The 66,631-nt window shown below is 58.2% G+C and overlaps 1 protein-coding gene across 1 annotated transcript; it reads left to right on the forward strand.

Moving 5' to 3' along the window:
- Window positions 1-13,729: 13,729 nt before the first annotated feature.
- COL6A1 (collagen type VI alpha 1 chain) lies at window positions 13,730-27,973 on the forward strand. Its single transcript, XM_040986754.1, has 35 exons — window positions 13,730-13,826; window positions 14,417-14,546; window positions 15,416-15,616; window positions 16,007-16,166; window positions 16,405-16,533; window positions 16,689-16,709; window positions 16,854-16,874; window positions 16,973-17,017; window positions 17,355-17,408; window positions 17,686-17,730; window positions 17,812-17,838; window positions 18,107-18,133; window positions 18,216-18,260; window positions 18,629-18,682; window positions 18,799-18,861; window positions 20,695-20,757; window positions 20,855-20,908; window positions 20,994-21,029; window positions 21,207-21,269; window positions 21,970-22,032; window positions 22,281-22,343; window positions 22,504-22,566; window positions 22,765-22,815; window positions 22,979-23,014; window positions 23,264-23,326; window positions 23,723-23,788; window positions 24,148-24,183; window positions 24,596-24,632; window positions 24,811-24,819; window positions 25,102-25,235; window positions 25,459-25,568; window positions 25,732-25,915; window positions 25,993-26,173; window positions 26,693-26,722; window positions 26,847-27,973. Exons 1-35 carry the CDS (start codon window positions 13,730-13,732, stop codon window positions 27,467-27,469), a joined length of 3,084 nt encoding a protein of 1,027 aa, XP_040842688.1. The 3' UTR covers window positions 27,470-27,973.
- Window positions 27,974-66,631: the final 38,658 nt, after the last annotated feature.

Here is a 66,631-nt window from a genome sequence, read left to right on the forward strand (position 1 = left end):
AGTATTGGCTGCTGGGCACCGTGAAGGAGGGTAAGGAGGCTGCCCACACCTTTGCTATACAGTCCTGGCCCCAGGGCACCACTCACCCCAATCTTGGGGGTCACAGGGCCCTGGAAGGCAGGCGGAGCCTGGCAGATGCAAAGAGCGGCCCCACAGCTAGCCATCCTCAGGAAGATGAGTCAGGACCCACCTCCAGGCACCCATGGGCAAGAGGCTGCTGGAACGGCCCCACCTCCGATGTAGCCTCCTGCAGTGCACTGAGGGTGCAGTGGATTCCTGTCATCCACAGGAGACTCAGATGGTGTCCTGGGCTTCTGGTTCACCCAGCCCTGGCTACTCTGTCCCTTTGGGAAGTGAGCCGGCAGATGCAAATGCGGTACATAGACACACTGCAGCCATCAGGATCAGATGGAGCCTGTCGTGTCCAGGAACATGGCATGTTAGCTGAAGTGAGTGAGGCGGAAGACAGGGCCACGTGCTCCTGGCGTGGGGCGAGGTGAGAGCTCAGAGGTGAGGCTGGAAGCCGAGAGAGCCTCTCGTCTCTGCAGCACAGTGAGGGGACCACGGAGAGTGGCAGTGTATATCCAGCCTGGCTGGCTCCAGCACCAAGAGGTACCCTTCATGGACACAGATGGAGAATTGGCAAGACCTAGACCCCACAAACGTGCAGTTATTGAGTCCCAGGTAAGCACCTGGCCTGAACACACCTGCTCTCCCAGGTGTGCGACTGTCCCCCATCCCTCAACCAACCAGGCAAGGTGCCCACAGTCCCCCCAGCCAGCACTAGCCAGGACTCTTTGCTGGTCCTCCGTGGAGCACCTGGGGGGCTCCTGGGGGCATCTACTGGAGGTGGGACTGGCCCTTCTGCACCGACCAGGGCTTCGCAGTCAGCGCTCACAGCCCGAGGCAGTTGTTTGACTTTTCAATTTGAGGGCCAGCAATCTTTACACAAAACCAAGATTCCTTAATAACTGACTTATTCCTTAATAAATCACTCAAACTGTTAGAGAAACGTGCAAAGGAAGAACACCCAGACGGTATACCAACACCCCATCGAATCATGTCTCCCCGGGACGTTGGCCGGAAGGTTCCTTGAGGAGCTTCTGCGGCCTGATTTCAGGACTGGTTTTGTGTCCAGGGCTGCCTAAGTAAAGGTGTGGTGCGTCCGTGGGGATTTCCACAGAGCTGAGGGCACAACAGCCAGGCTGGCTAGTGAATAGCTTTGATTACACCTATCTGATTGGCCTGTCAAAGTGGCCCCACTTCTGTTCCCTGCGATGGCAGATACGTTGCCTTCTGCTGCCCAGACTATGCAGCTGCCGAGTGATCCAGGTTTCACACGGCAGACCTTGGGCAAGCCCTGGCCTATCCAGGTGAACCCCTTTCACCCCAAGAGCCCACCTACACAGGAGATGACTCAGGGATGGCGACAGGAGAGGGAACTGGCCCAGGAGTCTGCTGACCAGGCTCCTGTGACCCCCACCCCAGCCCCAAACCTTGTGCTCCTTCGGCCTGGGCTAGGGGGGCAGGCAGAACATAGGCTGCAGAGCTCCCTGGAGGCAGGCAGCCCGAGAGCCCAGCCTGTGTCCCTATCCCTGCCCACACTCTGGCTCCTGCAGAGACCAGCATTCCCACCCTGTCCCCTCCCCGTCCTCCTGGGGTCCTGCAGAGACCAGCATCCCCTCCCTGTCCCCCTGGGGTCCTGCAGAGACCAGCATTCCCACCCTGTCCCCTCCCCGTCCTCCTGGGGTCCTGCAGAGACCAACATCCCCTCCCTGTCCTCCTGGGGTCCTGCATGGTGTTGGCATTCTCCACTTGTTTCAGCTTTTCTCTTCCAGCAGCTGGGGAGGTGTCAGTGGGTCTTAGTTGTCACGCCCTGTCTTTAAAGGTTGAAGATGCTTGGTGTAATGAGGATGCTAGCATCTGTCACATCACACGTCCCTGTCTCACTGGGCTAGCCGCGGAAGATGGCGCATCACGAATGGGACGCACCGTCTTTCCCGCAGACTATAAACGTGCAGACGTCTGTCCCTGCCAGGCAGCTGAGAGGCACCACGCAACCCCACGATTATTATCATGCGTGGAATCTTATTTTCAGATCATGATGAATATGGGCCTTTTTTTTTTTCAATTACATTCTGGAAAATTCTGTCTGGGGGCAGGCACTGTGGCACAATGGCTTGTGACGTCAATGGCCGCACCAACCTGGGAGGGCAGCACAGAATGACACCAACATGCAAGATCAGATGGAGCCCCTGGCTGCGGCCGGCCCAGCGCTGGCCCCCCGGGCCATCTGAGGAGTGAACAAGCAAGTAGAAAATTTGTCTCCACTCCTGCTGCATCATGTCTGCAGCACTGTCCTCACACACAGCAAAGGAAAAGCTGGTAATCCAGCTCACATGATGTGTTGAGACTGCATTGCAGTCACCACAGGCACCTGGGTCATTGTCTCCATGTGTGTCACCGTGAGTGCCGTGGCAAACCTAGCACACACTGACCTAGGCGGGCAACTTTCCAGCTCTTAGTACTGAAGGGGAAGCAGCTGGTGTGAGGCCACATAAGACAGCAGGGTCGAAGTGCAGCATCCTAGGAGTGCAAAGTAAGAGGCGCAGTGAGCACTGTGCACACCCAGCACAGGAGGGTCACGAGGACGGTGCACACTCAGCAGGGGAGAGTCAGGAGAGGATGGTGCACACCCGGCAGCGGAGGGCCAGTTAAGGACTGTGCACACCCATGAGCTCCTGTACCTGCTCATGCACGTGGGTCCCTCACTCCCATGCAGTGTTGTGATGGGCCTCCAGGCTCCTGGTCCAACTTGGCCAACCCTGGCTCTGGCAGGCAGTAGAACTGATAGCCAGTGGCTGGGAAGACTGTTTTCTGTTCAAATACTTGAACCTTATTATACTTTCCTTCATTTTATTGGCAAATTAGACCATATTTATGGAGAGAAGATGTGACAAGAGAAAAAGCTTCTGTCTGCTAAACCGATCCTCAGTGGTCCCAACAGCTTGGCACTCCAAAGCCAGGATCCAGGAGCCTCTTCTGGGTCTCCCACATGGGTGCAGGGTCCCAAGGCTGTGGGCCGTCCTTGACTGCTTTCCCAGGCCACAGGCAGGGAGCTGGATGAAAAGTGGAGCAGCCGGGACAGGAACCGACCCCATGTGGGATCCTGTGCTTTCAAAGTGAAGATTTAACAATTGAGCCATTGCACTGGACCCAAAACATGGAAACTTAATATAAAAATTATATGTACTTAGAAATATTGAAACTATTTAAATGGATTCCATAGCAACTTTCTGCTGCTGGTGCTGCTGGTGCTGCTGGTGCTGAGCCGGCCAGACTCCACCTTGGAACTGCCAGCGCCTGCTCAGGAAGCTTCTGGAATGTTCTCTCCTCCTGGGCTCCACACGTGCTGCCCATGTGTCTCGGGCAGAGCAAACAATGACCCAGTGCCCTCATCAGTGCCTTTCCCTCTTGGCTTTTTCTCTCGCTCCGAAGTGTCTCTTTTTCTGGAAACGTGTTCTGCCCTTGGTTCGGTGGTTTTCTCCGTCTCTTCTTCCAGTGCAGGCCCGCACCAGGGCAAGCCTGATGGGATTTCCAGCCAGCCCGGGGCCACTGAGGCAGTGGGTGGGGTCTTCCTGTCCCCCCTCAAGCCGACAGGAGCACCTGCACAGTCAGGAGTGCACCGAGAACGAGGCCGGTCTGCCCCAGCGGCTGGAACTTGGGGCAGGAAGCAGCCCTGATCTACAGGATGTAACCAGGGAGCAGGCAGGGATGGTCACCCAGCATCCAAGCCAGCAGCCCTGCCCTGCCCGTGGCCCGCAGTGCGTCCCCGGCTGCCCTGTGAGGCGGTGTCCAGGGCCAGCCCCAGGCTGTTACAGTTTGTCCGTGGACAGGCCTGCTCTGTAGGCGGCTGGGATGGGTACAGAGTGCTCTCTGCGCCCGTTGGTGTCCAGGACTTTCCAGGTGGGGGCCGGGCCACCAGCCAGGGGAGCAGACACGTGGCTGCAGGGTGTGGCTGGAAATGCTGTGGGTGCTTGGCTGAAGGACCTGGAGGCCAGCTGCCGTCCCACGTGTTGCCCCACACGTCCACGCGTGTCTGCCCCATGGCGACTTTTAAAACACCCAAGACGGGAATTGTGGAAAGTGAAGCGCTGGCGGCTCAGGGGCCTCCACACAGCGCACACCTCTGCTCGGCCAGCCCCACGCTCCCCTCCCTTCCCATGCTCTCCCCTCCGCCTCCACGAGGCTGAGTTCAAGGCCATGGGCCACACGCGCCTGCTGAGAGGAGCTGGGGCCACTGAATGACAGCGAGCGAGTGCGGTGCTCCTGTGGGACCCACAGTGTCCATCAGGGGCCATGTTCAGCCAGGCCTCACCCCCAGTCATGTGAACCCCGAACCCACAGAGACCTGCCACAGGTCGGGTTGGGGAGGGTTTAGCAGCAAGCAGGCCAAGGGCCAGGGTCAGCCCGCAGGCCCCACCTTGCCTGAGTAGTACAGATTGTTGCAGACAAGTGCCCACTGCTCGGGGAGACGTTAGAACCCCGAGTCTACGCCCATCAGAGTGACCTGGTCCCATGGGCCCCCAGGAAGCCGTGGCCTGTGCGTAGATCCCAGCATGCCCTGCCCTGGGCCCTGCCTCTGGCCGCAGCCGCCACGACAGCTGGTTCCCAAGGACAGGGGAGTGGGAGCAGGATATGTGGGCCCCAGGTCACTGGGCCATCTCAGGAGAAGGCTGCCTGGCTGCTCCACAGAGGAGGAACCATAGTATGTGGATTCTGAGTACCACTCAGGATCACGGATGCTCTCAGCTCACCAAGTTGGAACCTGTGCTTGCTTTTTAGCCTTTCAAATGCAGAAGCTGCACCGGTGGCTCCTGCTCACGCCTGCAGCCCCAAGCCTTCCCCCAGGCTCACAGGATTCTCCCAGTGAAACCAGCCATGGGGGCCTGAGCCCTGCGTGCAGAGCTTGCACCACAAACCAGACACTCCTGGGGAGAGCCAGTGAGAAGGGGCTGCAACCCCCGGGCCCACGACCCTGACCCGTCTGGGTTCAGGTCTGTCACCAGGACTCGCCTTCCCAGCACCTGTCCTACATGACTTGGGAGCAGGAACTCCAGGTCCCTTGGTGCGGTGTGTGCCGTGAGCAGCTGGCATCCCAAGGCAGCACTAGGTTTTGAGCGTGGCCAAACACAGCTCTCTGCTTTTGCACCAGGTTGGCTGAAGATACAAGTTGATTGATTTGTAATGCACACCACTTGAGTTGATTGGGCATCCCTGGCTGCTGGGTGTCAAAAATGAGCTCTTAAAAATTCTGGCTTCAGCCATGTGGCCGGTGGCGGGTCCCAGAGTGCAGCAGGTTTCGGAGTGTGGCAGGAGCTGCCGCCAAGCCCAGCAAATACAAACTCGTCCTAAGATGCTACGCAGTGTCCAATGACAGGATTACAGGTCTGTCCATCTTGGGGTTTATTGGACAACACTGCACTGCTGTCCACATGGGGACAAGCACCGTCTGCTGGACAGAGGACCTGAGAACCCCAGAGGCCACTGGCAAGGACAGTGCCCGGCCACGGGCCACAGGTGGCAGCACTCCCTCCCCGCCACGCTGGCACCCCCACGGCAGTGCCCACTTCTCCAGTAGGGGCCACAGGTTCATACTCGGGATGGAAGCGAGTCTTGAGAGTTCAGATGAGCCGGGGGGAGGGTGTGTACTGAGGCCACAGCGGCCGATGGACCCAGGGACTCGGAGAGCACCGCCTGGCAGCTGGGAGTCACCTGACCCAGGCCAGACCCTGGGCGGCGGGGAGCCATGGCCACTGATGACTGTGTGTGGTGGGACACCCCAGGGACAAGGTCAGGGAGCCGTGAGGTGGTCAGGGAAGCTGCAGGGCCTTCGACCTGACTGCAAACCCCATGCAGGGACCTCCCATCCCAGGACATAAGGGAAGGGCCCAGTATGTGCTGTGCCCGGAGCCCTGCCGCCAGGATGAGCCAAGTCCTAGGTCAGCAGAGTGTTCTGAAAACTTCCTTACAGGGAGAAGGGAAGATGGGCGAGCTGGGGGAGGGAGGTGGCGGGTGTGCGAGCAGAGAATGGCCCAGAAGCCCAGGAGTATAAGAGGAAGGCAGCACAGCACTGACCCCCGGGGACAGCAGGTGGCCACTCACCACGAGGGTCTGCAGGCCCCAGAACTAGAGGGCGGCGATGGGCAGGGGTACAGGATGTGGGCCAGGATGGTCACTCCAGGAAGCCCAGCTCCGGGGCCATGTGAGGACAGCTGGCATCCTACTGCCCGGCGCCACCGACCTGGGACCCCGGAGCTGACACGCCACGGACACGGTGCAGTCACAGCAGAGAACAGCGATATCACTCGCAACAACTGGGTGGCATCCCAGAGAAGCAAGTGGAGCGGGGACAGAGGAGGACAAATGGAGGCCGGCACCCTCAGGGTGCAGGTTATAACACATTCTGGGAGAACCACAGCCCACACGGTGCCAGTTCAAGTCCCAGCTGCTCCACTTCCCATCCAGCTCCCTGCTCTTGGCCTGGGGAAGCAGCTGAGGACGGCCCAAAGCCTTGGGACCCTGCACCTGTGTGGGAGACCCGGAAGAAGTTCCCAGCTTCAGCCTGGTCCCACTCTGGCTGTTGCTGCCCCAACTCTGACTTTCAAATGAGTAAATGAATCTTAAAGTACATAAATAAATAGAGCCGTTAGTAGCGGGGAGTTGGCTGCGAGGCATGTGGCGATGGCCTTTTGTACTGCTTTAGTCTTTATTCTGTGATTTAAAGCTCTTGAAATTAAAAGTTGCAACCTGTCTCAGCCTGTGTTCAAACTGCAGTGGGGGCCAGCCTCTCCCCTCCCTGTGAGAACTTGTCCACGGAGTCGTCCCTCCCCGGGCACCCTGTGACTGCAGCCCTGTTCACTGCCCCGAGGCCTCTGACCATCCTGAGGCCTGACCTTCCTCAGCCGGGGGAGGAAGGGAGGGCCTGCCCCAGCCCCGCTTGCGACCTCAGTGGGCTCTGGCACCCTGCAGCAGGCCGAGACCCGCTCCCAGCTGGAAGCCCGCAGAGGCTCCCCTAATGGCCCAGCTTGCTCTTCCACTCCCACCACTCCCCAGCACTCCTGCATCCCGGTCCAGGGGAGGCAGTGTAAGGGCCCGGAGCTCCAACTGGCCAAGGCGTCCACTCTGCCCCTGTTCAGGGGCCCTGACAGCAGGTTGGACAGGCCTGGGCCACCTGGCTGGGGGTCTGGGTCCTGGGCACGAGGGGCCATGAGCAGGGACTGGGGAGCATTGGGGACCGTCCAATGGGACGTGTCCCGTGTACTCTGGTGTCAAGTCCAGGCCTAGCCCTCCCAGATGCACCTGCTGGCCACCGGCCTGAAGCCTCAGGTGACAGGAACCCAGGCTGCGGCATCTGAGGGTGGCATGGCTGCGCCACCTGAACTGACCAAGGATCCCAGGGGAGCCCTTGTCTGTACTTGGTATCCAGCATGGGTGGGTCTGGACACCGGACATGGCGGGAAAGGCTCGCGTTGGCCTTCGAGATCTTTTCCTGAACCAAGCCCCCAACCAAATAGCACGGGGCCCTGTGGATACCGCACCTGGGGCTGGGCTGGGCGAGACACGGCAGGAGACTCTGGCAAAGTCAGGGACACAGAAGCCCCACCCTCGTCACAGCCCAGCCCCCACCTCTGCTCCACGAGCCCCCGGCAGGGACATGGGCGTGTCCTGGCCCAGCTGTGCCATGAGGCCCTCACCACCACCTCGAGGCCCCAGCAGAGCCACCAGTGCCCCAAGCACAGATGCAGGGACCACAGCCTAGAGTCCGGGGCTCCCTGGAGCCGCCCTTCACCAAAGCCCTTAGCACTCGCAGCCTCTTCCATCCAAAAGGCCAACTGAGTCCAAGGAGAGGCCCCAGCATCTGGGGAGGAGACCCCAGGCCCGCACGGAGACCATCACACCTGCTCCTGGCTGACACCACGTGGCTGGGACACAGTTCCTCACATGAGGGCAAGAGCAAGGGTGCCATGGGGCTGTAGGGGTCTGCCGGGTGGCAGATCCCTGGACTGCAATGTGAGGAGGGCGTTGGGGATGCATGTGCTGACCAGAGAGGGGCCTGACCCCAACCCCTCTTGGTCAAGCTCTGACCACAATGCGCCACCTGTCAATTTAGCTTGTGTACACCAGGGGGCGCTCGGCGAGGCCGCCGGCCCTTGCATGGACGTCCTCCGTGGTGGTCACTGACTGGAAGCCTTACGTGTCGGGTCCTGGGTGGGTGAGGCCCCGCAGGCGGGCAGGCCCACGGTGACTGAAGGGACAGTGCCTGCCCCAAGGCCCTGGGCCTCGCAGGGAGCAGGACACCCCACCCCACACAGGCTCGTGAGATCAGAGTTCCGCCTGAGTCTCTGCCCTGGATGAAGACGCTCCCGGTGTTGGAGGCCTGGGGCACCTCCTTGGAGGTCACCCCCTTATCAGGCCCAGAGTGAGGGTGGGGCCCAGGAAGGGGAAAGCTTTCGAAGGTGGCCAGACAGACCAGCAGGGGGTGACTGCCCTGGGAAGGGGGTGCATGGGCTGCCGGGAGGGCCAGCCCCCAGGCCCATACCCCACTCCCACACCTACTGAGAACCGGGGTCCCCCAGCCAAGATCGGCAGGACGGAAATGACTCCTGCTCTCGGCATGTGCTGGCCAGCCCGGCAGCTGGCCCGAGCTGTCTTCCCAGGAAAGCCCTCCCTGCAGCCGGGCAGGCCGCCCTCCAGCCCCCTCCCCTCTGCATCTGGCCGTTGCAGAAATATCATTGCCAGATGTTTAGAGCAGAGGCCAGCACGGGCAGGAGGTTAACCCCTTCAGGCCCACACCGCTCGGGACTGGGGCTGGTGTGGGCAGCCAGGAGCCTGTGCTGCAGGGCGCAGGGCTGCCGAGGCTGGAGACTCCACGTCTGAGCCCCTCACTCCCCCACTGCCCTGACATCCCCTTGCGCTCAGTCCCAGATCCACCACCCAGACTCACTCAGGGCAGACACAGCTCTGTCCACAGCTGAGCAGGGCCTTGGGGCCAGCAGTGGAAGGAGGCTCTGCCCATACCCCACTGGCTGGGTGGGCCACGCCTACCTGTGCTTCAGGCCACACCAGGACCACCCCATCTCCGCAGGGTCCCCTACTTGTCCCTCAGATACCTGGCCTTATCACCCTCCCATGTCCGGGTACACCAGTGATGCACTCGCTGCTGGCCCTGCCCCACCGCGGGCCCGGGGAGGGGTGGGGTAGTTGGAGCTGCGTTCCAGGATGAAGCAACCCCGGCGGGGCTCCAGGAGGAAAACACTCTTCCCCGGGGTCCCCAAGCCCATCTGGGGGTCTCAAGTTGATCCCGTCGGCAGGGATGGGCTCGGGGGAAGCCAAGCTCGCTGGCCCCAGGGTTCAGAGCAACAGGTAGGTCTGAGGCCTGGTAGGGGACGTGGGCAGGATGCCCCATGTGTGCGTGTGCCCTCAGCCCCACGCTAGCCCTGCAGGGCCTGGGGGCCACCACACCGCAGCCTGGGCAGAAGAACCTGACACCACCACACACTGCCCTTATTACTGAGATCTGAAGATGAGAAAGACCTCTTCATTAACGTGAAGAGCAGAGTGAGATTTTCCATCCACTGGTTCACACCCCAAATGGCCGCAACAGCCGAAACTGAGCTGATCAGAACCCAAAGCCGGGAGCCCCATGCAGGTGCCCCATGTCAGTGCAGGAGCCCAGCCCTTGGGCCGCCCCCTACTACCCCCTCAGGCATACCGACAGGGGCAGGACCAGGCTCAGCCCCTCCCCAGCCAGCATCCCCCCAGAACCTCTGAGACAGTCCCAGCATCCGGTCACATGACACAAACAGGTGGGCCGGGTTGGAGGGGCAACAGGACACACAGGCCCCACACTGCAAGAGGCTGCCCGCCCCTCTGGGCCCCCCGCTCAGCTGCCCACACAGCTGCAGAGAGCAGCGCCCAGTGCAGCTTTGGGAAGGCAGGGGGCTGTCGGTGACCCTGTGAGGGGTGGGGGGCTGCCCTCATGACCCCACACCTCAGTGGGATGCCCCAGCAACCCCATTGGATTCTGGCCCCAGGGAGGGAGGTGAAAGAGCAGCTGGCACAATGTGTGAGCTGTCCGTGTGAGCAGGGGCCTCCCTTGGGCAGCTGCTCTCACACCGCAGTCCTGGCCTGGCCTGGCCCAGTTGTGCCCCGTGCCAGCCCAGCAATGGGTCCCACCCGGCTTCTTCCTGTCCAGGTGACTCATGGCATGGTGGGCAGACAGGGGCCGTGCCCAGTGCAGTGTGGCCAGACCTGGCCCTCACCGATTATGCCAGGGGTGGGAAGGGCAGAGGCCCAGCGAGGCGCGTGCCTACGAGCAGGGCAGGGGCCCAGGGACAGACTGGGAGTCGCCACCCTGGGGGCTACTGGCCTGGCGTGGGAAACATCTTTCCTGACGGATCCTGTGCCAGGTCGGGAGCCAAGGGCCCAGGCGCCCCTTTCTCCACAGGAGTGGGTGGACAGAGCAGAGTGGGCTTTTGTGTGACTGCTATTGCCAGCGTCCATGCCCGGGGGGTGCACGCACCCCAGACCCTTAGGCCACAACTGCTCCCCACTGCCCACCAGGGCTATGCGGCCCGGGTTCCACTCACCTCAGGGCCCTGGGCCATGTTCCCCGGCCCTGGCGCTGGGACCCTTGCTTGGCCTGGTGCCCAAGAGCCAGGCACAATGTGCAGTGAGCTGCTGTCCCAGTGTCCCCTACCTCTGAGAGGACAAGATGCAGGAAACCTGGGCTGGGCTGGCGGCGGGGAAATGGCGACCCCAGGAGTCTTCACCCCTCACGGGCTCCATCCTGGGTGTGTCCTTGGTGACACATGGCACAAGAAACACTACCGTGGGGTGCCCTGGCTGAGGATGGGAGACTGAAGCTCACCCAGGGCCGCGTTCCAGTGCTGACCTTGACCTCACCCTGCCGCTGAACCCCCCCACCACATTCCCCTCAAGAAGCCCTGCCAGGGCCCTGCCACTTCCTGGCAGCGCCCATGTTGGGGGTCTTCCAGCCGAGCGGCTCCCGGGCCGCAGAGGGTGAGGGCGCTGTTGCTCCGTACAGGGCGGGGTGGGCCACCGGCAGCCCCTGCTCCCCAGCCAGCTGCTGCTCCGGGGTTGAGCCCTTGCCCAGCCGGCCTCTTCCAGGCCCTCGGGAACAAGAGGAGGAACCCACCCCGCCGGGAAGTCCAGCCCCAGCCCTGGTGTGTCCCCCGCCGTCTGACCTTGGACAAGCCCAGCCCCCCAGCCTTGCCCCTCGCAGTCCTGCCACCGCTTCACCCCTCCCCGCCAGGAGAGAGCAGGCCAAGCCGGTGCAGGGCTGTGGGTGCTGCGGGCCAACCTGACCCACATGGGGCACACCCCGAGAGAAGGCCCCAGTCCAGGTCGGGAGTGGGGCACAGCTCACAGCAGAAACCCGTAGAACATCTGGACTTCCTGTGTCCACAGAGACCTGTGTGAAAAACTGCCGGTTCCCGAAGCCTGCACGTGCAGTCACACCAGGGGAGACTCGCTGTCCAGGGGCACCTTGCTGTGCACGTGGCTCAGACATCCACACACTGCAGGAGTGTGCGCGTGGCTCACACATCCACACACTGCAGGAGTGTGCACGTGGCTCACACATCCACACACTGCAGGAGTGTGCGCGTGGCTTGGACATCCACATGCTGCAGGAGTGTGCACGTGGCTCACACATCCACACACTGCAGGAGTGTGCACGTGGCTCACACATCCACACACTGCAGGAGTGTGCACGTGGCTCACACATCCACACACTGCAGGAGTGTGCGCGTGGCTCACACATCCACACACTGCAGGAGTGTGCGCGTGGCTCAGACATCCACACACTGCAGGAGTGTGCGCGTGGCTCACACATCCACACACTGCAGGAGTGTGCGCGTGGCTCACACATCCACACACTGCAGGAGTGTGCGCGTGGCTCACACATCCACACACTGCAGGAGTGTGCACGTGGCTCACACATCCACACACTGCAGGAGTGTGCACGTGGCTTGGACATCCACATGCTGCAGGAGTGTGCATCAGTTTCAAAAACCTTCATCAGAGTAAGTTGATCTTCAGATTTCACATGAGCATTGACATGGTTGTGGATGGCAACATTGCACTCAAACATGCATGTACTCACATGCTCACGTGGCTGCACATGGCGGTGTGTGGCTGCACATGGCGGTGTGTGGCTGCACATGGCGGTGTGCAGCTGCACATGGCGGTGTGTGGCTGCCTGTGTGAGGACTGTACAGGATCTGGACATAAAAGCAGGGTGCCTGATATTCCCTGTACAGATGCTGGGAGCAAAGCTGTGCCAAGAGTCTCGCTCATGGTTCACATGCATTCCATTGGGGCTCACACCTTCCCAGAATCCTTATGGGGCTCACTCCCCCAGCACTCCCTGTGGAGCTCACTCTCGCACCATTTTTGTGGGGTTCACTCTCCCAGCATTCCACTTGGGGTTCATCCTCCCAGCATTCCACTTGGGGTTCACCCTCCCAGCATTCCACTTGGGGTTCACTCTCCCAGCATTCCATGTGGGGTTCACCCTCCCAGCATTCCATGTGGGGTTCACTCTCCCAGCATTCCATGTGGGGTTCACTCTCCCAGCATTCCATGTGGGGTTCACTCTCCCAGCATTCCACTTGGGGTTCACTCTCCCAGCATTCCACTTGGGGTTCACTCTCTCAGCATTCCATGTGGGGTTCACTCTCCCAGCATTCTACTTGGGGTTCACTCTCTCAGCATTCCACTTGGGGTTCACTCTCTCAGCATTCCACTTGGGGTTCACTCTCTCAGCATTCCACTTGGGGTTCACTCTCTCAGCATTCCACTTGGGGTTCACTCTCCCAGCATTCCACTTGGGGTTCACCCTCCCAGCATTCCACTTGGGGTTCACCCTCCCAGCATTCCACTTGGGGTTCACTCTCCCAGCATTCCATGTGGGGTTCACTCTCCCAGCATTCCATGTGGGGCTCACTCTCCCAGCATTCCACTTGGGATTCACTCCCCCAGCATTCCATGTGGGGTTCACCCTCCCAGCATTCCACTTGAGTGATGTGAGGTTCACCCTCCCAGCATTCCACGTGGGGTTCACCCTCCCAGCATTCCACTTGAGTGATGTGGGGTTCACCCTCCCAGCATTCCATGTAGGGTTCACTCTCCCAGCATTTGATGGGGGTTCACCCTCCCAGCATTCCACTTGGGGTTCACTCTCCCAGCATTCCACTTGGGGTTCACTCTCTCAGCGTTCCACTTGGGGTTCACTCTCTCAGCGTTCCACTTGGGGTTCACTCTCTCAGCGTTCCACTTGGGGTTCACTCTCTCAGCATTCCACGTGAGGTTCACTCTCCCAGCAGTGTATGTCCCAGGCCAACTGCAGCCCTGTGGAACTTGACCTGAGCCCCCTTCCCCTGTGAGCTGAGCCCCCGGCACTGGCGGGAAGGGTGGGCTCCTCTAAACCCCGCACTCAGCTGCTCTGCAGATGTTTCTGGGGGACAAGCAGCCAGGAAGGAGGGGAGGGGCGCTGCTGTGACTCACCCAGCCAGCCCCTCCCCTGCCCCTCCCCACCCCATCCCTCCCTCCCTCTCTCCCGGCTGGGCTGGGCCAGGCTGCAGACTCCCGCTTGCCAGCCTCAGCGTCCCACAGGCGTCCGCGGTGACTGCAGGCCGCCGACATGAGGCTGGCCCATGCCCTGGTGGTCCTGCTGCTGCAGGCTGGCTGGGGGGCCGCACAGGACCTCCCGGAGGTTCCAAAGGCCATCGCCTTCCAAGGTGAGTGGACGGCTGCCTAACTGAGCTGTTTCTCACAGCCAGGACACAGCGCCTGGGCTCAGGACCCCCGCCCAGGGGCCCTGTCCACTCCGACTCAGCCCTCTCTTCCAGAGCCCGTGTTCAGTTGCCCCAGCATCCCTGCTGGAGTGTGGGCATTTTCCAGGGAGTTGGGCCAGGGAGTCTGGGAAGGATCCACTGGTGGGTCAGTTTCCTGGCCCTGTGTTAACTGTCTGGCCACGCCAGACAGTCAGCCTAGGAGCTCGGCTTCATGCAGGTTCCAAACCCAACAGGAAGAGCACAGACAGCAAGGTGTCCCTGGGACCCTGTGGGAGGGGGACCCTGAGTGGGACCTGCCAAGGGGATGCTTCCCGGGGAGGAGGCCGACACCACACAGGGCACCCTGCAGGAGGCTCTCTGGGAGGACTCCGCCTGGGGAAGGCTGGTGCAGATGCCTTCCCAGTGCTCTAGGGCTCGGGTCCTTGCTGGCTGTGGGCAGACACTGCCCCTCGGCCCCTGGGTGGTTGGGTGGCCCTCATCTGGTAGGAACAAGCGTGGCTAAGAGGCTCACGGCTCTGTCCTGCTTGGTACAGACTGCCCTGTGGACCTGTTCTTTGTGCTGGACACCTCTGAGAGTGTGGCCTTGAGGCTGAAGCCCTATGGGGCCCTGGTGGACAAGGTCAAGGCCTTCACGAAGCGCTTCATCGACAACCTAAGAGACAGGTGGGTCATGCGGGCTGGGGGATGTCGGAAGGAGGCATCCCTGCTGTCGGGTCCCGCGGCCCCTCCCTGTTTCCTGCAGAGCGAGCAGGGTTTGAGGCAGTCCAGTCAGCAAGCAGTGGCCAGCAAGCCAAGAGGCCAGTGCCGGCACACGTGGGCCCAGGGTCTGTGTGTTGCAACCCAACACACGGCTCCCGGCCTACTCCTACACTGGACAGAGGGAGCGGGCTTGGGGAGCCGGTCCCACCCCCCACTGCCCATGCAGACCCCAGAGCTGCTACCTAGGGGACACGGTGTTCTTGCAGCCCCCCACACCCCACAGCCAGGAGCCCCAGCAGTGAGTCTGGGCTTGCGGCATGGCCTCCTCCACTCACTCACTCATTCCTTCTCTCCATCTTTGGGGGCCCCTCCACGGATGTGGCCAATGACCAGACAGACACGGGGACACTGTAGGGCAGAGGCAGCTGCCTGCCTCGTCTGCAGTCTGCTCGATGGGGCAGGTGTCAGGGGCCTCGGAATGCCACCTGGCAAGTGGGCAGGCAGCCCCCGGCCCCCAGCAGAGGGACCCTAAGTGGGGAGGAGGAGGGACCCCAACATCCCTCAGCACTGGCCTTCCCCTCACTGCTTGGCCTCGGCCCCACTGAGGAGCCTCATCCAGGTCAGGGTCTCAGGCAGCTCCTGCCCCCACTCCACATGGCTCCTGCCCCCACTCCACATGGCTCCTGGTGCTCCCCACTCTGTGTGGTTCCTGCTGTCTCCCCACTCCACGTGGCTCCTCCTGTCCTCCCACTCCACATGACTCCTTGGTGCGCCCCATCCCATGGTTCCTGCTGTCCCCCCACTTCACACGGCTCACAGCCCTCGGCTCACAGGTACTACCGGTGTGACCGCAACCTGGTGTGGAACGCAGGCGCACTGCACTACAGCGACGAGGTGGAAGTCATCAGCGGGCTCACGCGCATGCCCGCCGGCCGCGACGCGCTCAAGGCCAGCGTGGATGCTGTCAAGTACTTCGGCAAGGGCACCTACACTGACTGTGCCATCAAGAAGGGGCTGGAGGAGCTGCTGGTCGGGTGAGTGGCCAGGTCACCTCCTGGCCAAAGGACACTGTCCTCCCCTGTCTGGCCACCGTCTCCTCACAACCATGGGCTGGCCAGGAAGGCTGAGGGGGCAGCTGGGCCCTCAGTGATAGCCCACAGGGAGGCACTGTGTCCCAGCAAGGCCAGGGCCGGGAGTGCCGGCCTGTTGCCCCCTGTGCCCAGCATGTCCACGGGAGTCTGCTTTGACCCCTGCCAACAGGTGGCCACGCCATGTCTGCCGTAGTTGGCAGCCGTGGAGCCATGGGTCCTGGCCCTGCCCTGGGAGTCCCCAGGTTACCCTCCACATGGGGCCTGGCTGTCCACAACTCCCAGGGCTCCTGGGTGGGTGAGTGGCTGGGGTCTCACTCTGCCTCCCTCCCCCAGGGGCTCCCACCTGAAGGAGAACAAGTATTTGATCGTGGTGACCGACGGGCACCCCCTGGAGGGCTACAAGGAGCCGTGCGGGGGCCTGGAGGATGCCGTGAATGAGGCCAAGCATCTGGGCATCAAAGTCTTCTCCGTGGCCATCACGCCTGACCACCTGGTAGGGTGCTGCCCACCTCCTGCCTCTCGCCTGCCTGAGGGACCCCACTGTCCAGCTCACCTCCCGCCTACACACAGGGCCCCCGCACCCCACCTTCCACCAGCATGGGGCCTCTCAGCCGCCTGCCCGCCCTACCCCGGGGGCCTTTGGGGCCACTGTGCTAACTTCTGGGCCATGGTCCCTGGTGGGTCAGGCCTGAGGGCTCAGGGTTAGGCCTCACACCTGGTTGGGCCCTCAGGAGCCGCGTCTGAGCATCATCGCGTCCGACCACACCTACCGACGCAACTTCACCGCGGCAGACTGGGGGCAGAACCGCGATGCCGAGGAAGCCATCAGCCAGACCATAACCACCATTGCTGACATGATCGTGAGCGCGGCTGGGCCGGGCAGAGCAGGGGAGAGGGGCAGGGCTGGCGGAGGGTGGAAGTGGGGTGGGGCAGGGCAGGGTGAGGTGGACCTAGAGCAGGGTAGGGCATTGCCAGGCGGGACCCAGTGACAAGGCTTTTCTCTTGTGTTTTTCAGAAAAACAATGTGGAGCAGGTGGTAAGAGCCCCAAGCCCTCAACCCCGTGCCTGGGTCCAGAGGACGGGGAGTGCCAGAAGCTGCACCTGTGGGGGCTGAGGGTACCAGGGGCTGGGTGCAGGGTGCAGCCTACTGGACGCTGACCACTCTCTTTGCCTTCCCCAGTGCTGCTCCTTTGAGTGTCAGGTGAGTGGCCCACAGCCCCGTCCCTAGGCGCCGTGGCCCCTGTCTGGGGTCTGGGGTCTGGGGTCTGGGGCTGACTGTTCCACCCCTCCGCTTTACAGCCAGCCAGAGGGCCCCCAGGACCCAGAGGAGACCCCGGGTACGAGGTGAGTGGACACCCCTGCCATGCCCCCGGAGGGTGGAGGCAGGTTCACCATCGTGGCCGTCCATGTACACTGACCAGGAAGACCCTGAGCCTCCACGGACGCAGCCGTGTCCAGGGAGCGGCTGAGGGAGGCCCACGCTCAGGAGTGGCCGCCCAGCCCCTTTCTGGTTATTGGAGGGGAGTGTTGGGAGGGGTGGCCTGGGGCAGGTGTGACTCCACAGAGCTGATCCCCACGTGGCTGAGAACCACGCACCCCAAGACCAGGAGACCCCATGAACTCGGTGAGACAGTGCTTGGGACAGCCTGGAGTGGCCACAACCTTGAACTGTATGTTGCAGGGAGAACGCGGGAAGCCAGGGCTCCCAGGAGAGAAGGGAGAAGCTGGAGACCCCGTGAGTGCTTGGCTAATGGGGTGGGGAGAACCTGGATCTGCAGAAGCTTCCAGAACAGCTATCTGCTGAGCCAAGGTCACAGGGCTGTCCTCTGTGGGCAGGGGCATTGGCATGGCCACTCTGCCACTACCCTGCCTCACCCCTGCTGACTCCCCATCGATTCCCACTACCCCTCCCCAGCTCCTCCCATCCCTTGGCGGGGCAGGGGGTGGGGGGTTGTGGGCTCCTCCCAGCAGGCCCCTCCCTGTATGGACCTCTAACCCCCTCTGTGTTCCAGGGAAGACCAGGGGACCTCGGACCTGTGGGCTACCAGGGCATGAAGGTGCGTCTCGTCCCGGGGTAAGGGAGCGGGGAGGGTCAGGGTCCCTGCCTGGCGCTCACGGAGCCCCCTCCTCTTGTACAGGGAGAGAAGGGCAGCCGAGGGGAGAAGGTAAGTAGGGCACGGCGTGGACACGCAGCGGTGCGGCCTTTCCTGTCCACTGTGTCCACGATGGGGAAGCTGCGTCCGCCCCTCACCACGCGTCAACGCAGGCCCGGTGGCCCACCATCACTACCCCCCACTGCCCTTGTCCCCATGGCCACTGGCAGTGGATGCTATAGAGCGTGCCCCTCCTCTCACTGACTGGACAGAACAGACGGGGGCGGGGGAGGGGTCTGGGGGCCTGGGTCCACCCTGACCCTCCCCTCTGTCCCCACAGGGCTCCAGGGGACCCAAAGGCTACAAGGTGAGTGTGGGGTCAGAACTGGGGGGAACTTCTGGGTGGTACTGGCTGATCTCCCTCTGAGCCTGTCTTCAACTCTGAGCAGGGCGAGAAGGGCAGAAGAGGCATCGACGGTGTGGACGGCATGAAGGTGACATGGGGGGGTGTGGCAGGCAGCAGGGCAGGGCTCCTGGTGGGGACTGCTAGGGGTGGGGACCCTGGGGCAGGGCTCCTGGGGCACCTGGGGCAAGGCATCCTGGGGTGGAGCCTCCTGGGGTGGGTCTCCTGGGGTGGGTCTCCTGGAGGCAGGGCTCCTGGGGTGGACCCTCCTGGGGTGGACCCTCCTGGGGCGGACCCTCCTGGGGCGGACCCTCCTGGGGCGGACCCTCCTGGGGCTGGACCCTCCTGGAGCTGGACTCCTCGGGCGAGGCATCCTTTGGGCAGGAGCCAGAGGTCCGGCCAGGTTCTCTCCTTGAGGTTGTTCTCTGTCTCATTCCTGCCATGCCTTCCTCCTTCCAGGGAGACGCAGGGTTTCCTGGCTTGCCTGGCTGCAAGGGTTCCCCTGGTTTTGATGTAAGTCCCCGCAGCCCAGCACCGTGAGTCTCCGGTGGAGCTCAACCCTGCCCCCTCCATTGTTGTCATGCGGCATCCAGGCCCACTGTGACTGCCTTGTGTACCACCCCTCACAGGGAGTTCAAGGACCCCCCGGCCCCAAGGGCGATGCTGGCGCCTTCGGACTAAAAGGAGCGAAGGTCAGTGGCTCATGGCCCCCGAGGGCCCGGCCAGGGGTCTCCTCGGCACCACCCAGCCCTGGGCAGCTTTTCCCGCTGTGGCTGTGCTGATGCCACGGCCTCTGAGCTCACCACCATGCTCTCTCCCTGTGGCCAGACCTCACTGCCTGGCTCCCCACTCCCCCTGCACAGCGCCCTGACCACCCCACCCACTCCAGGCAGCAGGCTGGCTGCTTTACCCTGTGCTATGACATCTCTCCAACTCTCCAATGCCCACCACCCCGCCACAGGCCAGGGCCGCGGCAGACAGGCCAGGACCATGGCAGACAGGCCAGGGCCACAGCCCCGCCACAGGCCAGGGCCACAGCAGACAGGCCAGGGCCGCGGCAGACAGGCCAGGGCCGCGGCAGACAGGCCAGGGCCACAGCAGACAGGCCAGGGCCGCGGCAGACAGGCCAGGGCCACGGCAGAAAGGCCAGGGCCACAGCAGACAGGCCAGGGCCGCGGCAGACAGGCCAGGGCCACGGCAGACAGGCCAGGGCCACAGCAGACAGGCCAGGGCCACGGCAGACAGGCCAGGGCCACGGCAGACAGGCCAGGGCCGCGGCAGACAGGCCAGGGCCACGGCAGAAAGGCCAGGGCCACGGCAGACAGGCCAGGGCCACAGCAGACAGGCCAGGGCCGCGGCAGACAGGCCAGGGCCACGGCAGAAAGGCCAGGGCCACGGCAGACAGGCATGGGCTCTCGTCCAGCTCCCAGCAGAGTTCTTGCTTCCTGTGAGCCTGTGGCTCTGCTCAGTGTCCACAGGCCATCAAGACACGATGAACCACACTCATTCCTCCACGAACACCCACTCACAAACACCCACACTGCTGCACAAACACCCACTCCACAAACACCCACACTAATGCACAAACACGCACTCCACAAACACCCACACTAATGCACAAACACCCACTCCACAAACATCTACACTGCTCCACGAAACACTCACTCCACAAACACCCACTCCACAAACATCTACACTGCCCCAGGAACACCCTCACTTCACAAATCACCCTCACTGCCTCACAAACATCCTCAATGCTCCACGGACACCCATTACATGAACATTCTCACTCCTCCGTTAACACCCACACTGCTCCATGAACACCCACTCCATGAACACCCACACTGCTCCACGAGCACCCACACTGCCCCCACGAACGCCCACACTCGTTCACAAGCCCTAGCAGAAGAGATTGGAGGCCAAGCCTGTAACGTGGCTCCTAGGTGGCTATCCCAGCTGTGGCCCATGCCGTCACAGCATCTGGAAGCAGCAATTTCATGCTGCAGACAAAGAATAAGCTGCCATATGACCTCAGGGGATGTCCTTGACCACGTGCGCAGGCAGGCTGTGGAGAATTCTAGAAGCTTGGATCAACACAGAGGGCAGAGTCTGGGACCCCTCTCCCATTCTGGGAGGCCCCATGCCCATGGACCTCACTTTGAGGCACCTTGAGACTGAGCCTGCTCCAAGCTGGCCTTCTGCTTGGGACCCTTTCTGGATTTTCCTCAGAGGCAGGATGTGCCAGGGACGGCAGCGGAATCTTCTGGAAGCCAGCTAAGGGCTTTGCCGCCTCATCCTCAAGTTGGCCGATGACACTGCTGGCCACAGACTTGAGTTTCCCAATTCAGCTGCCTGGCAATTGGCTGGGCTTCATGGCATTTGGCGACAGGTTAAGGTGTCGCACAGCGCTGGTCAGCATGGCCTCAGGTCTGGGTGGGAAGGGTGGGCCTGGCCCCAGAGGGCCCCGACAGCCGGCACCCAGGCTGCACCCAGAGTGCCAGCCTCTGACCCTTGACCTTTGCCAGGGTGAGCCTGGAGCCGATGGGGAGCCTGGGAGACCTGGAAACACTGGGCCGCCCGGAGATGAGGTGAGGGCAGCTGGGCAGGACGCCTCGGGGGTGCCCAGGCCGTGGGTCACCAGATGAGGCCCAGGAGCTGACCACCATTCTGCCGTGTCCCTCCCAGGGTGATCCGGGAGAGCCTGGTCCCCCTGGAGAGAAGGGAGAGGCTGGTGACGAGGTGAGTCCCCCAGCCCGGCCTCTGCCCCTCGCTGAGCTGAACCCGCTCCCCTGGACTAACCGGCCTCTGCTCCTCCCACTGCCAGGGCAATGCAGGACCTGATGGGCCTCCCGGAGACAGGGTGAGTCCAGCCACCCAGCCCCTCCGTCCCCTGGAGCAGGACATTGAGCCCCAGTCCTGCCTCAGCTGAGGACAGCCTGTGACAATGGACGGTGTTTGAGGGTCATGGCTGGAGAGTAGCCTGGGAGCAAGCCCCCAGCTGCTCTGGAGTGGCCTCACCCCACTTCTCTGTACACAGGGCGGCCCTGGAGAGCGAGGACCCCGGGGAACCCCAGGTGTGCGTGGCCCGAGAGGAGACCTGGTGAGTGACACTGAGGAAGGAGTGATTGGCAGAGACACAGGTGTCAGATCCAGAGGCCCCGGCCGGTCCTCCTCTGCCCAGGCCGGTCCTCCTCTGCCCAGGCCGGTCCTCCCCTGCTGCTCCAGCCAGTCCTCCCCTGCTGCCCCAGTTGGTCCTCCCCTGCCCCGGCCGGTCCTCCCCTGCCCCAGCTGGTCCTCCCCTGCCCCAGCCAGTCCTCCCCTGCCACGGCCAGTCCTCTCAGCCACTGCCCAGAGTGGAGGCAGCCTCCCAGCCCAGCCTGGCCAGCTCCTGCCCCAGAGACCCCATGGTCCTTGTCTCAATGGACCAATTGTCACAGCGTCCACAACGACCTTCCCCCATTCCTGTGGGGGGAAGAGCCATGACCCCAGCACAAGTCAGTGTCAGGGCTCAGGTTCAGGGCTTTCCAGGCCCTCTCTCCTTGGGGTCCCCATGCAGGCCCCTGTGCAGGCAGCAGACACTCAGACCTGACCCCTCCTCAGCCCACTCCCCCAAAGGGCTGAGGGCTGCACAGAGCATTCAGGTTGCATACGGGGGTGGAGGAGCCGTGACCTCTTGGGGAACCAGCTGTCACACGAGGGTCTCAGAGATAAGGTGGAGGGAAAGGGTGTGGCCGCCAGCCGCAGTGTGAAGCCGTGGCTGCCAGCTTGACCTGCACCCTCATGGGCGCATGTCTCTCCAGGGTGAAGCTGGACCTCAAGGTGACCAAGGGCGAGAGGGCCCCGTCGGCATCCCAGGAGACCCGGTAGGGAACATGGCTGTGCAGTGAGGATTCAGCCACGGGGTCCCTTGTTCTGGCTCTGGGTCCTTCGTGCAGTTCCACCACCCTGGATGGAGGGGCCGTTGGAGCCAGCCTGGGAGCCCAGGGTGGCTGCCTCAGGAGGGGGGTGGCTGCCTCGGGACGGGAGTGGCCGGCTTGGGAGGGGGGCGGCCAGGCTGGATGGGCAGGGTAGGGTGGATGCTGGCCAGCTCCTACAGCTGTGGTCCCCACAGGGTGAGGCCGGCCCCATGGGACCTAAAGGCTATCGAGGCGACGAGGGCCCCCCAGGGCTGGAGGTGAGCATCATTTCATTGCCCCCACTCCCAGCCCCTGCCTGCCTGGTGCTGGCCCCACATGATCCCAGCCCGACCCCACCTCCAGGTACCTCAGCCCCAAAGGTATTGTGCCCCTGATACTGCACCCACTGTGACACAGCTGTCCCCTCCCCCTTCTTAGGGTCCCCGAGGAGCCCCAGGACCTGCTGGACCCCCTGGAGACCCAGGGCTGATGGGCGAGCGGGTGAGTCGCCACACTGGCCTGGGGAGCAGGACCCAGCCTGTTGGGAGGCAGCGCAGCGGGTCCCTTCTGGCCCCTGTCCAGTGCAGAGAGGGCTGCGGGGACTGGCTGCAGGAACTGCCTCCCAGGTTGCCTGGACCTGGGCTGCCCGAGCTGCAGCGGCATAGCCCTCCAGTGACAGGGACCCTGCTTTCTCCCCAGGGCGAGGATGGCCCCCCTGGAAATGGCACCGAGGGCTTCCCTGGTTTCCCTGTAAGTCATCCCCAGGCTCTCGAGACCCCTGGAGACCTGTGCCCCCATTCAGGGCTCCCCTGGGCACTCAGGGCTGGAGGGTGGACCTGAGCCAGGAACCTGGGGAGCCCCGACCTCTGACCTTGTGCCAGTGCCTGGTGTAACTTCCCCTCTGCACCCACAGGGCTACCCAGGCAACAGGGGCCCCCCTGGGATAAACGTAAGTACCCCTCCCTCTGCACTCAGCCCCAGCCGTGTGAAAACAATTCACCCACGAGCATACCCACCGCGCCCCTGCAGACACGTGTGCACACATGCTCACACATGGAGACACGGCTCCTGCACACATGTGTATGCACATATGTGCACACATGAAGATGGGTGCCTGCACACATGGTGGCCCCAGGTCAACCACTCCCACGCCTTCCTCTGTGGACCCTGCCACTGCTGACCTTCCCGCCACCCGCAGGGCACTAAAGGCTACCCGGGCCTCAAGGGAGACGAGGGTGAACCTGGAGACCCAGGAGAGGACGTGAGTCAGGGGCAGGCAGAGCCATGGCACGGTGTGTGGGGTACGGGCTGTGGGGTCTCGGGAGGCTGTGATATCCATTGTGAGTGAGTGGACACCGTCCCCCATGCTGGGCACTGACCCACAGCTAGATGAAATGGGCAGAGCCACGGACACAGTGGATGTGTGGGCTGTGAGTGGACTCTGGTCCCCATGCTGGGCACTGACCCACAGCTAGTTGAGATGGGCAGAGCCACGGGCGCAGTGGGTGTGTGGGCTGTGAGTGGACTCTGGTCCCCATGCTGGGCACTGACCCACAGCTAGTTGAGATGGGCAGAGCCTCGGGCACAGTGGATGTGTGGGCTGTGAGTGGACACTGGTCCCCATGCTGGGCACTGACCCACAGCTACCTCCTTGCAGAACAATGACATCTCACCCCGTGGTGCCAAAGGGGCGAAGGGTTACCGTGGCCCCGAGGGCCCCCAGGTAGGTTGGCATAGCCAAGGGCAAGGCAGGCACCCCCACATGGGGGATGGGCTGGTCACCAGGGTAGGATGACTGCTGTGGGCAACACTGCCCAGTGCAGTCTGAAGGCCCCAGCTTGGAGGCCCTGCCCATGCAGCCGCTGCAGGTCTGTAGGCCCTTGAGGGGGAGTTGACAGGGTGGGGGGCTGACAGAGGGGGAGCTGACGGGGGGGGGAGCCGACGGGTGGGAGAGCTGACCGGGTGGGGAGCCGACGGGGTGGGGGAGCTGACGGGTGTTGAGTTTGGAGACTTGCTGAGGACCAGGGGTACTGGGGAGCCACGGACACCTGTTCATAGCCCTTCTTGTTCCTTCTCTGGCAGGGACCCCCAGGACACACAGGACCTCCTGGACCAGACGTAAGTGGACATCAGTGAACACTCCCAGGGACTGAGCTCAATTGCCCACACCCTGCACACAAATGGGGCAGCTGCAGACGGAGTGCTGGGCCTCCCACGGGAACATGTGATGGTCAGGGGACACATGATGGCCACAGGGGACACATGAAGGCCGCAGGGGATGTGTGATGGCCACAGGGATGTGTGATGGCCACAGGGACATTCGATAATGATGGGAAATGCGTCGTGAAGGACAGGTGACTGCCATGTGCTGATGAGCAGCTCAGGTGCCCAAGCTTATGGCCAGGCCAGGCCAGGCAGGGCCCAACAGGCACTGGGAAGGGCTCCCAGTGCAGACCCAGGCCTGTGGGGACCTCGGAGGGACAGCTGCAGGCCAGGCCAGGCAGGGCCAACATGCTTGTTCTCTCTGCAGGAGTGTGAGATCCTAGACATTATCATGAAGATGTGCTGTGAGTGGCGAGGCCTGCACCGGCTCTGGGTGGGACTGGCCGGGGCTTGGGGTGGAGTCAGGAAGTGGGACCAGCCCAGGGAGGAGTGTGCCCCCCCTTACCAGCAGGAGGCTGATTTGGGCCGTGGGCGGGGAGGGGAAGAATGCCCCGGGCACTGACCACCTCTCTCTCTCCTTAGCGTGTTGTGGTGAGTGCTGTGCTGCAGATGGTGGACACAAGCAGCCCCTCGGTGCCCACCACTCCACTCTGGCCAGTCTACACCCCCTCGCGCCATCCTGAGCCTGGGGGGGTTGCTGTCCATGCCACTGTTCTTTCCCCAGAACCCACCTATCAGCAGGTGCCGACCCCCGCTAACTCCTCCCCTCTCCCGTCAAAGCTCTCCAGGCTGCCCAGGAGTGGGTGGCAGACAGCGGGAGGGGGCGGTGAACGGGGTTGAGGCTGAGGCTGCCTGGTCCCACCCCACCCCCAGAGTGCAGGTGTGGCCCCATTGACATCCTCTTCGTGCTGGACAGCTCTGAGAGCATAGGCCTGCAGAACTTTGAGATTGCCAAGGACTTTGTTATCAAAGTCATCGACCGGCTGAGCAAGGACGAGCTGGTCAAGGTGGGTTGTAGAGCCTCCTGCACCCCGGCCAATACAGTACAATCTGCAGCCCCCAGCAGGTCCCTGCCTCTCGGGCCATGGCAAAGCTCCGGCCTGACCACGTGTGGACAGTGTCGGGGAGGGGTCAGGTTGCAGAGGGCGGGTGGGGAGGGAGCCAGGGCCCATAGAGACCCTGGGAGACATATGTGCAGGAGCCCAAGCCGGGCGGCATCCACCCTTGCAGTTTGAGCCAGGGCAGTCGCACGTGGGCGTGGTGCAGTACAGCCACAACCAGATGCAGGAGCATGTGGACCTGAGGAGCCCCAACATCAGAAGCATGCAGGAGCTCAAAGAGTGAGTATGGGCCACGCCCCTCCTGACCAGGCCTCGCCCCTGTGTGACCACGCCTCTCCTCAGCCCTCCCACTCGGACCCCACCCTGCCCACCCTTGCCACCCAGACCCTGCCCTGCATGCTCTACCCACCTGAGTGTGCCCATCACCCCATTGCTGCTACAGGGCCATCAAGAAGCTGCAGTGGATGGCAGGTGGCACGTTCACGGGCGAGGCTCTGCAGTACACCCGGGACCGACTGCTGCCGCCCACACAGAACACACGCATCGCCCTGGTCATCACCGACGGTCGCTCAGACACGCAGCGGGACACCACGCCACTTAGCGTGCTCTGCGGCCCCAACATCCAGGTGGGCACCCCAGGGCCTCCTCCGCCTGAGGAGAGGAGGGGTGTGGCTGGCTGGCGCTGATCGCTCCGGTTCCTCAGGTGGTCTCGGTGGGCATCAAGGATGTGTTCAACACTGGCCCTAGCTCCGACCAGCTCAACGTCATTTCCTGCCAGGGGCTCTCGCCCCAAGACCGGCCAGGCATCTCACTGGTCAAGGACAACTTTGCAGAGCTGTTGGACGACAACTTCCTCAAAAACGTCACTGCCCAGATCTGCATCGGTGGGTGTGGACCAGGGAGACAGAGCCCTCAGCGGTGGCCTCCAGGCCTCAGGACAGAACCCCGCCCTGCTCCAGGGACAGCACCCTGTGGTGGGCATGTGGCCAGTGGGGTAACCCCATGTGGTGGGCACATGGCCAGCAAAGCGGCCCCATATGGTGGGTGCATGGCCAGCAGGGTGGCTCCATGTAGTGGGCGGGCATGTGGCTGGCAGGGTGACCCCACGCAGTGGGCACATGGTTAGCAGGGTGGCCCAATGTGGTGGGCATGAGGCCGGCAGCGTGGCCCAGTGTGTCTGTCACTCCAGGGTCATGGTTTCCCAGTCCCCTGAGAGGCCATGGTGCTGGGTCGGTGTAAGGACGAGATGGTGGGAGCGAGGGGTAGGCCAGGACCCGTGGGTCTCCGTGGGAGGGTCTCCTGGGAATCAGGCGTCTGCAGTGTGCCTGGGCAGCTCTGGTCCCTCTGGTGGGGGATCGTGGCGCAGCGGCCGGCTCACGTGCAAGGGACGTTTCTCTTTACAGACAAGAAGTGTCCGGATTACACCTGCCCAAGTGAGTACCTGTGGGCACAGGGGCTGGGGCTCCGGGAGGGGGAGGCCACTGCTGGCCGGGGCTGGCATCCCCATGAGTGCCCTGTAGGCAAGTCCCTGCTGACCGCCACCCCTCCCACCGGCAGTCACCTTCTCGTCCGCGGCTGACATCACCATACTGCTGGACGGCTCGGCCAGCGTGGGCAGCCACAACTTCGACACCACCAAGCTCTTCACCAAGCGCCTGGCTGAGCGCTTCCTGTCCGCGGGCCGGGAGGACCCGGCACACGACGTGCGTGTGGCTGTGGTGCAGTACAGCGGCCCTGGCCAGCAGCGGCCGGAGCGCGCGGCCCTGCAGTTCCAGCGCAACTACACGGTGCTGGCCGAGGCCGTGGACAGCATGGCCTTCTTTAACGACGCCACCGACGTCAACGACGCCCTCAGCTATGTGACGCGTTTCTACCGCGAGGCCTCGTCGCCCACGGCCACCAAGAAGGTACTGCTCTTCTCTGATGGCAACTCACAGGGCGCCACAGCGGAGGCCATTGAGAGGGCCGTGCAGGAGGCCCAGCGCGCCGGCCTGGAGATCTTCGTGGTGGTGGTGGGCCGCCAGGTCAACGAGCCCCACATCCGCGTGCTGGTTACCGGCAAGACAGCCGAGTACGACGTGGCCTTCGGTGAGCGCCACCTCTTCCGCGTCCCCAGCTACCAGGCACTGCTCCGTGGTGTCTTCTACCAGACCGTGTCCAGGAAGGTGGCTCTGGGCTAGCGGAGCCTGGCTACCGCAGAGGGACAGCAGGGCTGACGCCCCTGGCCACCTCAGCCACCTCAACCCTTCTGAAAGCCGAGTCCACAATGGCAGCGCGTGGGTGGACCTGGCACCTGGTCCCCACGCTCCGGGTGCTTCCTGACCCCCAACCTGGGCCCTCATCTCCTTCATGGTTTAAAACGTCCTCTGATGACCCCATTTCATGTCCCCACTCCCAACCCCAAAGTGGACAACATGCTCAGGCCACAAGATGCAGGCTGCGTGGTTCCCATGGGGGTGGTGGGGGGGCCACCCGCAGCCTGCCTGGGATCACCTTCCTGGAAGGTTCTCGGCACGGGCTCCGGCCGGACCTCAGCGGACTGGGCGGCCTGGACCTGACCCCCGTCTTCAGGCTCTGGAGCCTACGAGTGAAGGTGCTGCCGCAGGAAGGCCCAGTCCCCCGGCAAGCTGGGCTGGGGGCGCCCTCGGCCCGTGTGGGCTCTGGTTCTGCACCCCCCTGTGGCCTCCCCAATGATCACCCATGGGTTCTAATAAAGGTGTTCACTCCCTCCATGACTCCTTCCATGACGGGGACTGCTGTGCCCTTGGGACTCAGGAGGGCATGAGCCCCAGCCCACACCCACAGTGAGACAGCTGCTGCCCACGCATCAGCCATGTCACGCAGGCTCAGGCAGTGTGTCTGAGGTAGAGGCTGGCTGGGCCTGAGCTGCTCACATCCGACATGCATGTGACTCAGCTGCTGAATGAGAGCGGGGAGGGTCCCAGGCGATAGCCCCTCCTGCCGGCCCCAGGGGTCCTGGCCCAGAATGGGGAGAGTGACCAGAACCTTCCTGTGAACTGATGGCTGTAGGCTCAGACACATCCTGAGTGCTTCTGTCTGCCCCCAGGCGGGGACCTTGCTATGGCAGTGGGGGGTTAGGGAGGAGAGGGGTGAACAGCAGAAGGCCCCCTGGGGCGGCAGGGGGACCCCACATAAGGGCCTGCAGCAAAGCCAGCATGGTCCAAGCAGAAGCCAGGAGCCTGCACCATCTGCGTCCACTGCGCGTGGCTGGTGGCCACACCCCGGTCATCCTGCGCTGTGTTCCAGGGCCCTTAACAAGGGCTGCAGGAACAGCAGAGCTGGCACTGGGAGCAGTGCTGCCACAGGGCGCTTGTCACAAGCCTAAACTAGCAGGAAGATGTGTGCTACAAAGAGGGAAGTGTGGAAGCAGGCTGGGTCGGAGTGGAAGGACTGCAAACTGTCCAAAGGGGTGTGTCAGACGAGTTGCTGAAGCTTGCAAAGGGTCGGGGTGCGGGAAGTGGGGGCTCCAGGTGGCCAGGCTGTGCAGCAGTGTGGATATGTGGGACTGGGGCGGCACGGTGGCATAGCAGGTAAACGGTCTGCCTGTGATGCCGGCATCCCGCCTGCTCCAGGTTCCCATCCGGCTCCCAGGGCCGGTCAGGCCAGCAGCAGGAGCCTTGCCCTCCGTCTGGATCTGCCATGTGGTTTGCAGTGGTCCGAGTACTTGAGCACACTACCTTCCCGGGTGCCAAAGCAGGAAGCTAGGTCATAAGTGGGGCACCCAGGACCAGAACCACTCCAACACGGGATGCCAGCATTGCAACGCCAGTGTGCCACAACGCCAGCCGGGCAGCCTTCACAGCCTTAGAGACCAGAACCGAAGCATTTATGTCAACATCACCGCACCATGACTCACTCCGACGTTTAGCTTGCAAGTGTATTTATACGAACGGAGGGACGGAAGGAGGGACTGATTTAAGACCTACATCTTTCAGCTCCCTCCCCAAGTGCATGCTGCAACAGCTGGGGCTGGGCACTCAGCCCAGGGCCCCACGCCCGTGGCCTGCCCATTAACACGCAGGGAGTGAGGAGCCGACCAGGCAGGCACCCCAGCCGGCGCCTTTCCTGCTGCCCTCCCGCAGTCACGGACGGTGCTGTTAACCCAGGAGACGAACGCCGAGTGGTCTCTGGAATGTTCTCTGTGCAAGACGTTTTCTAAACGACTACAGTGATGTTGAAAAGCAGGACAAGGGACTCTGATGACAGATGGGGTGTCGGTGGGGCCAGAAGGGAAGCGGTGTCCAAGCTGCTTGTTAGCAACGAGGAGCCGAGTGTTCCCAGGGCAGGGGGTTGATCGGCATTCCAGCTCTCCTCGCGTGCCTCCTGCCTTGTCCCGAAAAACCTGCTGGAAAGCTGACCCAGGACCACGAGAAGTGGTGTTCCGAGGAAACCGTCTCCTTGCAGGCCAAGTTGGTGCTTCAGCTCTTAACGCAAACCAAATGCTCCTTCGGCAGCCAGCGGCTTTCTGGGAAGCTGTGACAGCCCTGAGGCAGCCCAGCTGCTCCTCAGGGTGCTGGCGAGAAAGGGGAGTCCTCACGCCCTCACCCCGAAGCCTCCTGCACTGGCCCTGGGCGGCAAGGAGGCCGCGCTCTGGCAGGGTCGGGGGCACCAGCCTTGGGCCTGGCTGGTGCCCCCAACAGGAGGCAGCTCCTGGCATAAACCGAGGCACCACACAGCTGTCGGCAGGGGCGCCGCCGCCGTCTGCATCTGTGACTCTCTCAGAGGAAGCCATCCTGCCCGGATCAGGGGTGGGGGGCACGCGGCCCACCCAGCTGTGGGAGCCAGAGGCCAGGCGGAAGGCTGGCCTGGCATACTTCTGGCTGAGCATTTGCTGAGGAATCCAAACTGTGTAGAAACCAAACCGTTAGAGCCCATGTTCAAGATTCAAGGAGAAAAACAATGTGGGCTTTATGCTTCATAAGTTTCCGTTTATGGGGCCGGCCTCGGGCCATACACAGCAGGCGAATCCTCTGTCCTCTAGCGCCTGCACCCCTTAGGGCCACCCATTCATGTCCCGGCTGCTGTACCTCCTATCCAGCTCCGTGCTGACGGCCTGGGAAAGCAGCAGAGAACGGCTCTGGTGCTGGGGCCCTGCACCCACATGGGAGGCCCGCAAGAGGCTCCTGGCTCCTGGCTTTGGATAGCTCAGCTCTGACTTGTGCGACCATTTGGGGAGTGAACCAGCGGATGGATGATCTTTCTCTATCTCACCTTCTCTCTCTGTAAAATCTGCCTTAACAATAATTAACTAGTTAATTAATTCATCAGATGCACCCATCACCCCGCATCCCGCCCCCTGTGCCAGTACAAATATGACGCTGCCTTTGAGACCCTGGGGTGGACACTGACAGACCCAACTGGAGAAAGTTACCTGGGGACTTGGCCACCTTTAGTGACACGTCTGGCTCAGTGCCTGGGGCTCAAGAGGCATCATGAGACACGCTAGAGCAAGTCCTAACCCCGGACCCAGCACTGACCCCGGGGACTGACCCTGGGGACTGACCCCGGGGACAGGACGTGCCTGGACCCCTCAGGCTTCCTCTCCATCTGCACACGGGCGCACCCCTGCTCGCTGGGGTCTGACAAGGCTCCTGCTTGATCTCCAGTCTCCCAGATGGTCCCCAAATGTGGCAAAAGAAGTCAGAGGCAGCTGCAGGGGTGTGTTCACCACCCCCTCAGCGGAAGCAAAGGTGCCAACTCCTCCGGGAAACTCCGGACTCTCAGTGGGCACTCTGCCTGTCAGGCCATGTCAGGACAAATAGGAGGGGGCTGCTGCCTCCTCCAGGAAGGCCTCCCTGGTCAAGTTCCGAGAGCTTCCATGGTGCTGCGGAGGGGGCAGCTACAAAATCAAGGACCAGCCCCAGGCCCGCTGTGGACACGACCTGGGAGGACAAGCCGGAGGGGGGTTGCCTTCCCTGCGTGCCCCACAGGAGGGGAGATAGGCTGCCTCTCTGTGAGATGCAGCAGGTGCCACGACACGGGGGAGGGGAGTTTCCAGTGCTGAGCTCGGTCCTGCCAAGAGCGTCCCAGACAGTGGCACCCGCGGCAGCCCCCGGGGCAGGAGCTGCCGTCCTGCCGATGCCCCGCTCCTGGGCCCAACCGAGTCCTAAGGAGCTCAATGCTAGTTTCAAGGGCAGCTGCCAGGTGCCCCTAACCTAGCTGGGACACCAGGTGCTCATCTCAGCCGCCCTGGGCAGAAGCTGACGAGTGCGAGTCACGTGGTGAGCGCCACGTGCTGACAGCTTTGACAGGATTCCAGGTCCTTCCAGGTTCACAGACATGTGGGACCTGCCTGGTTGGAGCAGGGGAGCCCCCAGCCCTGACAACCCCACCTGAGCCAAGGGGCCTGGGGTGGGCGGGGTGCTTCCCTGCCCTCAACTCACCTTTGCTGACCTCCCAAAGTTGGGACAGATTCGCAGCTCAAGTATCAGAAGCTTTAAAAGGCCCGGCCGCAGGAGATTTTTGGCATGAACAAACGGAAGCGGATGCCCGTTGGGAAGCTTCCGGCACTCCTGCTGGGCACAGAGGTGGGACAGTGTGAGGACTGTGAGCTGAGGCCTGGGGCTTCTCGGGGGGCCCCAAGCTGGTGTTGTGGGCGCAGCTGCTGCAATGGGCAGGAGGACTGGCTAGTTACGTGCGCCCAAGGAAAGAAAAGTCAATATCGTTGGAGATGTAGTTCAATAGAAGTATTCCACGGACAGGACCGTGGGGGCTGGGGTAGTGGTGCAGGAGGTTAAGCCTCTGTCTGTGGTGTCAGCACCCCATACGGTGCTGGTTTGAGTCCCAGACGCTCCCCTTCTAATCCAGTTTCCTGTGAATGTGCCTGGGAAAGCAGTGAGAATGGCCCAAGTGCACCCTCCTGGCAGATCCAGAGCTTGTTGCTGCCCGTGGACGAGGGAAACAGTGGATAGAAAATGACTCTCCTTGCCTCTCCTCTCTCTGTAAAGCTGCCTTTCAAATTTAAAAAATTCTTTTATAAAAAGGATTTATAAATGAACTTAGTCTAATTGATATTGCAAATGTGTTACATCCAATGCTACAAGAACATGCACGATGTTCAAGCTTGCACTGAGCACCTGTCAGGATAGCTAGCTGTACGCTGAGCCGTAAAACAACGCGACTGCAGTGAGATCAGCTCTTCGGTCACAGCAGGTTTGATTAGAAATCAGCAACAAAATTTATCTGGAACATCCTCGGCTATTTGAAAATGAAGCAATACACAAAAGGAAATAGCACAGAATCAAAGAGGATGGAGACACCACAGCTATAAGCAAGGAAGGAAAAGTGCTAAAGTGGATTTCATAAAATGTGGAGCTTTTGGTTTCCACGGAACACCTTCATGTTGGTTAAAATGCAACTCTGTGAATGAATTAAACAAACACAGATCATACATCTGATGAGACTAGGACCCAGAATATACGAGGAACTCTCGCGATTCAACCAAAACAAAGTGGGTAAAGAACTTACTTTTTCTCAAAGAAGGTATGAATGTCCAATAACAAAAGATGGCCCAGCATTGTTAGTTGAACAACCAACTCGTCAAGGACATACGGGGTGAGAATTGCCCCGGGTCCCCTTGGCACTCACTGTGAGGTACAAGGCCGCAGGTGCTCCACGCCCCGGGGCGGGATGCAACAGGTGTAGCCAACATGGGAAAATTCTGGCAGCTCTTCAAATGTTAACCATACCAGCAGGCAGGCCAGCAACTCCACACCTACACATGTACCCTAAAGAACTGAAAATACGGGATCCCAAACGCTGCCCGCACACAGTCTGAACACCCACCAGGTAGTGGTGGACTGGGCACAGTGTCTCCATACTCGGGAATATCATTCCACCATTGCAAAGCAGCGAAACTGGCGTATGCTATGACATAAGTAAACTGTGCATCATGTAAGTGAATGAAGCAGTTATGAGAGGCTGTCATAGAATTCGAGTTTTATGAAATGTCCAAAACAGGAAAACACACACACACACACACACACACACACCAGACAGTGCTGGCCTGGGGCTGCAAGGGTGCAGACAGGGAGTGGCTGCTGGGGCTGAGAGGGTGTGGACAGCGAGTGGCTGCTTTTAGGAGCGACAAAGAGGCTCCCAGTGTGGTCTGCATGACTTAATAATTGCCAGTTTTATGAATGCATTTACAAGCATTGAATAATACACTTTGGAAGGGGGCACATTAGCTCAATAAAGCTGCTACTAAAACTATGAACCATATGTCAGTAAACTCAAGTAAACAGGTCTTACCAAAACTGACCCCAAAGTCAGTAGGAAATCTGCAATAGAATTTATACCTTAAAACTTTCCCAAAAAGAGAAGTTTAGATATGGATGGCTTCATGGGTATATTACATCTGAAGTTTAATGGATGACTAATTGCTATCACTCATAATTTCATTTCAAAGAAGGTAAGGAAGGAATGCTGCCCAGGTCGCTTCATGAAGGCAGAGTAATCCGGAAAGATAAAGAAAAACTAGAGCCCAGTGTCCCCTGTGAGGATTTGCTTTCAACAATTTCCAGCAGCACTGCATGATAAAGGCCGCTCCACCGCAACCCAGTGAGGCTTGTTCCAGGAGCATCATTCACAGATGAATGCTTTTCATCACACTAACAGGTTAGAAAGCGTCAGATCATCAGATCACCCCCACAGGCGTGTGAAAGGCCTTGTGGCGAAAGACTGGGGGACATGATGGTGTGTGTGTCTAGGTGGCAAATTCTGAGAGCCAAGAGCAACACCTTAGAACCACTGAGTGACACAGGACCAGACACCAAGACACGGCAAAAGACAGTGAATTCCACATCCTAGAATCTTGGTCTGGTTTTTGACTATGTGATGAAATGCTTGCAACAGGCTAGTATTATAGAGAGAAAAAAAAAGTTAACTTGTCTTGTGTTTCTGGGGACTCAGGGATAAGCCACAGCACTGGCCTGACCCTGGGAAGGACATCCTGGACACCACGTCTCCAGATGTGAGCACAGATCATGGCTGGTGACCTCACAGCAGCAGGGCCACATGTGGGGGACACCATGTCTCCAGATGTGAACATATATCATGGCTGGTGACCTCACAGCAGCAGGGCCACATGTGGGGATGCCACGTCTGCAGATGCAAGCACAGATGGCGGCTGATGATCTCACAGCAGCAGGACCACGTGTGAGGGATGCCACGTCTTCGGGGTGAATGGAGAGAGACCGTGTGAGGCCAGGCTCAGCCTTTCACAACAGCCATCCAATGAGAGCCAACCCTCCTAGGCCCCCGGAAAAGCACCTCAACGCGCAGTCGTAGGAGGATAACGGTTTGAGAGAGGATACTGTTAAGCCTGGTGCAGAGCAGTAGCCAGCTGCAATCCTGTGCTGCAGGAACAGTTGATACGGAAATGCGCAGGCCAGGAACTCTAACCCTCGGGTTTAGATAACTAATCAGAGAGATTTCCCTCCCAGGCAAAGGTATGGGAACTCCCACATCCTCAAGTCCAGACAACAGATCAACGAAAGATGCCTGCTACACGAGCAAGTTGTTCACTAGTAGCTCCCCTCTGCATGTTAACACGTAAATCACAGCCTGCCTCAACCCCCTTCCTTAGGCCTTCATGACCCTCGGTCTTGACAAGCCTGACGGTGTTAATGAACTCCAGCTATTGGCCATCAGTCAGCAGCCTGCATGTACGATTCCCGGCTCCGCACACCAATCCATCGCCACCGAACTGCACACGCGCAGCAACTCCCTTGGGCCCATTGTGAAATTCACCATCTCTCGCCACCACCCCAAGGGTCAAGCCTCAAGCACACACAGCCCAGGAGGAACAAGACCCAAACGTCTCCAAGCCCTAACAATGGGCTCCAAAAAGTGAAAACAAGATCATTTAATGTAAAGCATGCCATTCACATCAATATTTCGGGTCAAGTTTAGTGAAAGTTATGCAAATCTCATTCACAGAAAACTACAAGACATTGTTGATAAAAAAAAAAATAATAGCAAAGGCCGAAGCACCACGAAGATGCACGGCATGTTCTGGGATTGGAAGACGCATGGCGTGTTCTGGGATTGGAAGTCCATTGTGCCTGGCTGCCCAGTCTTCCTCAAATTATGTGAGATTCAGGACAATCCCAGTGAAAATTCCAGCCAACCAACTTAAAAATGGGAAGTCACAGCCGACTAGAACATTTCTGGACCTAGCAAAGAAACCAGCAGCCAAACATTGAGGTGAGACAATTTCGTACCAAACAGTGTTGGTGTGAGGGCAGGCAGATCAGCATGGACCCGGCCAGCTTGTTACCAACCAGGGGAGGGGTGGACATGTCTTTAGCTGACACAACTGGCTAACAATAAGGAACGAGCAAGAATCTTGCTGTGCAGCTCACAGCAAACATGAAAATAAATCACCAAATATCAAAAGCCTAGCCACAAGGGCTTACATTACAAAGTTTCAAAGTGTGGGGAGATCTTTTAAACCTTGAAACTAAAAGTATACCCAGGGCCCACTGCGGTGGCCCTTGCACGAGCCGGGATCCTACATGGGTGTCGATTCATGTTCTGGCTGCTCTACTTCCCTTCCAGCTCCCTGCTATGTCTTGGGAAAGCAGTGGAGGACGGCCCAAAGCTTTAGAACCCCGCACCCAAGTGCAAGACCCTAAAGAGACTCCTGGCTCCTGGCTTCAGCTCAGCCCAGCTCGGGCTGTTGCAGCCACGTGGGGAGTGAACCAGCAGACAGAAGTTCTTTCTGTCTGTACCTCCTTGTCTCTACAAACCATCTTTCCAACAAAAATAAAATAAATCTTTTTAAAAATTATTAAAAGAATGCCTACAATTCAATAATAAAAAGCCCAGTATAAATTAGGCAAATCACTTGAAGCATCTCAAAATCACAGACAGGAATCACACCAACGCCTGGCCAGTGTCACGCCCCTGTCAGATGTTAAATATGGAGTCCACATGGTGAAGGCTGATGTTACCAAGGCTGACGAGGACCTGAGGAACAGCCCGGAACGGCCATCACGGCACCCTGCAATAAACAGAGTTTGAGATCAGTAGCTTGTTCCCCTAACGTTTGCCTTGGCCATTTCCCACAAACTCTTTTATTTTGCATTCTTCCCTCCTGTTGTGAAATTGCAAAGTCAGCCCTCTGCATGGGTGGGGGTTGGCTTGAGGCCTCCATGCCAGATGTGACCCCTGCAAGGTTATCTCAGAGCCTGAGGCGGGATCTGGCATTTCTCATGAACAGCCTTCATCTCAGGAGAGTCTGTGGGACGGCTGACTGACCTGGGAGCTTCCCCAGAACAGCCTCGGCCTCTTCCTCCGCTTCCATCACATGCCCCCTTCAGCTGTCGGCCGCAGCAGCCTCGTCACATGACCGGAGAACGGACACGGGGCACACGAGGAACAAACTCTACAGTTTCCTCCAGGGCCCTCGGTGCTCATGCTTTGTCCTAAAGGAAATGCACTTCTAGAATGTTCTAGCAATCGTGAAGGGGGCGAGCGTTGTTTACACTGGGACCTAAATGTGCCAGAGGAGACTGAAACTGGTCTCTGGCAGCAGCACATGCAGGCCACACTCCATCTGCCGCACTGGGGGAAGGGGTTCTCTGGGAGATGACTCGGAGACTCAGGAATGAAACCATGTGGGAAGCAGGGCTGGGGACCTGGCTCTGTTCCGCCAATCAATCCTTCCCAGTCTCAGAAAAACAAAGGAGGGAGCCAAGCACAGCAGCCCAGTCCAGCTGGCAATGAAGTGGGGCCTCGCGTGTCTCCCAGTCGGGGGTGCAGCAGGTCTGCAGGGACGTGTGGAGACGGAGACAGGGAGCCGCCGTCCTCCTGGCTCTGGTCCCTGCCCACACCCTCGACAGGGTCCAGCCCAGGGCTCTGTTGTAGCAGTTGATGGACCCATGTCACAGCCTCTGTTGCCTGTTCCACACCTGTAGTTCATCTACTGCGGGCCACGCGTCCAAGTGTCCAGAAGGAGGGTGGCCATGAGGACAGGAAGCATTAGGCAGTGTTCCTGCAGCACAGGGCTCCCAAAGCCGCCAGAACCACGGTGCCCACAGTAAATGTGGTCTTAGGATACAGAGGGAGCTGGGTTTTCAGAGCTGGACTTGGTTCACTGCAATAACAAATGCGTAATCTGCACTAATCCGGGCAGATGGGAAGGGCCAGCTGTTAGGGTTGCAAGGGTTGGATTGTCAATGGGCAGCTGAAGGGGCTGGTTTGTGGGGTCGGCTGAGAGGGCTCTGTATGTGGTGCTGGCTATGAGGGGGTCTCCCTACAGGGTCAGCTTGTGGGGAAGCCAGGCCAGGACCATGCATACCTTGACCCTTGACCCTGAGCAACAGAAGATGGCACCTGCCAAAGCCACGTCCTGCCCTGAGTGCCTTAACTGCCTGGACCGCAGAGGCCTGGGTGCCTCTGCCAGCAAGGGTTGGGGAGGCCCTGGGGACCGTCACCCAGGGGATGGACACACAGTGCTGCCCGCATTCTGGGTGGTTCGTTCCTCTCTCAGCTGCTTCACTTGTGGGCCCCTGCCCTTGGGGCACTCCTGGGGGACCCTGTCGGTGACCCAGAGCTGGGTAGAGGGACAGGTCCATGTTCTCAGGCCATGGCAGAGCAGGGTGACTCAGCCACAATCCCAAGGGCCCTGGCACAGCGAGGTGACAGTGACAAAGCCCCCCGAGGGCCAAGGAGGCGCCCTAGCTGCCGCCTGCCATCTGGGCAGCCAGAAACTACTGTGGCCTGAGGTCCCTGGTGACTGCTGACCTGGGCCCAGAAGCTGCCCTCCCCAGGCAGGGCCTGGCCCCTGCCATAGACACCTCTTCTGGGCATGTAGGGTCTGGAACTAAGGGCTGCTGGGGCTCTCCCTCCCACATCACGTCACCTGACACTGAGCTGAGGACACACCTGCAGGGGTTGCTTCAGCACCCCGTGGCTCCGGCATCTGGGGCCCCAGTTCCTCCATGGCCTGTCACAGACCCCCAGCCCCGCCTTCCACCCAGCCCAGCAGAACCAGGGCTGAGTCCCTGTGGGATGCAAGTGAGCCTGGCCCAGGAGACCCACTCCTACCCAGGGCCACTGCCTAGAGGGGCAGCTCACCCTGCCCACAGCTACCAGGACAGGCAGCAGCCTGGGACCAACTGGTGCCAGGCAAGGGCAGGCTCTTCCTTACATGAGGCCTCTGGCAGCAGGTATGAGCCCTGCCATGGCCCCCTCCCCATCTGTGGCTCGGCCAGAGGCCGGGGGACAGGGAGGCTCCCTGTGGTGACACGGGATGAACAGTAGCTGGCGACTCAGCGAAGGGCATGTCTGACCCAGGCAGGAGTAGAATCTCCCAGCCCTGACAGGGGCAGGAGGGTGTGGGGCGAGGGACCCCAGAGCTGACCTGGCCCACCACATGCTTTAACTGCCATGGGCTTAGAGTGTTCTCTCTGTGGACCCAGGAGGTCCAAGTGCAGGAACAGCACACAGAGTGGACAGCTCTGGCTGCCCAAGCTGAGACTACTCACCACACAGTGCCGGGAAGTCCTTACACCGGTGGGAGGCCTCCTGCTGGACTCGACCCCATGGACACACATGGACTGCTCTGAGGCTTCAAGGCCGCCTGGACTTGCAAGACCTGGTAAGCTGCTGCACATATGGGGCGCCCATAGACCAAATGACTGCACATGAGACCCCAAAATGGGCTGTGATCACACGAGGTTCCCACATCCTGTGCTCCCCTGGATCACCATACAGCCCTGTAAGGAGCAGTGCCCCCTGCGCCCTGTCCTGGCACACAGCCCTGTAAGGAGCAGTGCCCCCTGCGCCCTGTCCTGGCACACAGCCCTGTAAGGAGCAGTGCCCCCTGCGCCCTGTCCAGGCACACAGCCCTGTAAGGAGCAGTGCCCCCTGCGCCCTGTCCAGGCACACAGCCCTGTAAGGAGCAGTGCCCCCTGCGCCCTGTCCAGGCACACAGCCCTGTAAGGAGCAGTGCCCCCTGCGCCCTGTCCAGGCACACAGCCCTGTAAGGAGCAGTGCCCCCTGCGCCCTGTCCAGGCACACAGCCCTGTAAGGAGCAGTGCCCCCTGCGCCCTGTCCAGGCACACAGCCCTGTAAGGAGCAGTGCCCCCTGCGCCCTGTCCAGGCACACAGCCCTGTAAGGAGCAGTGCCCCCTGCGCCCTGTCCAGGCACACAGCCCTGTAAGGAGCAGTGCCCCCTGCGCCCTGTCCTGGCACACATGTGTACACACATATACAAGCACAGCCCCAGACACTCACTCATTCCCCACTGCCAGGCAGCCTGGCACCCTCAGCCGTGCCCACCACACATCTCCCTTGAGCTTCTTTTTGATTTGACAATACTTCTATCCTCACATCTGCAACAACAAAGAAAGGAAGGGCTCGGCCCTCATGCCAGAACACTCTGGAATATAAACAGCTCCACATCTCACCCACCCAGGCGGACAGTTGGACCCCCATGGCCGTGGAGCCAGGGCCTGTGGCTGCCAGCCCCAACAGCCCTGTGACCCTAGGGCACCTTGCAGCCTGAGCTGCGCCCCAAGCCATCCGTCCCTCAGGAAGCTTGTGGCGAAAGCCGGTGCTGGGCCACAGTAGACCAGCTACATCTTGGGTGCCAATGTCCCGCCCCCTCCTTCGATGTGGCCTGCTGTGGGTGCAGACCCTAGAGGGCCAGCTGGGTCCTGGGGGCTCTGCTCCCACTGGACAGAGTGCCTGGCTCCTGGCTCCAGCCTGCTGCAGCGCTGGCTGTTAGGACACCTAGGGAGTGAACCAGCTACTGAAAGGGCTTTCTCCCTACCCCTCCATTCTGCCTTGCAAGTAAATGAATAATCAAAGAAACAAAAAAAGGTCACTTGTGTCCAGTGCTTTTTTGGAATCTGTCCACCTTTTCTCTTCCTCTTTCCTTCTCTTTGTGATCAGCAGAGTAGCTTTATGGAGGCATTCTCACGTGCAGTAAAGCCTGTGTGAGCTCGGTGATGCTGAGAGCCTGCAGACGTCCCACCATCCCCTCCCCAGGACACTTCACACTCCAGAGGAAGCCTGAACCCTGCCTGCGTGCCTCTGGCCAGATGTGACGCACGTGTGCACAGAATGTGAAAATGGAGCAATAGCTCCCACTCCAGCCAGAGGCCTCCATGGTCTGCCTGTGGTCTGCCTGTGGCCAGGCCATGGTCAACCCCTTGTCCCATGGCTGAGTGACACCCCTCACTGCAGGCAGAGCACACGGCCTCCGTCTGCTCAGGTGGACTGGTAGGCATTGGCCTGTTCCCCTTCCAGCTGCAAGGCAGTGCTAGACGTGGGTTTCTTGTTATTTATTTATCTAAAGAGTAGAGAGACAGAGAGCTCGTGTTGACTGACTCAGTCACAACGGCCAGGACTGGGCGGGGTCGGACACAGAGGCCCAGGACTCCATGGGGTCTGTGCTGGGTGGCAGGGTCCCCACTGCCTGCTGGTCACCACGGCCTTTCAGCGCCAGCGTCAGCAGGAGGCCAGGGTGGCAGGTGGAGCTGGGGGTGCCCACACGAAGTTGAGGAACCCCACCTGGGAGACTAGCGCCCCAACCAGAGTAGCTCTGAGGCCAGACGCCGGTCCTAGACGGTGTCCTGACTCACCGGGGTTTATCCCAAGTCTGCCTGTCCTGGTCACTGGACTAGGATGCAATGCCGTCCTGCAGTTGGCCACATCCTTTCAATAGCTTACTGGCCCTCACCATGCTATCTGGAGACATGGCTAGTCTGTCCTCCTCTCATTAGTTGGCTTGTCTACTTGTGAGTTGTAAGTTTTTACAACTTTCGATGGGAGTCCCTTATCAGAGTCATGATTTGCGAATGTTTCCTCTCATTGTCTGGCTCATTTGTTAATTTCCTTCATGCACACTGTGAAGCAAAAAGTAAATTGGAAAATGTTTTTGAATGTTCAGCTTGGATGAGACCGAGCTTACGCAGCTTCTCTCGTGTGGCTTGTGCCCTCAGGATTGTAGCATCAGCAGCTGAGTGTGGGTCATGCAGCCAGGCCCAGGCTCCAGCCAGGTGGCTTGCAGGAGCAGCGCGGAGCCTCGGTCTGGTCCAAGCTGGCTTTGGAATCAGGAGGCCAGGGGCCCACGCTGCTGTGGCAAAGAGGTTTTCCTCCCTCTGGGGAAGCTGACCAACCTAAGAGCAAAGCTTTGTCCACGGACTGTATGTAACCTGCGGCTTTTTCCTGATGCCTTCCCGCATGGAGTGGAATGGTTTTTTCCTTTGTTTGAAAGACAGTGTGAGGTGGAAGTGGCAGAGAGACAGAGGGAGAGAGTCTTCCATTCCTGGTTCACTGGCTGGGCCAGGCTGCAGCAAGACCAGGCATGGCACCCAGGCTTTCCAGGGGATAGCAGAGGCCACCACTGCTGCCCGCAGCCACATCAGCAGGAGGCTGGACCAGAAGGTTCAATTCTGTTGTAAACGTAGCTGTTCCCTAAAGCTCATTTTGAGTCATTGTGTGCCATTGCAGGCGGACACATGGCCTTGTCGCTGAAGTCTGCTAGTTTCCTTTGCTGATTCTTCCATAAATTCCAATATGAGGTCATGTCATTTGCAGAATCTGACAGCCAGACGCACACAACCCCCGACAGCCAGTCCTGAGGCACCCAGCCATCTACCAGCGGGGGTGGCTGGCTGGCTGGCTGTGGTGAGGCCACTGAGGGGGAGACCAGGGCAGCGCAAGGACAGGTCTGCTGTCTCTCTCTCTCTCACACACACACCTTGAGATGCGCTGTCACACACTCCACACAGCGATCAGCCACACAGCATGGTCTGGATCAATCATACACACGGACAGGTGTCACTGTCACACACAGTGCGTCAGCGCAGCGAGTGCAGGCAGTGCACTTCCACATGGGTGACATGGGTGGTGGGGGGCGTAGCATGGGTGACACGAGTGGGGCGTTTCATGGGTGACACGGGTGGTGTGGGGGGTAGCATGGGTGACATGGGTGGTGTGGGCGTAGCATGGGTGACACGGGTGGTGTGGGCGTAGCATGGGTGACACGGGTGGTGTGGGCGTAGCATGGGTGACACGGGTGGTGTGGGGGGTAGCATGGGTGACACGGGTGGGGCGTAGCATGGGTGACACGGGTGGTGTGGGGGTTTCATGGGTGACACGGGTGGGGTATAGCATGGGTGACACGGGTGGGGTGTAGCATGGGTGACACGGGTGGTGGGGGGCGTAGCATGGGTGACACGGGTGGTGTGGGGGGTAGCATGGGTGACACGGGTGGTGTGGGGGGTAACATGGGTGACACGGGTGGTGTGGGAGGTAGCATGAGTGACACGGGTGGTGTGGGGGGTAGCATGAGTGACACGGGTGGTGTGTAGCATGGGTGACACGGGTGGTGGGGGGCGTAGCATGGGTGACACGGGTGGTGTGGGGTATAGCAGGAAGCTCACAGTCCACACCCCAGATTTTGGGCTTCTCCTGTTGGGAATCCAATCTCAATTTTAAAATAGACACAAACATCCACAAATGGCCACTCCCTTGGGCTCCAAGAGCTTGTGAAGAATATTTACCAATGAAACCTGCAAAGTATAGGTATTTAGCCAACTTAGGAGACCAGGAACATGACCACCATCATGGGTGTGGGGGTCAAGGGATAGACGGAGTCAGCTGAGAGCCGGGGCTGAGCGGGGAGGGCCTGGAACGCCCAGTCTCTCCCCCTCCCATGGTGAGGAGGACCTCTAGACATGAAGGCCAAGGCGCAAGGGATCCACAGCCCACATTTGGGGAACAGAAGAGAGACAGCGGTGGGGACCAAAGGGCAGAGAATGGGAAGGAACAGAAGGCAGGGGTCAGATTGTGCTAGGGGATGCAAAAGGAGGGATGGGAGAGGGCCTTTTCACAGTGCCCCCACCCCCAGCCACAGATCTGCTTTTTGTGGTCATGCACCTGATTCCAAACCTAGAACTGAGCCACCCCCTCCAAGGTCTAAGGCCCACGACTACGTGATTTAAGTTGGTCGGGCCACAGGATCCCCATAAGGTCCCTGGATGACCCTCCAGCCCCAAGATGTCCTTCTGGCCATCTGACATTCAGGGACAGTGAGGCAGGGTCTTGCGGAAGCATTCTCACAGAGCCACTACAGTGACCACAGGCCGCTGCCTCAGCTGCTGTGGTCACCTCAGGCCACTGTGGTGATCGCAGGCAACTGTGATGTCCACGGGCCGCTGCCTCAGCTGCTGTGGTGACCTCAAGCCTCTGTGGTGTCCGGAGGCCGCTGTGGTGACCGTGGGCCACTGTGGTGATCGCAGGCCACTGTGGTGTCCAGGGGCCGCTGTGGTGTCCGGGGGCCACTGTGGTGACCGCAGGCAGACAAAAAGGCCCCCAGGTGCGACTCTCTCTCTCTTCTCTCTCTTTTCCTTGCCCCTTTCCCTTTTTCTCTCCATCACCTCCACCCCGTTCCTGCCCCGCTGGAACAAACCTCCTAAGATACTTCGTTGTGTCTGGTGTTTTCAGCTCACGGTAAACAACCAGGTTGCGGAAATTAGCTGCGCGTAATAATATCGTAATATCCTATGAACTCAACCTTTTTAAATAACTAACAAGACGTGGAAGAAGGTCCTGGATCTAGTCTTGCTCCAGCCATTGCATCCGCCAGGGGAGAAACCAGCAGATGGAAGATTCTCTCTCTCTGAACTTACTCAAATAAATAAACAAATTTTTTTTTTAAAAAAAAACCTCACCTCTGGTCCTTACTTAGTTCCAACGTTGAACCACACCCTCTCCTGCAATGACCATCAGGGTCGCTCTGGAGGCCCCTTAAAAACAAAACAAAACAAATTGGAAGATAGACAGAGAACAACAAGGAAACTTAGAACTGGACAGGCAACAGTCAGCGGGGACTCACATATACCTTACCAAGGAGGACACTAAGATAAGTTACTCCTCACTGCGGTATTGAAGATTTCACGACACACCCCCCCCTCCTAAAGCTGTACTGCACCTCAGCTGTTGACATATGCCTTGTTAAAGTTATAAGCCAGTTTTGACTATACTAAAACCTACCAAGTTCAGTAAAAATTATGCTTCAACACTATACACTGCTAAATACTAAAATAAAAAGAGACACGAGACAGCTAAATGGTATTCTATAGCCATTTTTAAAGTGTATGGCAGCTGGTTGTGTATAAACCAAAATAGAGATATCAATTAAGTAATCACAGGATGTGGTTAAGCACTTGCATTTTCGGGAGAATCAAGATGGTGGAATTGGGTAAGGACTTGTTTAAAGGCATGAAAAAACATTTAACCAGGGCGAAGCAGAGAGGACACATTCCAGGAAATAGGAAAGGACAGAACAACAGCAGAGGGTACCTGGAGACTGACAGACACAGCAAAGCAGCAGGCACAACGGTGTGGTGTTGCAGTGACTGATACCCAAGCAGCATCCAGCTAATGGTGATCTGAACTCCACCAGCAGCCAGAAATCCACCAGCAACCAGGTGGGAAGGGACTTTCACTGGGAGCTTGGGAGGTGAGCCCAGACAAAGAACTGTCTGTCCTGCTGGTCCGTTTGATTTGACCAGGAGCAGAGACACAGCAGCAGATCCCAGATGGCAGTGCAAGAACAGGGTGGATTTCACAGCCCAGTCAGCCCCCCTAGAGCTGAATTGGGTGCCATTTTGTGTAAGGAGGCAAAGGCAAGGGAAAGGACTGAGCATACACTGAGCTGGGAGTGAACTCATTTCTGACTCAGTGAACTCATCAATGTAGCATTCTATGGGTTCCACCCAAGACAGGTCTGGCTAGCCCTCAGATCTGATGGCCAGCAGATCAAGAACTGTAGTAGTGGTACGTCAGGTGCCATTTTGCACGCTGTGGCAATAGCTTTGGGACTGCAGGGGACAACAGTGAACTGCACAAGTGCTGAGCTCGTGAGAACTCGCTGAGGCCCCGCAGGAAAATAATACTGACTGTGGCATCGTATGGGTCAAAACAGGACCGTGGGGCACCCAGACCTAACGTCCAACAGGTTCCGGCAAGAGCAGCGTCACCAACAACCTAATTATATAGGACACCTGGTGTCTCTCTAATCCTGGGACCTGCTCCAAACGGAAGTGGGAGAAAGGTTGCAGAGACAACAGTGCAGCCTCAGCACGGTATCACAGGAGGTAGAGAGCGGTGAGCCAAGAGCTGGGGCTGTGGAGACCACAGTGGAAATCTGACATAAGAACCCAGACCTGGAACTCACTGGAAGTTGTGGCACAAGTGGCTGCAAGCAAAAAGTTGTGCACCAACCACAATAAGTAAAATCGAACTGTAGTCCTGTGGCTGACACAGCTTAGAAACCTGCCCCAAGGAGAAGACTCTGCTAACCAGTACAATGACCAGTAGCAAAAGAAGAGACAAAGGCACGATGAATATTGCTGAAGACTCCCCTGCAAAGGAGCAGAACCCTATGCCAACCTCAGAGTTCACTGAGGAAGACATCGAGAAAATGGGGGACACAGAATCCATAAGACTCATTTTAAAGCCTCTGATCAACAATGAGAAGCACATGCAAGAGTTCAAAGAATTTAAGGAAGCAATAAAGCAAATCAAGGCTGATATATCAGAAATTAAGAACACAGTAGAGCAAATGAAAAGTACAGTGGAGGGTCTCCAAAATAGAATGAAGCAAGCAGAAGAAAGAATCTCAGAATTGGAAGATATCTCCTGTCATCAAGGGGAAGCAAACAAAAAGCTGCAAACAGAGCTGGATCAAGCCAAAAAAAGTATTCAAGAATTGAAAGACACTATTAGCAGGCCAACTATAACAGTTATGGGAGTCCCGGAAGGTGCAGAAAGAGAAGCTGAGTTTGCAAATGTATTTAATGAAATAATCAAGGAAAATTTCCCTAATCTGGAGAAAGAATTGGGAAACAAGATCCAGGAGGGGCACAGAACTCCCAACAGGCTTGATCAAAAGCGATCTTCACCACGACACATGGTCATCAAGCTCTCTTCAATTGAACATAAGGAAAAGATACTTAAATGTGCACATGAAAAAAAATCAATTGACGTATAAAGGAATGTCAATTAAATTCACAGGATATCTCTCACAGGAAACTCTACAGGCAAGAAGAGAATGGAGTGACATATTCCAGATTCTAAAAGAAAATATTGTCATATTGTCGGCCTAAGATAACATTTCCCGCAATGCTTTCTTTTGTCTTTCAAAATGGAATAAAATTCTTCCAGAGTAAAGAAAAGCTAAAAGAATTTGCCTCCTTTAAAACCTGCCCTACAAATGATACTTCAAGATGTTCTCTTGCCAGAGAAGAGGAATAGCACCTACCAAAACCAAAGGCAAACCAGAAGAACATCCCAGTAAAAGGACAACAGAAGACTAAAGCAATGAACAACCCATTCCTAAAATGACAGGACCAAAGTACCACCCTTGTATATTAAATTCTGAATGTGAATGGCTTAAGCTCAATCAAACATCGTAGATTATTATACTGGATTAAAAAACAAAACCCATATGTTTATTGTCTGGAGGAGACACACTTCACCAACAAAGATCAGTGGAAACTATATCACATGGGTTTTGTTGTTTTCTGTTGGTTTCATCTCTTCAAAACACTTTCTCCTGATTAAATCATTCAATGACTTGTAGATCACGCAGTGGCATCATTTTCTTCAAGAAGGTTCTTGATTTTCATTTCTTCAGCTACACATTAGTCATGTCATAACATGTTGTTTAACTTCTTGGTGTTGTTAATTTCTTTTTTCTCCCGGATGTTGAGTTTGTTTTGTGGCTTCTCATTTAAGGAGATGTATAGTAGCTGTGTAATGGAGTCTGTCACATCTAGTAACATGTCATTTAACTGCATGGCATTGTAAATTTCTATTTTTCTTTCTTTTTTATGATTTATTTTATTTTTATTGTAAAGGCGGATATACAGAGAGGAGAGACAGAGAGGAAGATCTTCCTTCCGATGATTCACTCCCCAAGTGGCCTCAATGGCTGGAGCTGAGCCAATCTGAAGGCAGGAGCCTCTTCCGGGGGCCTCCCCAGGGGTGCAGGGTCTCAAGACTTTGGGCCGTCCTTGAATGCTTTCCCAGGACACAGGCAGAGAGCTGGATGGGAAACGGGGCTGCCGGGATTATAACCGGTGCCCATATGGGATCCTGGGCGTGCAAGGCGAGGACCTTAACCACTACGCCATTGTGCTGGGCCCTCTATTTTTCTTTGTATTGTTGATTTTGTATCATGACTTTTTTTAAGGGAATGTACAGTAGTTGTGTACTGGCGACTGTCATATCTATTAACATGTCATTTAACTGCATGGCATTGTGAATTTCTATTTTCTTTCTATTGTTGATTTTGTATCATGACTTTTCATTTAAGAGGATGTTCAGTAGCTGTGAAATGGAGACGAACATCCAGATGTGAGGATGCAGTGTGGTATGCATTTCTGTTTCCAGACAAAGATGGACTTACAATAAAACCATTCACTATATCTTGACAATAGGATTCTGGACTCTCTGCCATTGTCCATGCCCGCAGTGATGGACATATGACTGAGTATGAAGAACTATACTTTAGTAATGATATAGAGGAACTAGGTGGGGGGGAGGGAATTGGGGAGAGGATAAGGGAAAATGAAACAATGAAACTGTATCATAAAATAATAGCAATAATAATAAAATGTAAAAAAAAAGAAGAACTTGCATTTTCTAACATATCAGTCACTCAATACCATGTCAATTAACTCCATAATGTTGTAAACAGTTGTTGATGTTATGTTATGGCTTTTAATTGATCAGAACAATATTCTGCCAGCTCTGCTTTTAGACCAGAGATGATCTCCCCAAGAAACTGTTGAATTTATCTGGACAATAAGATGCTGGACTCTATGCTTGGTATATGTTTGCGATGAAAGAAGCATGCCTGGATTTGAACTGTAATACTGCAATAACGTGGAGTAATCCGCTGCAACGGGAGTGCACAGGGAGGGGTTGGGGAACATCAGAGCCTATGAAACTGCGTCATAAGATGAAATGTCACTTTTAAAAAACTCACCTCTGATAAAGGACAGCCAGGAAATAAAAAGATTCATTAAAACCAGGCACTAAAGTCCTTGTCTTGAACACACTGGGATCCCATATGTGCTCCGATTCATATCCCGGCAACCCCGCCCCTCATCCAGCTCCCTGCCTGTGGCCTGGGAAAGCAGTCAAGGACGGCCCACAATCCTTGGGCCCCTGCACCCACATGGGCAACCCGGATGGAGCGCCTGGTTTCAGCCCAGCCCCACCAAGCTGTTGTGACCATTCGTGGTGGGAACCAGCAGTAGGACGATCTCTCTCCCTCAAGATGGAAGCTAACACTCTTAATACACAATGAGTAGTTGAAGACCATGCCATGTAGAAGTGTGAGCATGTGGGTACACACATGTAGAGACATCTTCGGAGAAGTGTACAAGGGCCGCACACGAGGCTGCGGCATGCCAGCCAGTACAGCTGGAAAGGCCAGAATGAACTCCCAAGACATGGCATGTGCCGTGGAGGGTGCTCGTGGGTGGAGGCCCCGGTGGCCGGTGAGGAACAGGCCCAGAGCCTCTCATGGAGCCAACCCAGCAGCCCCAGCCCAGGCTCGCCCAGAAGTGAGGATGAGTGTTCAGAGATCTGGAGACCCGGGGGCTCAGGCACCTCAGGACCGACAGGCACTAACGCCAGAAGCGCCAGCCCAGAAGCCAGGCAGGGCAGGGGCAAGGGGAAGGGCCAGACCTGGTGAGGGGACAGTGGCCATGACCGCACAGCTCCAATGAAAATATGAACATTTGCAAAAATCACAGACAAAAGAAATCACATTTCAGTACCAGCTGTACGTTCCGGAACAGAGGGAGGCCACACGGAGACCACTGGGCTACGTGGGTCTGTCCCCCCAGGAAGCCCACCAGGCGGCCCAGGGGCACATGCCCACACAATGACATGGACAGTCAACAGTACCTGGGCCAGGCAGCTGGGCAGAGTTGTTGCTGTCTGCTAACAGGAGGCTGACCCTGGAGGAGCCCCTGGCATAGCTCCCCAGGCCTGCAAGGGCTCAGAATGGAACTGTCCTGCCCCTCGCTGAGTCTGCATGCCATTGTCTTGCAGGGTGGCCGGGAGCCTGATCCAGCAGGCAGCCATCACCTGATTTGTCAGATCCCACACCTGAGGGCCTGGTCCGAGTCCTGTGCCAGCTCGGGGCCAGCTCCCTGCTCAGGCAAAGACAGGGGCTCTGGGGAGGGGCCTCTGCCACCCCCGGGGTGGTGTCAGCATCTGGCTTTGGCCTGGCCACATCCCATCTGGGGAATCAGCCAGCAGCAAGCAGCTGAGTTGCTGTGCCCCTCAAATTAAAGCCATAACATAATGACAATAACTTCCGGAATGCAGCACATTGGTCAAAAGATGAGAAGTCCATGTTGTAACGCAACGAGTCCAAGCGTGGCTGGAATCTGCATCAGGCATGCCTCATTGCCCCCCGGGGACCCTCGATGGCCAGTCCTGCCACACACCAGCCATCCAAACACGCAATGGCCTGTGGGGCAGATGGGAAGTCAGGCAGTGCTGCGGATAGATTCTATCCCAAAAATGAGTCAAAGGCAGACTCTCAGCCCTCTTTATCCACTGGCCAACAGACAGTCCCACACCACCACGTGTCGGGGAGAGCATCAGCCCCAACAGGCTGCAGCTAGGGGCTTCTAAACTCACACTGGCACAAAAATCATCCAACCAACTAAGCTAGCATTGGTGCAGTGTGACGAAGGGGGAACTGTCAGGAATCCTTGTCTTTTGAAGGTTGGTAAAAGATCTGTGTTTTGGCCTGGGCCGTCAGGGAAAACTAGCTGAGTGCCAGTTTGGGGATAAGGCTGAGGTGGACCACCTGCACCCCAGCTGCCAGGTACCAACTGGAAAGCAGTCCCCGTTGCACACTGGGCTCTCCAATGGGCAGAGGTTTATACAGACTGAGCTATACCCTGCTGGCCAGTGGGACCTGAAGCAAGCAAGCCTGGGCTGCAGGGGCCAGATGTGCAGGTAACCACGTTGTTAAATAGACAGTGGACATCTTTCTAATATTCTGGTCCCACATACGTGTCCTTAACCGAACACTTATTTTTCTCCTTGGCTTGGGACTCGTGTAGACTTATTGGGCCTCATAAAACTGTGAATTTTCAGGCTGCCATAGGCAGTGTCCCCTCTCCTGCCCAGAAACTTGCATAGTCCCTAGACAGGGGAGGGGTCAAGTTCCAGTTCCCTATGTCACCTCCTGGAGAACTCAACACTGTCCCCACACAGAGCTGTTTAAATCCGAGTAAATGAGTGAGTGAATGAATGCGTGAACAGGTAAGAGAATGAGTGAGCGAGTGAGGGATGGAATAAGTGGATGACTGAATGTGTGAGCGAGTGAGCCAGGACGAGCCCAGTGGCCAGCCAGCGGCTCTGGTTGGCACAGAACAGGGGAGCCAGCCGCAGGGAGCTCCCAGCCCCACACAGAGTCTTCGTCGCCAGGCACCAGGCAAACACACACCCGTCCTCATGCCCCGGCCCCCACAGCCCTGCGGCTTCTGGGGAGGGGTTGGCCTGCGCCCCCACAGCTGGCCGGCTCTCCGGGGAGGTGGGACGGCAACAGTGAGTGAATGTCCCCGGCTCCCCCCCGGGGGGCGGCCAGCTGTGAGTCAGAAGGAAACGCGTGGTCAGTGAGTCAGCGGGCAGGGGGCCCGGGTGGGCCCGCAGAGGCCGGCGGCCAGGTGTGCGTCAGGAGCTCCATGCTGCAAAAGGGGCCTTGTCCACACTGCCGAGGGCAGTGCTGTCCCAGGGCTGAGGGCCAGCTACGCAGGCTCTGCGCACATCCCGTGAGCCCCAGCTCCGCCAACAGTGGAGCCGTGGGCTCCCCACACCTCCTCTGAGGGGCAGCTCCCTTCCCTGCCTTACCAACCCCAGGGAGAGCGTTCACACCTCACACACAGGCTCCCAATGGTGCATTCCCTCAGCGCCTGCCTGTGACAGACACACCAGAGTGCACCACCCATACCACAGGGACACAGCTCACCCCACTCTTCCCAGGGCCTGTGCCTACGCTCACCCCACGCCAGCCCTCAGGAGTCCTCTGCCCATGGTGCTGGGGAGCCCTCCACCCCACACCCCCAGCTCCTGGGATGCTCTGCACATCCACAGGGGTCCTCCCCAGACCATCCCCAGAGCACTGTGCCTCACCTCCCCTCTTGTTGCATCAGCTCTAATGTCACACGTGGCTTTCAGGTCTGGGCACGGGAGGATAGAGGTGGCCCAAGGGGACCACAGAGGGGAGGGGTACAGGGACCTCGACTCTGAGGCTACGAGGGTTTGCCACACTGGGTCCTTCTGTCCTCACACCTGGCCCCCAGCCTGACCCCCTCCCGCCACAAAAGGTCCCAGAACAGTGACATGTCCTGCGGGTTGGCAAGGAATCCAAGGCAAGCTGACCAACGTGCTGTCCAGGCTCTCTGTCCACAGACAACTGCCCAGAGAGCAGCAGTGAAGAAAGGGGAATCACATCCCCTTGGGCCGTTGCCTGTGGTCCCATGACTCCATGTGTGTCCCCAGGAGGCCGCAGGCCAGGTCCAACTGAGGCAGGCAGCCAGGTGTGCGTCAGACCTGGATGCACCCCACTGCCTGCCCGCAGCCCCCCAACATAGCCATATGTAGGCAGAGAGAGTGGGCCCGTGGGCTTGTGTGGGCAGGCCCCACCTGGAGGACACTCAGCCCCAGGCACTGAGGAGACCACAGGTTTGAGGACAGACTCTGCACAGCCCCACGGAAGGGTCCGCGAAGGTGAACGTGAGTAAAATAAGAGCTGGAGAACCTGAGTAATGTCAGATACAGCGGCTCCAAGAGAGAAGAAAAGGGATAAAGAAATTTTGCAACAAAAGGGATCACAGGACACAGCAAACCTAAAAACTGTCAGCGTAGACGCAAAATCCGGGAGACAGATTCCACAGACATGACGGCCAAAGGGAGCAGGACCAGAGCTCCAGTGGGAGACCTCACACAGCTCTCAGGGAACAGAGAAAACACAACGAGGTTCATAGGTCCAACAACATGGTCATCATTGAGGATGTAGGACAACGGACATCAGCAGAGAGGTAACACAGTGGACATACCAAGATACAGGAGGGTGGACGTCACCAGGGATACAGGACGGTGGACGTCACCAGGGATACAGGATGGTGGACATCACCAAGGTCATAGGAGAGTGGACATCACCGAGGATACAGGTGAGTTCAAGTCAGGAAACTAATATTTAGCTCGGCCAGTGAGATGCCAATGCTTTCCAAAAGCACACAGATCATTTACCAAGATATATGACACCCACTGTTATTTTAAAAGGTGAAGAAACTTGTAATAAAGAATAATGTAAAATTATTCCGGACAGGAATAGATCAAGGTAGTTTTGATAGATGGTGAATGTCTCCAATGGACTGGAAGTTGGGGAGTGTGCTTCCTAGCTACCCACAAGGGCAAATTTCACAGAAACCTAATAACAACTTTTAACTGAATGAAAGGGAACATAAGGGGTCTGGGCTGTGGTGTGTCCAGCTAACCCTCCACCTGATTTCCATGTCCACACCAGTCCTGTCTGGCTGCTGCACTTCTGGTCCAGCTCCCTGCTTGTGGCCTGGGAAAGCAGTGGAGGATGGCCCAGAGCCTTGGGACCCTGAACCCGTGTGGGAGACCCAGAAGAGGCTCCTGGCTCCTGGCTTTGAATTGGCTTGTCTCTGCCCATTGCAGGTAACATCAAGATGTGTGGTAAACAGTTGAAGCAGCGTTTTGGGGGAGATTTCTAGCACTAAATATTTATATTCAAGAGAAGAAAGATCTGAAAAGAATAATTCAGGCCTACAGCTCAAAAAACTATTGAGAAAAATGAAATACAGTAGAAAGAAAAATAATTGTGACAGCAGTAAAAAAAATTGAACAACACGGTAGAAAAGAGCAGCCGAAACAAAACCTGATTGTGAGACATGAATGAAATTGATGAAGCTTCAACGGAACTGACGAACGAGGAAGACAGCCACAAGGAGCAGCCTGGGGAGTGAGGGAAGCCTCAAAGTCACAGACCTCAGGGACATCCCAAAGGGGACAAGACACCATGGACACCCTGACAAACTGCTTCATAGACACCCTGACAAGGCCCCTTGAGAGATCACCTCACCACCTGACAGACCACCTCACCAGCCACCTGACAGACCACCTCACCAACCACCTGACAGACCACCTCACCAACTACCTGACCAACCACCCAACAGACCCCCCAAGAGACCACCTCACCAACTACCTCACAGACCCCCTGAGGGACCACCTGACCAACCACCTGACAGACCACCTGACAGACCACCTGACAGACCACCTCACCAACTACCTGACAGACCCCCTGAGGGACCATCTGACCAGCACATGAAAGATCATCTGACAACCACCTGACAGATCAGCCAACACCTGCTAGATCAGCTGATATATCACCTGACTGACCTCCTGACAGAAGTCCTAAGGGACACTCTGAAGGACTCTCTGAGGGACTGCCCAGGCACAGAGGTGCCTCAGCTCTCTCGTGGTGTCCTGTGCACACAGCCCAGGCCCCCCTAGAATAAGTGCACCTGAAGTCACCGAGAAAAAGGACTTGTGGTTAAACTTCCAGTAAAAGTGGGCAAGCTGGCATGGTTTCACGGGTAATTCAACCAATTACAGAGGAAACAGGGGCACCAATGATCCTTAAAACCTCCTTGAACACAAAAGGAGGGTTCCTAGGATACCAAGAGACTGACTCATCTTGACCCAGAATAAGAAGAAACACCACACAGCAACACTCTCCAAAGCAGAGATATGGGGAGGCCAAGAGATGGTGAGCAGACCAAAGAGGAATGCAGACAGCACCCATGGATGTGCACAAGAATCTGATGGGACACTCACTAGACCACAGGAGAGGTCGACTCATGTTGAAACCAGGGCTGGTGGGGGGCAAGCCTGGTGGAGGATACTGGGGGTCACCCGTCTAAGCCGCAGCACCCACTGGTGTGTGTGTGGACCAGGCTGTGGTGCCCTGGCTAAACTGGGCTGTAACACCAATTGGTTCTCATGAGATACGACTGAGAGAATCAAGATGGTGGAATTGGGTAAGGACTTGTTTAAAGGCATGGAAAAACATTTAACCAGGGCGAAGCAGAGAGGACACATTCCAGGAAATAGGAAAGGACAGAACAACAGCAGAGGGTACCTGGAGACTGACAGACACAGCAAAGCAGCAGGCACAACGGTGTGGTGTTGCAGTGACTGATACCCAAGCAGCATCCAGCTAATGGTGATCTGAACTCCACCAGCAGCCAGAAATCCACCAGCAACCAGGTGGGAAGGGACTTTCACTGGGAGCTTGGGAGGTGAGCCCAGACAAAGAACTGTCTGTCCTGCTGGTCCGTTTGATTTGACCAGGAGCAGAGACACAGCAGCAGATCCCAGATGGCAGTGCAAGAACAGGGTGGATTTCACAGCCCAGTCAGCCCCCCTAGAGCTGAATTGGGTGCCATTTTGTGTAAGGAGGCAAAGGCAAGGGAAAGGACTGAGCATACACTGAGCTGGGAGTGAACTCATTTCTGACTCAGTGAACTCATCAATGTAGCATTCTATGGGTTCCACCCAAGACAGGTCTGGCTAGCCCTCAGATCTGATGGCCAGCAGATCAAGAACTGTAGTAGTGGTACGTCAGGTGCCATTTTGCACGCTGTGGCAATAGCTTTGGGACTGCAGGGGACAACAGTGAACTGCACAAGTGCTGAGCTCGTGAGAACTCGCTGAGGCCCCGCAGGAAAATAATACTGACTGTGGCATCGTATGGGTCAAAACAGGACCGTGGGGCACCCAGACCTAACGTCCAACAGGTTCCGGCAAGAGCAGCGTCACCAACAACCTAATTATATAGGACACCTGGTGTCTCTCTAATCCTGGGACCTGCTCCAAACGGAAGTGGGAGAAAGGTTGCAGAGACAACAGTGCAGCCTCAGCACGGTATCACAGGAGGTAGAGAGCGGTGAGCCAAGAGCTGGGGCTGTGGAGACCACAGTGGAAATCTGACATAAGAACCCAGACCTGGAACTCACTGGAAGTTGTGGCACAAGTGGCTGCAAGCAAAAAGTTGTGCACCAACCACAATAAGTAAAATCGAACTGTAGTCCTGTGGCTGACACAGCTTAGAAACCTGCCCCAAGGAGAAGACTCTGCTAACCAGTACAATGACCAGTAGCAAAAGAAGAGACAAAGGCACGATGAATATTGCTGAAGACTCCCCTGCAAAGGAGCAGAACCCTATGCCAACCTCAGAGTTCACTGAGGAAGACATCGAGAAAATGGGGGACACAGAATCCATAAGACTCATTTTAAAGCCTCTGATCAACAATGAGAAGCACATGCAAGAGTTCAAAGAATTTAAGGAAGCAATAAAGCAAATCAAGGCTGATATATCAGAAATTAAGAACACAGTAGAGCAAATGAAAAGTACAGTGGAGGGTCTCCAAAATAGAATGAAGCAAGCAGAAGAAAGAATCTCAGAATTGGAAGATATCTCCTGTCATCAAGGGGAAGCAAACAAAAGGCTGCAAACAGAGCTGGATCAAGCCAAAAAAAGTATTCAAGAATTGAAAGACACTATTAGCAGGCCAACTATAACAGTTATGGGAGTCCCGGAAGGTGCAGAAAGAGAAGCTGAGTTTGCAAATGTATTTAATGAAATAATCAAGGAAAATTTCCCTAATCTGGAGAAAGAATTGGGAAACAAGATCCAGGAGGGGCACAGAACTCCCAACAGGCTTGATCAAAAGCGATCTTCACCACGACACATGGTCATCAAGCTCTCTTCAATTGAACATAAGGAAAAGATACTTAAATGTGCACATGAAAAAAAATCAATTGACGTATAAAGGAATGTCAATTAAATTCACAGGATATCTCTCACAGGAAACTCTACAGGCAAGAAGAGAATGGAGTGACATATTCCAGATTCTAAAAGAAAATATTGTCATATTGTCGGCCTAAGATAACATTTCCCGCAATGCTTTCTTTTGTCTTTCAAAATGGAATAAAATTCTTCCAGAGTAAAGAAAAGCTAAAAGAATTTGCCTCCTTTAAAACCTGCCCTACAAATGATACTTCAAGATGTTCTCTTGCCAGAGAAGAGGAATAGCACCTACCAAAACCAAAGGCAAACCAGAAGAACATCCCAGTAAAATGACAACAGAAGACTAAAGCAATGAACAACCCATTCCTAAAATGACAGGACCAAAGTACCACCCTTGTATATTAAATTCTGAATGTGAATGGCTTAAGCTCAATCAAACATCGTAGATTATTATACTGGATTAAAAAACAAAACCCATATGTTTATTGTCTGGAGGAGACACACTTCACCAACAAAGATCAGTGGAAACTATATCACATGGGTTTTGTTGTTTTCTGTTGGTTTCATCTCTTCAAAACACTTTCTCCTGATTAAATCATTCAATGACTTGTAGATCACGCAGTGGCATCATTTTCTTCAAGAAGGTTCTTGATTTTCATTTCTTCAGCTACACATTAGTCATGTCATAACATGTTGTTTAACTTCTTGGTGTTGTTAATTTCTTTTTTCTCCCAGATGTTGAGTTTGTTTTGTGGCTTCTCATTTAAGGAAATGTATAGTAGCTGTGTAATGGAGTCTGTCACATCTAGTAACATGTCATTTAACTGCATGGCATTGTAAATTTCTATTTTTCTTTCTTTTTTATGATTTATTTTATTTTTATTGTAAAGGCGGATATACAGAGAGGAGAGACAGAGAGGAAGATCTTCCTTCCGATGATTCACTCCCCAAGTGGCCTCAATGGCTGGAGCTGAGCCAATCTGAAGGCAGGAGCCTCTTCCGGGGGCCTCCCCAGGGGTGCAGGGTCTCAAGACTTTGGGCCGTCCTTGAATGCTTTCCCAGGACACAGGCAGAGAGCTGGATGGGAAACGGGGCTGCCGGGATTATAACCGGTGCCCATATGGGATCCTGGGCATGCAAGGCGAGGACCTTAACCACTACGCCATTGTGCTGGGCCCTCTATTTTTCTTTGTATTGTTGATTTTGTATCATGACTTTTTTTAAGGGAATGTACAGTAGTTGTGTACTGGCGACTGTCATATCTATTAACATGTCATTTAACTGCATGGCATTGTGAATTTCTATTTTCTTTCTATTGTTGATTTTGTATCATGACTTTTCATTTAAGAGGATGTTCAGTAGCTGTGAAATGGAGACGAACATCCAGATGTGAGGATGCAGTGTGGTATGCATTTCTGTTTCCAGACAAAGATGGACTTACAATAAAACCATTCACTATATCTTGACAATAGGATTCTGGACTCTCTGCCATTGTCCATGCCCGCAGTGATGGACATATGACTGAGTATGAAGAACTATACTTTAGTAATGATATAGAGGAACTGGGGAGCGGGCGATTTGGGGAGTGGATAAGGGAATATGGAACTGTATTATAGAATGATATTAATTATAATAAAATGTAAAAAATAAAAAAGGAAGAGATGTGAGACTGAGGCAGAACTGGCCGGTACAGGGCACAGACCAAACCTGACACTGCACTGGGTTGTGCACACAAGAGTCAGGTCTGAGATGTCCTCAGGAGAGGTTCCTTGGGGATTCCCCAACTAGACTGCTGGGCTCAGACTCTGGTGGCAGGGAAATCACAGCCTATGTTGTCTGTCCCTCCTTGGAATACATATATCGGGACTGGGCCTCCTTGGTTGCTGATGCCTGTGCAGTGGACAGCATGTCCAGATGCACACAGTGGACACGATCGTCAGCTCATCCAGGCCAGCAGACATGTCAGAGGATGGAAACAGCACAGGTAGGACCACTCTCCTGGCCAGGCTCTGCAGCACGTTCCTGGGTCTGTGGACACTATGAGGTGGACTTCGTTGGCCAATAGAACTTAGAAGGATTTCCTCAGCCCTGGAGCAACAAAACAGACAATGTCTCAGACCTATAAAACCACTCTTCCCCACACCAGGGTCTCTAAGCATCAACAAAGGACCACCCCCATCCCCAGGTACTGATGCAGCTTGACAGAACCTCTGAAATGTGTGTCCCCCCACCCCACCTGACCCTCCCCACCTTAACCAGAGGCCCACAAGGCCATGCATCCCTCATAGCTATGTAAACAATACTAAAAATAAAATGAAAGGTTTTTAAAAACACAAGGAGTGCTGTGGGCCTGATAACATCATCCTCTAAGACACAGGCAGATGGGGCCCTCAGCTATGAAGGTGGAGCCAAGGTCTGGACTGGCCAGCAACAGGAGCTTCCTGTGGGGCCACGCTGTCCCCTCATGGTCACGCACACTCTCCTAGGCTCCCCCACCAAGTCCAGCGTCTCAGCATCCAGGGATCTGGGTGCTGGTCAGCTGCCCCTGAGCCTGGCTGCTGACCATGCTGGACAGGACACTCCTGGCACTGGACCCTAGGGCCAGCAGAGATAGACACTGCCCCCTGAGGAGGACCCTGGCACCCAGTGGGGTTTCACCATGTGCAGGGGAGGACCCTCTCCCACCCTCACCTCCCCCCCAGCCAGAGACAGCATCCCCACACCATCCTGCCCCTCATGGACTCCATGCTGCCCTCACCGGACAGCTGCAGGGCCGGAGGCAGAGTCCTAGCAGAGGGCATCCAATGCGGCCACCTCTGTGGCTACAGAGGCCAATGGGCCAGGGTCCAGGAAGGCAGGGACAGTGATGACCAGGCCTAGGGGGTGCCAGGGCAGGGCCAGGGCAGGACGGGACTCTGGCAAGGGTGAGGGGAGAGAAGCTTCACGTGAGAGTCCCGGGGGGTCCCGTTGGGACACAGCCCAACCCCAGGCCCCCATTCCTTCCAGCAGCAGGAGGGCTCGCCCCTGGCTGTGCAGGCGGCCAGGGCCTGGCGCTTGTGCGGGACACCCAGAAGTGGGGCAGGGGCCCACGTCCACTGGATTTGCTCTGAGCCAGCATGAGCCAGCATGAGCCCCCAACAGCCTGGCAGCTCAGACCCACAGGACTGCCAGAGCACGGGCCTGTCCACAGACGTTGCCCAGGGCCGGGCAGGCAGGGACGCTGGCCGACTTCAGCAGTGAACCTGGCCTGATCCCACCTCCCTGTGCCCAGAGAGGCTTTGGGACAGCTCAGCCCTGCCAGCTCCTCTGAGTCACAGGTGACCATGTGTGCAGCTTGTCCACGTCTGCGGGGCAGCCACAGGCTTCCTGCGAGGCCACTGTCCCCACAGCTCAGGCTCCACTCACTTTCCACTGCTGGAGCCAGCAGACGCCGGGGGAGGGGCAGCCAGAGGCTCCACGTTCCTATGTGTTCTGCTGGCCTGGATGGGTAGGGGAGATGGAGCAGGAGCAGGCCGGGTACGGGCCAGTGTCCAGCTTACTGTGGCCTATCACTGGGCCCAGAGCAGCAGGGGTGAGGACCGGGCCTGGAACTCCTGCACAGGACCTGGAGGAGGGCGGGGACTGTGAGCCACCATCTTCCCCTTCTGCCTTCCGCCAACATTCCCACACAAAAAGCCACTCCTAGGCCTTGGCAGTTTTTTTTTTTTTAATCAAAAACACATGAATATGTGACGGAACCATAAGTATTTTTAGATTTAATGAGCAGCCATTAACGCCCTTATGGGAACAGAAGTCCACAGCTAGCAAGGCGGCTGAGCACCAGGAGCTGCCCTCTGGCCACGGCCAGGCTCCTGTGGGCCCATCCTGTGGGCAGACCTGCGTGGGAACCACAGAGATGCAGGCCCAGCCGCCTGCCTGCCAGCCCCAGGGCTCTCGGCCCCAGGAGCCGCCCGTCTCCAGCACATCCCGACCACCCAGCCGACTCTTGGCTGAGAGCACAGCCCTGGGCTCACCCCTCCCACCTCCATGGTTTCGCCCCCTCTTGGGCCCCACAATCCTTAATGGGAAAATATCTGTGACCACATCCCACGCTCTTACAGCCCAAAGCTTCAAGCTGAAGAAGAAATGGAGTCACAGGGGTTGAGGGGACCCTGAACCATGGGAGGGAGGCCCCCAGACCCGGCTCTACGTCTGCCTCTGACAGGAAAGAGGTCGCAGGGAGGGGGACCTAGGTCTGCATCCATCTCTGACAGGAGGGTCTCACCAGCACCCAGGTCTACATCTGTCTCTGGTAAGAGGGGAGACCCCCAGGACCCAGGTCTGTGTCTGCCTCTGACAGGAGGGAGACCTCAGGTCTACGTCCATCTCTGACAGGAGGGGGACCCCAGCACCCAGGTCTGTGTCTCTGACAGGAGGGAACCCCAGCACCCGGCTCTGCTTCTGTCTCTGACAAGAGGGTTCCTGCCAGACTGCCCAGCTGCTGCCTTACCCATCAGCCTGGAGGTGCCTGAGGCTCAGCCCCTTATGGACTCTGCTCACCAGGGACCCCGTGAACAACAGGGGACCTCAGACCAGCTTCCCCTCGGGGTGACCCCCAGCCCAGGGGTGGGATTGAGTTGCTATCATGCGTGTCCTGGCTGGCTGAGGGAGCCACAAGATTCCTCTACACTCGATCATGGTTCCCAGGTGTGAGTCACATGATGTGAACTACGTGTGTGTCATGTGGCCTCACAGACATGTGAGTCACGTGGCACGCCTGTGCGTGTATGCTTGAACGTGCCATGTCACCCCAGCTGCAGGTCCCGTCCACCTCTCCATGCAGCTGCTCTCAGACCCCCAGACCCTCACACCTGCTCCGAACCCTCAGGAACGTGGAGCCCCAGGGGAGGTTCCCTCTGCACCAGGCTCCGTGCCTCGGCATAGCTGCCCGGGGAGGCCGGTGAGCGAGACCCTCCTGCCCCTTCTGCCAGTGGCGTCTGCCTAGTGTCAGCATTTTAATTCAGGATAAAGTGCCTGTGGGCAGCCTCGTGAAACTCTACACGTGCGGAGGTGAGCCCTGTGGGAGATGAACCAGTGGATGGGAAATCTTTCTGTAATTCTGTCTTTCCAACAAATAAATCTTCTGAAAAAGAAAACACAACTCGAGCGAGGCTGTGGTCAGCTGGCCCCGACACCAAACACAAGTGCTAACGGTCAAGCTCATGGAGGATGTCCCTACAGGGTGTCATGTTTCCCTGGGGGCCCAGCACCCCAACCCGCAAGGGCTGGGTGTCCGGACCCTTGGCAGGCAGCATGCCCCCCGCAGACTCACCCACCGGCATCCCAGAGTGTGGGGAGACACTAGGACAAAACCGCCAGGCAGCTGGGGTCACCCGGCAGAGAGCTGGCCCAGCGTGTGCGGCTCTGTGGACCGGTGGCCAGGACGGCAGGGAGCAGAAGTGGCTTCCCCTGCCTCCCTGGCCACCTACCCGCCGCGCTGGGCCCAGGGAAGGGCCTGCCCCTCGCTGGGCCCGGGGCCAGTGCGGGGCTGCTGCAGGGGAGGGGCGCCCTGGGCCGCCAGGCCCCCTCCCAGCTGCTTGGCAGAGATGGCCCCTTCAGAACCTTTCCATTTATGGTGAGGGCTCTGTCTCCCGCCTCGCCTCGCACAGATGGGAACATTTAGGCCGTCCTCTGCATCCTAGGCCCCGGCAGAGCCTGCGGGGGAGGGGGGCGGCTGAGCCTCGCAGATCTGCTTCCTGGCCAGCAGCTGGGCACGCACCCATCCCCCCTCGCACAGCCTGGGGGCGCCATGCCGCCTGTTGTGGTTGCATTCTTGCCCCAGTTCTCAGCTTTTGGGATCAGAGGCCAGGAGCCCTCTTTGCCCACATTGGGAGACCAGGGAGCCGGGCACCGCCTCAGCCCAAGGCTCACTGGGGACAGCTCCCCAGGACCCCCACGCTGGGGGCTCACCGTGTTCAGGAAGCTGCCTGCAGCATCATGCTTCTAGGATGTCAGTCCTCAGGCCTCTGCTGCTGCAGCTAGGGCCCTGGAGTGTACCGGCTGAGCGGGGAGGGAGGCGCAACAGCTGCTGGACCTCCAGGACCCAGAGGGGGGGGCGGAAATCTCTCTCCTCCCATCTGTCGGCAAAAGCACAGCCAGTTCCCAGCACTGCAGCCTCCCCCGCCAGCGTCACTCACACCCGGTGTCCCCAGGAGGAGCTGAAGTAGTGCCATGGGGCAAGTGTCCCGGTGCCCTTCCACACCTCCCAGAGGACAGACGGAGCCTTTCCACTGGGGGTCTCTCTGTCAGGAAAGGGGCCACTCAGAAGCCCACCACACACAGCTCTCATGGGATACGTGACGAGGCCTGGCGTCCCCATGGTGGCTGTCACAGACCTGCCTGTCTGCACCCTTGGGGCAGCCCCAGTGGACTCCCAGCAGGGCACCGAGAGGAGCGGTCGCACAGGATGGGGTCCTCGGAGCTGCCTCTCGTGGCCAAGCTCACCCATGTTTCCTCAACGAGAGCCAGCAGGCCAGAGGGGCCTCCACGGAGTCTGTGAGCTGGGACTCCTGCGTGGCCAGCAGCCCTGGGACCCGGCAGGGCTGGCTGAGCTGTACCCGCAGATCCTGAAGGCCTCCTCCCACACTCGGCACCAGCATCCTGTGTAAGTAAGCAAGGGCAGGCCCACCAGTGCCTGAGCCTGTGCCCCAGGCTCTCCATGGACACTCTCTGTGTGCATCTCCCACTCAATGCCTTTCCCACATCCATGTCCAAAGTCAGAGCCATTCACAGTTCACAATGTCCACCGAGCAGTGCTGTGCGCTCCACCCGTGGTGCTGAAGACCACAGAATGTGGCTGACCACTGGAGGGGATGTGGCCGAGTGACAGCCCAGCTCCCCGCAGAGCACAGGATCAGTTCCCCAGGTCCCAGGGGCTCACGGGGGCCAGGAGCTGGTTGCACAGCCCCCAAAGAGCCCTCTCCTACCCCGTGCGCTGGCCCTGCTTCCCCAGAGTCAGTCCTGGGAGGGTCTGGAGACAGCAGGGACCGTACCCTGCGCAACTCCCACTCCGCATCGCTGCCAGACTCAGCACCTCGGCTCCCACACGCCCTGCGACCCCGGTTCCTCTGTGGGGAGGAGCCTTGGCGAGACAGAAGCCTCCTGAGGAAAACGGGGCCAAAACCCACGGTGGAAAATGGGTCATGGGGTGAGCGCCATGAGTCACACCCCAGCTCTGGGCTCCAGGACTTTCCAGGGAAAATCTCTGACTCAGGAGGGGCGGAGTGTCCTCCCCCAGGGTAGCTGGGGGACCCAGGACAGGGTCAGGGGACCTAGAGGGGTGCAGCGGGGAGAGGCAAAAGCCCAGAGGACTTCCTCAGGGGTGAGGCAGGGCTGTGAGGAGCCTGGGAGCACAGCTGGGGAGGCGCTGGCCGGGCTCCCCAAGGCTCTTGTCCACCCACAATCCCCCAGACACAGCCAAGCCCGGCTGCCCCTCCTGCTCTTGGGAACCAGCCCAGGGGCCGTCCCCCCACACCGCCCCTCTGGCCTTGTTGGCGCTGTGTGCCTGTCTCCATTCTCCAGGCGTTGGGCCAGGCAGGGCTGGAGGGCTGCCCGGTCACCAGGGCCTGTGGACCCCCTGTCACCGTCTTGCTTCCCATCAGGCAGTGTGAGCTCTTTTGGATGTGACAGCAGCCAGGATAACCTTTGTGAGAACTGAGCCCCTGAGCCCCGAAATGGTGACCCTAGCACGCCTCCTCCGCCTCTCGGGCTCGGGACAAGGCCATAGCTGAGCCTGTGTGGGAGGTCTTCTGACCAGTCCTGCACTGCCAGGCCGGAAAGATGCCCGGGCCACGCCCCCAGGGTTTCTCATCCACTGTGGCGTCCACCATGTCCACTATTGGCACATCAAGCCCACAGGGCCTCCAGGAGTGTGGCCACAGTCAGGCCAGAGACTCGAGGGGCGCTGGGGGTTATCCACTTGCCAGCCCTCAGCCCTGCTCCAGTGGGCTCCAGATGGGCTCCAGATGGGATGCCCAGGCTGACCACTCACCTGGCGCCTGTGGTACCCGTTCCTAGCCCTGTTGAGGCCCAGGGGACCCAGGAGTCGCTGGATAGGATGTCACCCCACTGGAACCCATCCCCCTGCCCACTGCCGTTGTCATGAGGAGGCACAGACACATGGTGCCACATGACCCAAGCTTGAGACGTCCAGCACACTGAGACTGCTCAACTGAAGCTGGCGGCTGCTGGGCAGAGGAGTGGGGAAGAACGGGGCTTCCTCAGGGGTGCAGGGGGGTGATCCAGCCCAGTAGTTGTGTTATAGGGGTGCTGTGTCCATGGACAAGGTGGGCACCTCTGTGCTGAGTTCTCCTCCAGTGAGTGTGGTGCAGTGGGTCTTGCATAGTCCTTTCTTATGCTCAGTACTGAGGCGAGGGTTGTGCCTGTGTCATTTTGGAGTGCCCCCCACTCCCTGGGAGGTCCTGGGTGGGTGTGGCCTGGCACTGCCCTGGGAGGACCTGGGTGTGGGCGGCCCTGGCCCCTCTGCTGGCTCCCCTGGCCTGTGCTTGGAGTTCACACCCTTCCAGTCTCCTGGGACCCGTCCCTCCTTTCACAGTGGCTTGGTAATTGGGCCCCCACCCTGGCAAACAGTCGGCCCTGTGTGCTGAGCGGGGCAGCGGGGGGCCCTGGGCGTGACTGCCGTGGCTGGGCAGACACTGGGCGAGGGCCGCACCCTCCTCCACACACAGGCGCTTTTTGGATTTCTGTAGAAACTTGGTTTTCTTCTCCCCTCTTGTTTCTCTGGCAACATGGGAAACAAACACAGGCCGGCCTGGCTCACAGCAGACACCTGGGGCTGGACATGGCGGGACACTGGCCCAGGGCCCAGCCAGACTCCCCACCTCCGCCCACACCAGGCAGCCGGAGCAGGGAGGTGGTGCACTCCGCAGAGCTCAGCTTGCAGACTGTGAAATCCACCAGGCACAGGGAGGGGTGGGACGCTGGGGGAGGAGTCCCTCCCCTCCCCCAGCCCTGAGGAGGGGCCGGCCGCTGTGTGGTCCCTGACACCCCCAGCCCCAGCAGCCGGCAGCTTCTGTTAGCCTGTTGGGAGTTTGAGGGCGGTGTGGGACACGGGAGAGAGATGTCCCAGGCTCTTAAATCCGTGTCTGCCTTCGTGGGCAGGACCCAGGTAGGGGGTGGGCATACTGGGGGTGGTGGGGAGAGGAGGAAGCAGCAGCTGCTGAAGACTGCAGGACTTCCAACTTCCCCCCTCCGTGCCCACGCCTTCCCTGGGGGCCCAGCTGCCTTCAGGGGGACCTCAGGGTATGCCCTTCTCCCCACCTTGCCCCGCACGGGTGGACGTCTCAGTTCCAACAGCCACTGGGGCAGGAACTCCAGACAAGAGGGCCACAGGTCCGCACGTACCACGCTGCTGCCTGCTGACATGAGGGCCCAGTTTTGTGGCAGCCTGGACCCTGCGTGGGAGGGAGGCCAGGCGAAGACAGTCACGCCCTGCGTGGACCCTGCACTGTGGCCCGGAGGAAGAGGTGCCAAGAACCGCTGGTCAGCCCTGTCACGGGAGGGCAGGACGATGCTGCAGCCCAGAGCTCAGGCCCACCCGCACTCAGTTCCAGGCAGCACCTTGGGCAATCCCCGACCCCCTGACCAGGCTGCTGGGGGGGAACTGCAGGGAGTATTAGGGAAGTTAAGCACTGTGGAAAGAAGAACCCTTCTCTGCAGCGGAGGACACCAGCCTGGTCCCTCCGCGATGGCTGGGCCGCAGGGCCAGGGCAGAAGGTACAGGTGCCAGGGGGTACAGTGGTCAGGCAGGGCTGTTACAGCCCAGGGAACCTCCTGAGCTGTTACAGCATTTCCCTATCTTTCTGCTTAGCCTGTCTTGCCTGACTTTGCTGTCCCAGTGACACCTGATTCTTGCTAGGCGACCTCCGTGTCCTGCCTGGGAGCTGGATTTTACTCTCAGCCAGTTTCCACTGCAGTGGGAGCGGCCCTGCTGCTGGCAGGGGTATCAGGACAACGTGGATTCCATACCACCTCATTGACAAGCTGGACCTACAAGCCCAGACTTCCCCTCCCCTGCTCAGCCCCCTCCCCTGCTCAGCCCACCTCCCCTGCTCAGCCCACCTCCCCTGCTCAGCCCACCTCCCCTGCTCAGCCCCCTCCCCTGCTCAGCCCCCTCCCCTGCTCAGCCCACCTCCCCTGCTCAGCCCCCTCCCCTGCTCAGCCCACCTCCCCTGCTCAGCCCACCTCCCCTGCTCAGCCCCCTTCCCCTGCTCAGCACACCTCCCCCTCCATGCTCTCACTACTGCCTGAATCTGTCTGTGAACCAAGCCCGGGCTCCCTTCTGCATCTGCTCAGCTGGAGCCTCTACAGCTATGACTAGGGATGGGTGCTGAGGCCATCGCTATGGGTGGTTGCGTGTTGC

The sequence above is a fragment of the Ochotona curzoniae genome, unplaced genomic scaffold (genome assembly GCF_017591425.1).
Source record: "Ochotona curzoniae isolate NIBS_2020 unplaced genomic scaffold, NIBS_Ocur_1.0 contig_4516, whole genome shotgun sequence".
Lineage (NCBI taxonomy): Eukaryota > Metazoa > Chordata > Mammalia > Lagomorpha > Ochotonidae > Ochotona > Ochotona curzoniae.

Bases quoted from the DNA above. Each gene is read 5' to 3' on its own strand.
- COL6A1 (XM_040986754.1), top strand. From the start codon at position 13,730: ATGAGGCTGGCCCATGCCCTGGTGGTCCTGCTGCTGCAGGCTGGCTGG. The intron at 18,134-18,215 runs GTGAGTGTGGGG...AACTCTGAGCAG, and splicing joins GGGGACCCAAAGGCTACAAG to GGCGAGAAGGGCAGAAGAGG. The intron at 25,236-25,458 runs GTGGGTTGTAGA...CCACCCTTGCAG, and splicing joins GCAAGGACGAGCTGGTCAAG to TTTGAGCCAGGGCAGTCGCA.